This window comes from Astatotilapia calliptera, chromosome 18 (assembly GCF_964374335.1).
Source record: "Astatotilapia calliptera chromosome 18, fAstCal68.1, whole genome shotgun sequence".
NCBI lineage: Eukaryota > Metazoa > Chordata > Actinopteri > Cichliformes > Cichlidae > Astatotilapia > Astatotilapia calliptera.
Genome location: NC_137439.1, coordinates 2,558,254 through 2,630,342, shown reverse-complemented (window position 1 = coordinate 2,630,342; position 72,089 = coordinate 2,558,254). Strand labels below are relative to the sequence as shown.

The 72,089-nt window shown below is 42.4% G+C and overlaps 2 protein-coding genes and 2 long non-coding RNA genes across 4 annotated transcripts; 1 reads left to right on the top strand and 3 right to left on the bottom strand.

The window, feature by feature from the left end:
* Positions 1-19,030: 19,030 nt before the first annotated feature.
* Positions 19,031-20,395, bottom strand: LOC145421747 (uncharacterized). Its single transcript, XR_013903115.1, has 3 exons — positions 20,083-20,395; positions 19,927-19,990; positions 19,031-19,624 (listed from the first exon to the last, which is right to left on the bottom strand). It is a non-coding gene; the product is annotated as an uncharacterized LOC145421747 (long non-coding RNA).
* Positions 20,396-27,254: 6,859 nt separating this feature from the next.
* On the bottom strand, positions 27,255-28,607 carry LOC113029234 (uncharacterized). Its single transcript, XR_003273364.2, has 3 exons — positions 28,304-28,607; positions 28,151-28,214; positions 27,255-27,848 (listed from the first exon to the last, which is right to left on the bottom strand). It is a non-coding gene; the product is annotated as an uncharacterized LOC113029234 (long non-coding RNA).
* Positions 28,608-34,306: 5,699 nt separating this feature from the next.
* Positions 34,307-48,589, top strand: LOC145421944 (immunoglobulin lambda-1 light chain-like). Its single transcript, XM_080292945.1, has 5 exons — positions 34,307-34,978; positions 45,872-45,907; positions 47,259-47,641; positions 47,703-47,777; positions 48,052-48,589. The coding sequence occupies exons 1-5, from the start codon at positions 34,657-34,659 to the stop codon at positions 48,277-48,279; spliced, it is 1,044 nt and encodes a 347-aa protein (XP_080149071.1). The 5' UTR covers positions 34,307-34,656; the 3' UTR covers positions 48,280-48,589.
* Positions 48,590-55,480: 6,891 nt separating this feature from the next.
* LOC113007373 (uncharacterized) lies at positions 55,481-58,242 on the bottom strand. Its single transcript, XM_080292741.1, has one exon. The coding sequence runs from the start codon at positions 58,188-58,190 to the stop codon at positions 55,854-55,856; it is 2,337 nt and encodes a 778-aa protein (XP_080148867.1). The 5' UTR covers positions 58,191-58,242; the 3' UTR covers positions 55,481-55,853.
* Between the last annotated feature and the right edge of the window lie 13,847 nt (positions 58,243-72,089).

The window sequence follows — 72,089 nt, the reverse complement described above, 5'->3', positions numbered from 1 at the left end:
AGTGGCAGGACGGAGCTACCCCTACCTCATCTTTGGCTCTGGAACTAAACTGTCTGTAACAGGTAAGAACAAACATTTATTTTCCTTCAGTTGTTTTATTGTAGAAGCTGAAAATGTGTTTAAAGTCAGTTTGTGCTGCTTCAGGCTTTACATGTTAGTTTTTCATCATTAGTAGAGAATTCATCTGCAGCCATTGTTACATAAGAAAAGCTCAATAATCTCTGAAAACATGTTGAAATCTCACTGAACAACTAAAGTTATTCTTTATTTCTGCAAATATTAGTGATGTTACAAATATTTAGGATTTGATCCTCTCAGTGATTCTGCTGGTTTTCAACACAAGATCATATTTGATGTTAAAATTAAATTAATATAGATTAACAACAAATATGGTTTCAGGAAATATTTGCTTTATGTTGAGGAACAAATATTTTTAATAGTCAAACATTCATGTAGCTGCTTCAAAAAGGTAAATAGAATAATAAAAACAGATACTGATTAGAAAACTCAGAAATGATATGACAGATAAATTTAGGATGAATTTGACATCGTTAAACTCTGATATTTATTTCTGAGATGAAGTCGTGTGTGTGGATTTGTACGTGAAAATAAAAAGTTAATAATACTTAAACTTTCCAAAATACTTTAACATACAAATTTTTATTAAATATATTTTGTCATATAATTTTTATTTTTATGACTAAAAATATCATGAAGTATATCTCATATTATTGAAAACGTTTTATTCAACATTTCAGTTTTAGTGTTTTAAAATAGTTGCTACAGTTTTTTATTTGAATAAAAACATAAATTAAAATAATCACTGCATTACTTTTTCAATTTTTACACAAAAATATTTAAGAATAAATTAGTCTGAAAGACAAATATGGTCTTTATGGTAAAATATATCAAAGACAAGAAGAATGGAAATTTTATCTGCTGAACTGAATTTTGTGAAATGATATTTAATTTTATTAATAGTACAAAACAATATGAAAAAAGATGAATTTACTTTTGGACAGAAGAGGATCTCTGTTAGAACTCGTGTCTAAGGACTAATAAGAAAAATACATTTTTCACTTGTATAAAGACAAATGTAAATATTTTAAAGTTGGACTGAACTAAATTTCTATAAAACAATAAAAAGCAAACACATGACGAATTAAACTGAATTTAATTTTAATATTAAAATCATGCTGAGTGTTCCTCATGTGAGCCATGATGACATGAGGTGATGACTGTGTTTGATATGAAGCTGAATCCAGTGTATGTAGTGAACTTTGTGCTGATGAGTAGTTTAGTGATCAGAGTCCATGTAGTTTCCAGGATCAGACTGAATGCAGTGCAGTGCTGGAAGCTGCTGCTGACTGTGTGAATGTGTGTCTGTGCTGCTTGTTGCTGCTGTCAAACTTCAGATGAGCAGGTAGTGAAGCCCGTGGTGAGCGTGTACCCAGCAGCATCCAGAGCCCACCTGGAGGGGAACAGCTCCCTGCTGTGTGTGGCCTCAGCCATGTTTCCTCCTCTGGTCCAGTTCTCCTGGAAAAGACAGAAGAAGAACGGCGGAGAAGCGGAGGAGCTGCCCCCTGCTGATGGAGAGCAGCTGGAGCTCAGAGAGGCGGGACGCACCATTGCCATCAGGATGGTTGATGGGAGCCATTCTGACACATATAAATACAGCTGCTGGGTGAAGCACGAGGGGGGCACAGTGGAGGCCCGAACACAACAAGGTAATGAAGGCTTGGTGACTGTGTTCAGCAGTGATTCAGCTTCATGTGGAGATGCTGTCAAAGAGAGCAGAGCAGCAGAGGACTGACATTTCTCACTGCAGCTCCAAACATTTGACTCCTTTTCTGTTTCAGAGCTTCCAGCTCCAGCAGCCTCCTGTCCTCCAGAGAGAGAGCCAGCAGACCTGCCAGCTCTGCAGCCAGCTGACTGTAAGATCACCTGCTGCCTCTCTGCATGGACAGCTCCAATGTCCAATGAGGCAGCTGGAACAAGTTTAGGCTCTTAAAGTTGCACTAATTGATCAAATCTTCATCCAACAAGCTCTGATAAAGCCACTGTACACTAGCTGCTCAGCACCAAACAGCAGACAGACCATAATATGTCAGAGATCAGTTTGTTAGCTGCTTGTGGAGTTCTTCTGCCCCCAAGTGGACACAAACACTACATCAATTCATCCACTTGAAGAAGAAGCTGTGACTGTTTCTATTTGGACTTTTTCTCCTTGATCTGAGAGGAATAACCCGACTGTCTGTCTGTCTCTTTGTGTCTGTCTGTCCTTCAGTGTCCTTCCAGTCTCAGTGCAGGGTGAAGCTGCTCTGCCTGCTGTACACAGTGCTGATAGTGAAGAGTCTGGTGTACTGCTGTGGACTCTCTCTGCTGATGATGCTCACAAACAAGGGAGCGTCCACCAACTGCACACATGCTGACTGACTGTTTCCTGCTCGCCTTTTCTCACCATCACATCTCATCAATTCATCTCATTCATCACTTTGATCACAAATGTTAGTTATGATGTGTTGAGCTTATTTTGCCTTTTTCTTCAACAGTTAGAAGATCGTCTGAAATAAATACATCTTTACATGTATTGTTGCTCTGAGTTAGAATTCTTTTTGTGCTTATTGTGACTTTTATTGTAGTAACAAAAACCATCAGGAATATTTTTATCACAAGTTTTTGTTTGATTTTCAAATGTCAAACAGTGTAGTTGTGTTTGTGTGAACAATAAAGATTTGAAGATGAAGAGTTTGATTCTACTTTCATTGTGTGATCAACAACAACCCGTGTGAGTGAAGCACAAACTGACTGTATCCAAACTTGCTCTCCTGCAGCAGACGGGCTGTGTGGGTTTCTGCTCTGCAGCCTCCACACCGTTAGCTGTGGCTTTCACTTTAATAACACAATGACAGTTACAAGCAGGAACTCTGCTTCAAGAATGATTCCAGGAAGGATCTGTGTTCTTCACCTGTGAGAGAAACAGCTCAAATCCTCAACTCACAGCTGACAAATGAACTTTAATGGAATCAAAGGAGAGACCATGAAGCCCCTGCAGTCTGCTCAGCTCCCATTTTATTACCTGAGCTGAGTTTTTCATTCTGGATATCACACACGTAAGAACAGATCAAGTCTGAACAGCAAATGTTGGAGAATCATTTTGAAGTCTTGCTAAATGTCGTTATTATTACAAAAACTACTGAATGATTCAGAAAATCCTTTCCAACAAGCAGAAATATGCAAACAAAGTAGAAACAAGGCAACATGAGTCATTCAGATGCAGATAACATATTCTCCTTATTGTGAAGAACACAGTCATGAAATCTTTCTGTGTGTCATTCATTGAGTTGAAGTGCCTAATAGAAGAGGAAGAGCAGCAATAATCAATGATAGCTGAGACATTGAGAACATGGCTGTATGCCTGCTATCATAACAGCAAACAAAGCACACAAACAGCAAACACACAATAATGTGCTCGCAGCTTGTTGTGTCATTTTTGACATTTCATGAAGTCACAAAAATGTGTGCGACTCATTAAAGGAGTGTGTACGTGTCAGTCAGTGCTCTGTATTCATGTGTTCACCTCATTAAAGTCACTCAGACACTTTTCTCCTCCAAACTTACAGCACAGCTTCATATTTCACTGACTGATTCTTTCATTACATCCATTAAGGGTCACACAGTGAAATTAGTGCAAACTTACAAATGTGTTGCAACAATTTTGGCCTCCAAACTGAACTTTGAGACAAACAGTGAAGCTGTGAGCAAAAAGAGGCTCCAGTGTGTGTCATGGTGGAGGAAACTGTTGTATTCCCACATTCAAAACATGCTGATCTTATTGGATTTGTCCCTCAAAGTCTTTTTCCTCCTTTTTCTCTTCATCCAAATGTTCTAGCAGGCTGACTGTGAGTCCCTGTTGAACCTGTACAGCAGAAAGTAACAGCAGTCAGCGGCCTCCACTTGACTTCATGACTTCAACGCCTCGCACAGTCACTTTCACTTTCTTCCTTCTGTCTTTTAGTCCTAAAATGTAGAACAACACCAGATCCAAATATTTGTGTCCTTCACTCACATCTTCAAATGATCCCTTCCATATCAGAGATGATACAAAGGCAACATTTGTCTTATTTCTCTTTCAGGAATCAAAAAGTACTTTTGTACTGTTGTGTAAATGTGTGTGTAAAGGTGGATGACTGCCTGCTGCAGATGAAATCTAACCATGGCTACAAATAAATGAAGCTGACGTGAAACACAGCCCTGTTTTTATTACTGTTTATAGATATTAGAATTGATGATCATCATTTTAATGATTCTTAAAAAGGCTTTAATGAATCCTTCAGTCTGAAACCAACTTGGAACAAAACACATTAGAAGATGTGGGAAAGAACCACAGTGTGCACATATTTAAACACACAACAGAACCACAGTGTGCACATATTTAAACACACAACAGAACCACAGTGTGCACATATTTAAACACACAACAGAACCACATGTGTTTGTTTCAAATAAGATTTCACTGTAAATGTTGTTAAATATGATTTTGTTTTTTTTAACTACTTTGAGTGCAATTTATGAACTTTTAAAATATTTAACCATATTATTTATTTTTAGATTTTTCTATTTATTTATAGTTTAGTTATATTTAGTTTGTATATTTAGTGTTTTCATCACAGCTGTTAAACCACAGATAACAGTGTGTGTTAGTAAATTCACAGCGACATGAATGTTTCTGAGTGTTTGTGCATCATGTGACCCAGATTTTTGGATCTGCTGTCAGATTGAAATGAAGACGATGAAACCACAGCAGCTTCAGCTGAGCTGTCAATCAGCAGCAGCAGTCTTATCTGTGGGCCGCAGGGGCTGATGGGAGCTTTGAGGACCTGTTAGAAACCACGTGGCCCTCGTCTGATCTCACAGCTCGTCCTTGTTTGGCCTCAGCTGCATCAGAGCGCCACTTCTCCCCAGGTTCACCAGAGGAAACACCACTGCACAAAATGCTTTTCCTCCCAGCTGCTGCTCTGTGCTGTCTGTGTTCAGGTGAGTGTTTCCAGCCAATCAGGAGCCAACAAAGTCAACCTGTAACAAACACTGTCACACTAACCTTCATCTATCTGTCTGTGTCTCTACAGCACTGGTTACCATGGCAGCAGAACAGCTGATTCAGGACGATTTAACATTGACCAGGAGAGTTGGACAAAGTGTCTCCTTCAGCTGTGGAACTGAACAGTGTCTCAGCTGGGTAGTTTGGTACCAGAAAAATAACACTGAAACATTCAGAACAATTCTTGCTATCGATAAAAGGGATGGTGAAATCAGATTAGATGATTACAATCATCCTCAGAAAAATGACTTTTTAGTTGAGCTAAACAAGGACATTTGTGAGTTGAAAATAGAAAAAGTTAAACTCGATCATTCAGCCACCTACTACTGCTCCTGTTGGGTGTCTGCTCCCCACAGTGAGAAATGATCCCTGCAGCCTGAACAAAAACCAACAGATGAACAGATGTCAAACAGTGTCTGTGACAGGAAGAGAGCAGTAAACCACAGCCCAGCTTCACATGTTTCACCTCCATCTCAGAGTCACAAACATACTGAGCTCAGGGACCATTTTTATTGACTGCTGTCAGAAGTTATTATCCATCAGATTTATCTTTATTTAATCAGCATGCCCACATCTAAGTGGGAAAATGGATTAAAGTTTCCAGCTTAACTTTTTCAATTTAACTCAAATAACAGCTGAGGATGATGGTGACTTGATGAGTTATATAAATCGCTTGTCTCTTATTTTGGCTCCACTGAAACAGAAAACAGCAGGAACAGGAGCAACCTAAAAGATGACATGGAGACACTGGAGATGTTCCTGCAGCCAAATGAGAAAAACTTTTCCTGCAGTGTCAAAACTTTATATTCAACATTTGGAAAAAGGTTTGAGAAGGATGTGTGTGCTGTGTTTGATTATGATTAACACACACTGTGCAGGTTCCGGTTGTTGAGTTTTACTGAAGGTCAATGATTTTTAATTACACAGAAATCATTAAAGTTAACATTTGTCATGCTGCCATTCTAACATTTTTTTCCATCCCTTATTCATCATTTTACATTCATTTTCTAAATAACATTTAAAGCTAAAAACCTTTATTTCAGCTCCTCTTTTGTCATCTTTGTCTTTCATTACATCCACATATCAGCTCCTCGGTTTTTGAACCACCACATCATTGCTTTCTTCACAGCCCTGACTAAAGCAGCTTTCCTGTAGTGAACACTTTAGAAAACTAGAACCAATTAAAATATGATTGAAGTTTAGTCACACTTTCAATTCTAATATGATTCACTATTTCAAGTCTTAGTATGGGACAATGTCAGGAACTCGAGGTTCGTGTGCTGTTTCGACCCAAAGGCAAACTCAAAGTGTAAACTATTGTGGTGGCGTGAAGGAGGATAACCAGTGAAGGTGTCTAAGGGATGTTGACAACACCACCTGCGGAGGGAGTTATAACTCCCTCCGCAGGTGGTGTTGTTGCTTACATATATATATGTAAGCATTTAAACACTGCACAGCGTAAAATTAACAGTAACAGTATTTTGTCTAAGTTCGCCATTGTAGAAATTTATTTCACCGAAACAATAACGTGGCGCACACCTTTGACGCTGCGTTTTCTCTGTTTTCCTCGTCCACACATAAATGTAAAAAACTGAGTTTTCAAAAATCTCCACCCTGGCAGATGTTTTTAAAAATCTCAGTTTTCCAAAAATACCCGTGTACGTGTGGACATAGCCTAAGAGACTGAGAAGAAATACACATGATATCTAATTAGGATAAAGAGGGAACAGGCCACAGGTGGGAACACCAATTTGGCTGACAAACTACAATACGTATGGTGCTGCGGCTGCAGTGATGCAGACGCTGTACCGGCCTGTTGTGATGAACAGAGAGCTGAGTGTAAAAACGAAGCTCCCAATTTACCAATCAATCTACGTCCCTACCCTCACCTATGGTCACAAGCTGTGGATAGTGACCCAAAGAACAAGACTGCGGATACAAGCGGTGGAAATGAGCTTCCTCCGAAGGGTGGCTGGCCTCTCCCTTAGAGATAGAGTGTGAAGTGCAGCCATCCGGGAGAGCTGCTACTTCTCCATATCGAAAGGAGCCAGCTGAAGTGGTTCGAGCATCTGACAAGGATGCCTCCTGGGTGAGGTGTTCTGGGCATGTCCCACCGGGAGGAGGCCCCAGGGTAGACCCAGGACACGCTGGAGGAGGTGGCTGGGGAGAGGGAGGTCTGGGCTTCTCTGCTTCGGCTGTTGCCCCCGCGACCTGGCCCCGGATAAGCGAAAGATGGATGGATACTTGTTGGGGGAAAACTCTGTAAAAGACCCAGGAGAAATAAAGACACAATGAGACAAAGTTACTTTCTTTATCAAACGTGTACACGGGTGAGCTGCTAAGAACAACTCACACCATGCACAGTGGCTTGGTAATTTTTATAGGCACAGAGCACAGAGACAGTGAGAACAGGATAACAAATAATAAACAGATAAAATAAAACAACTCCATATATGGTGCTAGTCTCGTCAGCAGAGAGCTAGGGAAGATAAAACAATCTAAAACAATATGTCCCAGAAACAAGATGTGTTTGCTGGGAAAGTCTAAAAAGATAATTCTAAACTAATCTAACCATAGGGAGAGGGCAGACAAAAGGCATCATTGTACATTTAAAAGAAGGTAAAGAAACATAGAATCATTTTTCCTGTAACATTCCCTCCTGTTTTAACTTATTTTAAATGTATACAACAATTGTCTGTGAAGGTTATTTATTAAGTATCTTAAGCAATTTTTTAATTTTCAAAATGTCAGCATAGCAGAAATGGAAGTCATTTGGTCTAAAGAATAAAACAAAAGAAAATAATAAAAAGAAAAACATAGTAAATGAAAATCATAGTAAATGAAATAACAAGTGGAATAAACAAGAAAAAATAATAAAACGAAAACTACAAAAAATAAAAGGATGAAAACTAAAATGAAAACTTTATATTTAAAAATGATGAAAACCTAATATGTAAAATGAAAACTTCAAAAAATACAAGGATGAAAACCTTATATTGTACCTGCATAAACTACTAATGTGTTAATCAGTGCATGATCACTTGAAAAAGGCAGAAGTCATTTTTAATCACCACGTCATTCATTAGCAGTTATTACAAGTTCTCCTCTAACAGAATTGCAACAGGATGCTGGTCTTCTTGAGGCACGGCAACATAAGCAGTCATTGTAGTTGTTATCATCTTTGAAATCATTACTCTTAGACATGGCGGTGTAGCTGCTCCAGATGTGTGGTCAGTGACATATTTTTGCAGAATGGACAAATTCTGCAAAGCTTCATAAATGTCTCCTCCAGCTTTGTATCCATCAGGGATAAAAGTGCAATATGTCTCCCCGATCAGCTTGCAAACTCCTCCTTGTGATGCTGTTAGCAGGTCTAGTGTCAGTGTGTTCTTCAACACCATCGTTCTGATGGCCTTCTGTTCTCCTGCTAAGGCCGTTCCCAGGGCCTTAGTTAAGTTGATGTGTCGTAGCAGAGCATATCGGTTGATTTCCACGTGATCCCGCACCTCGGCAACTCCAATGCCGGGGATCAAGCTCTGTAAGAATTTCACTCCTCCTCAGATGCGAAACTCTGGTTCTTTTACTGCTTGGTGCCGTCCGTGCACATCCTGTCTGGTAATGAGTCTTTGTTTGTAGTATCATCCGGTAGATAGGTGAGTAGGCAGCTCCCCCACTGCCCATTGTTCATCACACATACTGGCAGTTGCGCTGCGTTCAGCTTGTTCAGTAGAATTACATCAGGCAGTGGGTCTGAGACTTGGGGCCAGGTCAGTAGGTAGGTCTGTCCGGAACAGTTCACATTTGTGGGTGATGATGACCTCCAGGTTGCTTTTGCTGGGATGCTGTAGTTGGCCTTGGACCAAAGAGTACCGTAGCCTGGATGTGTTGCCAGGCCCAACAGACACCAACTGCGATCTTCAGGTATGCTGTACGGCCACAGGCCAGACGTCTGTGAGGATAGGGGCATATGGGTACATGCATAGCAGTCAGTTTTGTTATTCAAGTGAGCTGTAGTGTTCATAAACTGCCACCAGAAGTTAGTGGCGTAGCCATGGGGAAACTTGGTGTACTTTCCTTTGTCATACAGTGTCTGCCTTTTCTCCATATAGCGTGACTTGTTGTCCCTCACGGAAGCAAAGGTGAGGAGCCCGGCCATGGTCAGGGCCGCTGCAGTTGTTAAGAGCCACCACCTCATGACGACGGAACACACCCTCCTGTCGCGAGTAGACCCCCCGGCCAGGAAAGCTGACCCCTCCACCGGGCGAGATCACAACAAGTGGGCAAGCCTGCCGTCAGCTGTGTTTAGATGGCTTCACTGACTCGCCTGCAGTGACTCTGATGGATCCAGGATGGTCGTTCCGCAATTTTGCAAGCGGTCGGTGTAGTGAGGAGGACTTGGTATGGCCCCTCCCACCTGGGTGTGCTCCAGTTTTTCCTTTGGAGCACCTTGATCAGAACCCAGTCACCGGGCTTTAGTCTGCAAGACACTGGAGAAACATCATCAGGTTGTTGATTATGTACAATGATCTCTTTGTTTTCTAACAGCTTAGACATCCACTCTGCTAATGTGTTTTCTCTGATTGCTTTGTCTATTGGTTGACTGGTAATAGGCAGTGGGAACGGCCTGCCATGAATGATTTCAAATGGAGTTAGTTTATGGGAGCCTTGTGTTAAGCGCATCCACATTTTCACTAAACCCAAACATTCAGGCCACGGCCTTCCTGTTTCTGCCATGCATTTCCTGAGCCTTTGTTTTATAGTGCCGTTAGTTCTCTCTACAAGGCCTGCGCTCTGAGGGTGATAAGCACAGTGGTGTTTTATGCTGAAACCGAGTGCTTCAGAGACCTTAGTGATGACATCATTTACAAAATGAGTGCCGTTGTCTGACCGTATCAAAGCTGGGATGCCATATGTGGGTATGAAGTGGTTGCACAGGCATTTTGCTACTGAAATTGCATCTGCCTTTTTCACTGGATAGATTTCCGGCCACTTTGAGAACACGTCTATAACCACTAGGGCGTATTTTGACCCTTGACATTCGCTTAGTTCAATAAAATCCATATGAATTGTGTGAAAAGGATGAGGCGGAGTTGGAAAACGGCCTCTTTTTGGTCGCAGGTTACCCTGAGCATTATATTTTTGACACGTCATGCACGTTCTGACAAATTGTTTTGCTGAAGTTTCAAAATTTACAGTGTAAAAATGAGAGTTGACAATACAGGTCATTCCCCCCGATGACAAATGCGTACAGCCATGAGTCACTAATGCCGCCATTTTGTGGAGGAATTTTGGCAACACTGGCTTGCCATAACACATCATTAAGTCGTTTGTCAGAACTGCACCGTGTTTTAGCCATTTTGCCTGCTCTGCTGTGCTTGCTGCTTTTTGTTCATTTTTCAACACATCCAGTGGAATCTGATGTGTGTTTACTGCCATCAATGTGATGTTTGCCTGTTGTGCCGCCTATTTTGCTGCTCTGTCAGCAAAGTTATTGCCTGTAGTAATGAAAGAGTCCGTAGGCGTTGTAAGAGGTTGGCATGCTGGTTTGCCAGTTGGTGTAATCATTCCTCTGTTATGCCAAATTTTTTGCAAAATGATGCACAGCAGAGAAAACATACTGGCTGTCTGTATGTATGTTTATTAGTTTGTCTTTGTGTATTTAGCTTTCGCGTATCACAGCTATCAGCTCAGCGCTCTGTGCAGGACATGAAGAAGAAAGTGGTTTTGCTTCTATTATTTTACTATCTGTGGTTACTGCGTAACCTACACAATTTCGGCCTGTGCTGTAAGGTCAAATGCTGTTCTCCTAGCTTCCACACTTGCTGATCATAAGGTGGATCTGGGCCTGGGGTTTGTTTAAATCTCAGAATGTTGTGATACTCGGTCGGTTTCTGGCACTCAGGTGTAATACCAGAAAAGAATGGTATGACTGCTATCTTAAGTTTTGTCAGAGCGTCTCTACCTAGCAAATTTACTGGACACGACGGGTCATATATGCATTTAATAAAGCACCTGCGGCCACTTGCTGTGTGTACTAGTTCTAAAAGGGCAGTTAATTTTTGTACAGTTGTGTGGCCTGAAGCTGACTTTACAACTAATTTGTCCTCTACTCCTACAATCTCGTGGGAAGTGACCTTCCTCTCCACGGTTCTAGCAGGCGTTGTCTCCATGTTATCTGCTGTTTCTGCGTGGCTGTCTGCAGCCTTAGTGTTTATGACTTTGCTCGCCTCTCTGTCCCTGATAGCCACCTGTGGATTAGTGTTTTAGTCTATTGTCAACAGTCAGCCTTATTTTGAAGTTACAGAAAGCTTCTTCTTTTTTGTTTGTCTTGGTTTGGGAGAATAGATGCAACACTACATTTTCACTTAAGGCAGTTTTGAATAATTTCTAGTTCTTCAAACAATGCATGGATCTCACACATTTCAAACTTTCAAGTTACGGTTGTTTCCCATTTATACAAATATATATATATTTAACTTTGCATTCCTCACAGCTCATAGCTCACAGCTCTAAACCTAGGCATTTTTCAATCATATGCCTAATCACCATGTGTCACTGTGATTCTCAAGTATTGTCACAAGTTCGTTTAAAATCGTTTCCAAAACCAACAAAATAATCAAACAAAAACAAAAAACATAAACGTGTCAGGACACAAAAGAAAAAAGAAAGATGCTGCCACCCGAACAAGGCAGAAGTCTGCATATGTTGGCTTTTAATAGCATGCAGCTTGTAACATGGTAGACTAATGTGCCTGTGTTAATTCAGCTCCATATTATTGTGTGAAGTTGCACTGGGTTGGGAGTGGTTTTGTGGTTGTCACATTTTTGGTGAGCCAATGGCTGGAATGGGGTTGGACTAATTAGAGGCAGGTGTACTTGATTGCACTGATACACTGGTCTACATATAGCCCACACTACAAACACTGCTGTGTTGTTTTGTCTCTCTGTGCAGTCCAGGGCCTATTATATGCCACAGCCTAAAGGCAGCAGGATTGCAGAGGCTTGAGTGACCACTGACTATATGCTTGCAGGGTGGTGGGTCTCCAAGGACAACTTCTAACCCTGTTAAAGGCAACATGTGGGGTGCAACTTGGCCGTGTGGCATAGCTGGCTCTGGCCTTGGGACTGTGTGTTTTTATACAATTCATAAGTGGGACACTGGACTGTTTTATCTTTTATCTCTTGATATATTTTTCATCAATAAATTATCTTTTAGAATTTTATTGACTGACATCTTTTTGCCCACGACTGAGACGGTTGGTCAGACCTAGAGTCTTTCTTTGGGTGTGTTACAGCAGCTTCTGCTCTAAAAGAAACAAAAAAGAAAAAGAAAAGAAAATGTGTAACATGCTCATCAGCTTAGCAGTGTCTACATATTTAATTCAGCTTCTCAATCCTGTAGTTTTAGCTGTTGTCTACAGGGTTTTGCTTATTGGTTGTTATTATAGGTGTGCTCTATATCTCAGCAATGTGTCATTCTAGGATGATAGGTTTCAAGCTGGTCAAGTGCCTCTATGCACTTCATTAGTTTAGTTATTCTCCGTATTGTCTTCATCTCACATGTCATTACACTGAGTTTCAGCAAACCTTAAGCTTGATGCAGACTACTGCTTAACAATTATCCACCTTACATCATAACCGATTAAGGTGCCTCTTCATATTAATATTATGTCATTGTTAATATTATCCTCTTTGTCTTATATAACAGTAATAGCATATTATATTTTATCAGTGTGTACCATTATACTACTCCTGAGCCAATTTGTTAGTTAGGATCATCTTATTCAGCAAACAGATAATTTAGAATTCATCCAATCTGCGGTCACATTTGTTCTCTCTGTTGCATGGCGGACCAGGCAGTTCTATTATAATATATTATTTATATTTTATTTTGTATCCATCAAGGGCTTCAGATGACCTGCAGAATCATCCTTTTCCCAAGGTGGAGACAGTTACCTTTTCACACACTGTCCTTGGCTGAACAGTGACACAGCCTTAATATTTTCGTGTGAATTATTTGCTTTATATTCATTTTATACATGCTGGGCATGGTCATCATGCCAACTGTGTTTCATTGATAATATCACTTTACAGGTTGTTATCCTTGCTATTATTAATTTCAAATACTCTAAAGATAATTTCTACTGTAATTTTCCCTTTGTTTATCTTTATTTCGTACTTTTTATATTTATATCTACTCAGTGGGGTCTGTTTTCAACACTTTTAAACTACCTCAAACTACTTTGATCTCTAGTTTTCACTTAATAAAGGATTATTAAGTTCTTCCTGATATGGGTGTTGCTGCACATGCGGCTGCAGGAATGAGTGATGGTTTACTAAAAGGATTGTGGACACTGCACAGTGTCTTGTCTTCTGGTTTTACTAAACTGGCAGTTGGATTCTGTTCTTCTGACTGTTTATATTTTGTTTTCTTAAATCTCTCTCTGTTTTTGTCCGGTGTCTGGACTTTTCTTTTCTCACCACTGCTCGTCAGCAGGAGTGAGTTTTAATTTCACTTGCTTGATTACCCATCTTATTTATGTATTTACTTATTTTTGTTTAAGTAATATATACACAATACAGCTGCTATCACCTTCGCTGGTATTAGAGACGAGAGTGGTTGCTCACACGCCCTTCTACTTTCGGACTATTTCCAAAAGCGGTGTGAACTTTACGAGACGGAACTCGACCGTTCTCTCAACTCACCAGCACGTCAGTGAATAGCAGTAAAAGAAAAACACAGTAGGAGCAGCTCAGTCTCTTATTGGACCGTGAAAATTCAGCTTGCTCCGTTAATTAAAACAATACACACACACACATTCACATTCACACCTATTCGCGCGATCGGAACCCTTATCATAAGGGGAGCTGCCAGTCTTTCTGTAGACGAGCTACTTATTCCCTAGACCCTGTCTAGACCCAGCTGGGGGAGCTACCCAGAGCTCCAAACCTAACCCACAGAAGTGGGGAGCTTCCAGTCGCGACGAGCTACTTTCGCTATTTTAAATTCCCTGAATTTAAAATATGCTTTTACGCAAGATTGTGTCAGTGTGTCTGTATCTACCTGGTCGGTGTCGCCGGGTCTGGTCCACCTCGATCGGGCCCCACCACCGTGGGTCGCTTTCTAAGACGTTGGCCAAGACCCGAATTTAACGCTCTTGGTCTTTTTCCACACACCTAGTGTGTGGGCTGTCGACAGACGAACAACGTGGACTGGTCACGGAGATGGGACACGATGGAGGCGCTCCGGCTCCGAAGGACCAAGAAATGTTGGGGGAAAACTCTGTAAAAGACCCAGGAGAAATAAAGACACAATGAGACAGAGTTACTTTCTTTATCAAACGTGTACACGGGTGAGCTGCTAAGAACAACTCACACCATGCACAGTGGCTTGGTAATTTTTATAGGCACAGAGCACAGAGACAGTGAGAACAGGATAACAAATAATAAACAGATAAAATAAAACAACTCCATATATGGTGCTAGTCTCGTCAGCAGAGAGCTAGGGAAGATAAAACAATCTAAAACAATATGTCCCAGAAACAAGATGTGTTTGCTGGGAAAGTCTAAAAAGATAATTCTAAACTAATCTAACCATAGGGAGAGGGCAGACAAAAGGCATCTTTGTACATTTAAAAGAAGGTAAAGAAACATAGAAACATTTTTCCTGTAACAATACTAAAATACAAAATAAAACCGTAAGTGTCAGGGCCTTGGGGCACAATGACCTAGGGTGTAGGTTTTGGACGGTGTTTTGAGGTTTAAATGATATTCTAAATTTGATTAGATTCTCTGGATTGTCTTTTGTTGGTTGTTCTCTGCTCCCAGTCCCTTGTTTCCCCCTGTACACAAAGGTATGTGTGTGTGTGTTGTTCATATTTTTGCTGCTACACCAGGCCTGGAGAGTTGTCCTGCCTTGCAGCCAGCCACACCTGGAGTTATCACACTCACCTGTTGCTGATCAGCATCGTTAAGTCAGCAATAATTAGCTGAGTAGCTGGGGGCAGTCAGTGTGGTAAGATGAATAAACAATCTTTTGTTGACAATAGGTAATGTTAAAATGTGGTAACTATAGGTGGGAAAGGTAAATACTCAAATCTGAATTGCAGAGTTGAATTAAGGATAAAAGAAACATTGCAAAGGAATACAGGTGATGTATATAGTCAATATAGGTGTAAAGGTGGTTCTGATCCAAACTACAGTACAGAAGGTGGTGGTAATACACCTGAAGTTGTTTGCCAACTGCCAAAAAAAGATGGACATAGACAGTTCTCCAAGTAGTTAGGCGACAGTTTTTCTGTCGGTCAGTGGTCTTGTAATGTACTTACTGCAGCATCTCTTGATTCCAGGAGAATTACAGACACAGGTGGAGGGCATTGTGCACTAGTGTACAATGATGCATGGAAGAGGGTGGAACATTCACCACAACCAGAATCAGAATCAGAATCGTGTTTATTGGCCAAGTATATGTGCAGACACATATGGGGAATTTGGTTCCGGTAGATGGAGGCTCTCAAGCACAGCAATGTAAATCACACACACACACACACACACACACACACACACACACACACACACACACACACACACACACACACACACACGTCTATATATACACATTACACATACATACACAAGCTGTGTAAACCAACTATAAATAACGAATCTAAACTTATATACGTAAATACAGAAATGAATGAGGTGGAGTGAATACTACAGAATGTACATAAGGTGCAGCTGCAGTCTGGCAGTGGGAGCAGTGTGACAGGTCAACTGTTAAGAAGGGAGATGGCGAGGGGAAAGAAACTGTTCCTGTGTCGGGTGGTCCTGGTCTGCAGGCTTCTGTACCGTCTGCCAGAGGGCAGCAGATCAAAAAGTCTGTGTGCAGGGTGTGAGGGGTCTGCGATGATTTTCCCTGCCCGTTTCCTGGTTCTTGAGAGGTGCAGATCCTGGATGGAGGGCAGGGGGGCGTCGATGATCCTTTCTGCTGCCCGTACAGTCCGCTGCAGTCTGCTCCTGTCCTGTTTAGTGGCTGCTCCATACCAGACTGTGATGGAGGAGCACAGGACAGACTCAATGACCGCAGTGTAGAACTGGATCAGCAGCTCCTGTGGGAGACTGTACTTCCCCAGTTGTCTCAGGAAGTACATCCTCTGCTGGGTCTTTTTGAGGATGGAGTTGATGTTGGTCTCCCACTTCAGGTCCTGGGAGATGGTTGTACCCAGGAACTTGAAGATCTTCACAGTCGACACAGGGCTGTCTGATATGGTGAGAAGAAGCAGAGTTGAGGGATGTCTCCTGAAGTCCACTGTCATCTCTACAGTCTCAGTAACCACAGAAAGAAGTTACTGCACAGGAGCTGGGAACTGACACACGAAGAAAACAGGCACTGGGGATTATTGGCACCTTTTTTATTTTGCTCAAAATAAACGCAATGTCTTCCATACAGAAAGGCTTGTATTTGGATCCTACTTGTGCCAAACCTGACAGTGAGTACAAATACTGAGACCAAGACTAAAACACGGGCTTGACACAGGGACTGGGGAGAAAACACTCAAACATGGGTAGATGACTGGTAACACTGAAAGACAGAGATGGGACTTTTGGTTTTGGTTGCACTGTACTAACTTATCCGCTCCATGCATTCTAATTCTATGTGTGTATTTGTTCTTGTGCCAATTGGAGTCATTGCCCTTTATTATCTTTATCTGCCCTCTTATCCTAAACTTTCAATGATAACCTACTATAAGAGGTTTACGTTTAGCCTTATTCCTATTTGTTACGTCCCCACGTAGAGGTCTAGGGGTATGAGTATGGGGACCAATAATAAATGGGTCCTGAAATGGAATGAAAAGGAAAACAGAGGTGTTCTATAATACCATAATTTTATTACAAACAATATGGTTTTATTACAAATAGCCTTAACTTAAAGAGCTGGCAACGCCATTTTACATAGCCTCAGAGGTGATTGCTGGCTGGGCCCAGGTGGTAAATGAAGCTAATCAAAAGCAACTGTGTCCTGGGGAGAGAGAGAAATGTGAGAGAGACAGGGGGGGTAGGAGTGGCAAGAGAGGAGGAGGCTATTATTCTTGTTTTTTCCTACTGGGTGAGTAACACAAGGGGTGGACCGCAGGGCTTGCAACCTATTAGTTTGTTGGAAGCATTAGAGCTGCTTTCTGTGTTTAATGGTAGTGTGTTAATAGTTCTTGCCCTCTTCACATATGTCGCCCATTCTATTTACCTTGTCAGCTTTCTGTGATATTTGTCATTGCAGAAAAGAAAATGAAAATATGAACGTGGGCTATGACAGGCTGATCACTGAAAGGAGCACTCACCTAGTACTGGACTGCGAAGCTACTTTTTCTCAGACTGCCACTGCCATTTCAATTCTGGGTCCCAAAGCAGACGGTGAACTAGTGAACAATGTTTTCAGGGGCAATCTGGTGGGAAGTGAATGGTGTGATGTTACATTCAGTCTTCCAGAGTGTCAGCAGCATCTCGCTTCTGCCAGAGTAGCAGCTCAGCCCCCTGTTCAGCTCTCTGTTTTGCCAGGGGTCTCCATAACTGCTCATCCTGCATGTGTGAAAACCTGGCACCTCGCAGCACCCACGCAGCCTCACACCACGTCAGCTGGGGGGCCCGACGAGTCCGCCCAGCCTCACGCCACGTCAGCTGGGGATTCTGGTGAGCCCGTTCAGCCGTCGCCTGCAGCAGCCTCTGCTTCAGCCTCTGCTTCAGCCTCGCCTGGTCCTGCCGCTGCAGCGCCATCGCCAGCGCCTTCCGTGTTGTCGCCTGGCCCTGCCTCGCTGCCAGCACCTACCAAGTTACGTCGAAGACATAACTTGGTAGACAAAAGTAAAACAGTATGTTGGATGTGCCACGCAATGCTCAATTACATTGGTGGGAACTAGTGCGTTAGCACAGTTAGTTCGTTAATGTGTTGACGGCGTCCAACCCCACGCACGGGGCGATCCATGGTAACTCGTCAACGGAGATTTGTCGCGTGACTGCACATTGTGTGTGAATGTGTGTGTGTGAATGGGTGGATGACTGAATGTGGGGTCCTTAGGGACAAGTAAAGCGCTATACAAATACAGGTCATTTACCATTTACGCCGACATCATCCTAGTGCAAAGACAAGTGGAAGCAGACAAAAACAACAAGCATGCATGCTACAAACTTTAGCCGAGTCATTTAGACAGCCGTTAGCACAGGATTCTCCTTATGGGGACCTGATATGTTTAATATGCTGCTGAGAATATAGCCCAGAAGAAGCGTATAGTATAGCTTTTATTTTGGAAAGAGACATTTCTCTGTAATAAACTCTCTTTTCCAAAGATGAGGGATTTCTCCATCAGATTTATTTTTTTCATTACTTTGTTGTTTCAGCAACATTAAATTTAAAAACTGTACTTTTGAGTTAAAATATATATTTATAATTTTAATAAATGACAAATTAAAAAGGCAGGAACATTTTTTTGTATCGAAGAAATATCGAACCGTTTTGTGTATCGTTGGATTACGTGATTCGTAATTGTCACTCGAACTTTATGCTTTCTCCCTCTTGAGTGATTACATCCTTGCATTACATAATTTTGGTTCATTTTTGGCTGGCAGATTTTAAAAAAACAGTCAGATTTAGAATATAACATGCAGCGTTCTACAGATGAATACATAACAAGATAAAAAAAGATTTTAAAAAAATTACATGTGGGGCGTAACACTTGGTTTCAACGTAACTTTATTCTTTCATGAGTTATTTACAAGTTTCGGACCACTTATAAAATGTGTTCAATGTGCTGCCCATTGTGTTGGATTGTCAATGTGTAACACAGTAAGGGGAATTGTTGAAAAGAATATATCAATGGGCCAATAGGCTCGACTATAGGAGCACAGGGGTGTGTTCAAATGAGACTCAGAGACAAGAATGTAACTCAAAAGAACCAGCCAACTTTAGTGACATAAACCATAAGGTTGACAAGCACAGGTTAAAGACACTTTACAATGGTAGAAAGGAAACTTACAAAAATTAAAAGAAAAGTAAAACACAAACTACTAAAGCAATGACTTGGCCAAGTGTTATTTTTGGTTTTCAATGTTCGGGTTTCAATGCTCGGGTGCACCCTAGTAACCTGACTCCTTAACTCTTATAGAAACAGATTACACAAATCCAATGTACATTCAAATGAAAATTTCACACTCTTTTCACATGTGGAGAATGCTCTACACAACAGCTCATTATTTAAAGTCCCAAATAAAAAATGTCCAAGGGGTAAAGTCCAAAAAATTCCCAGGGTGTGAAAGAAAATAGGGATGAAAGAATGTCAGTCAGTGGTCTTATGTATAACCAGCTGTGCGTGAAAGTGTGAGTGATACAGTCCTACCACACCGCAAGGTGCAGCAGATCATCAAGTGGAAAAGAAGCGAATCTCAGTCTCTCTAAGTCCAGGTGGGAAGGCTCGCCATCTATTTCACTGGAGGAATCCACCTCAGGAACAATTCAGCATACAAAAAAAACCCTGACCTGTCAACAGACAGGGTCAGAAGAGCAATTCAAATATTAATTATGCTGTTCTAGCTATAATTCACAACTTAGGATTTTGTTTAAATCACATTCAACATAAATTTGCAATAAAAATACTCAATTTTGCAAAAATAAAACATCTCTCTTACATAAACTATGCATTAAACCAAGTAAAGTCAGTGCATATGCATATATGTTGCATATGCGGCAATTATTAATCAAACAATTGAGATTAATTCAGTTTCTCAACGATAAAATGTGAAACAGACATGAACTAACTGAGACATACAACATGTGCTCACCGATCTCAGCGCATCACGGCCGAAGACAATGGCATAGTGTCTCTCGGTCGGAAAATGCAGGGCTCTAAATAACGTAACAGGACATGTTGTTTTCTCTTTAATAACCGTAATACGACATGAAGGAAAAATAAACATAAGTTGCGCTTCAAGTGTTACCTTGCTTCTGGAAGCAGATTGAGATGAACTTCCAGGCAGTTGATAGCAACCAGAGCTAACAAAGGCTAACAGTTTAGCTCCACGCGGTACTTTTTAAAGTCACCAGAAAAATGCAGCATTTGCCTGCTTACTCACTGTGGCTACTTTTAACATGAAAGGTAGCTGATAACCAGTGAACTTATGTGCAACACAGTTGGTTGCAACTTATATCTAATACTTTTTTTCCAGCTCAAAAGCTTCAGTCTCTCTTTTCTCCTGCCAGCACGCGACTACCTCCACACATAGCAGCAAACACAGAGCACGTAGGTGGGACATACAGCGGCAGACTGCTCTCCCATTGGTCAAAACATACTGGGACCTGTGCATTTCGATTGGTTGGGCAGGCTGTCCATCTCTCCTCATATCAGTCCTTAAAGTGGTACCCCCATTGTATGTGGGTTACACCCTCCCCTCTTGATGGTATGCCCGTCCCTGGGCATCTGCAGGGTAGCACTGAGTTACACTGCTTTGACCTTTCCAACATAATTACTAGTTGGATCTTCAAATCCATTTAAAGAGCTAGTCAATGCCTCACTTAGGCCTTGAAAAAGAGAATTCACCACCGTTATCAGAGGATTCCCAAGTGTCACATAATGCAGTCTCTTGGGCTTTGCTTGCAATCTGTTAGAACGACGAAGAGATGGCTCAGTATCTTGAAGTCCATTATTCTGGATCATCACAGGTTCAGGCTGTTCAGTAACAGGTCTGTTCACATCACTTAATCCTTCTTCACATGCTGCATCAGAGCTCGTCCCATCATCTTGAGGAGCTTCCTCAGACTGCTGCAATTCTGAACTTTGAGGAAGTCCTTTGGCTGAGTCAAGCCCATGCAATATGTTTGCTTCAGGTGAGTTGTCACGTTCAGGTGAGTTGTCACGGTCAGGTGAGTTGTCACGGTCAGGTACATCCTGAATCATTCCTTCACCTTCCTCTACAAGGGATTCAGTGGCAGGAGGATCAGGTGGAAGTGAAACTGTAGGCACCTCTGGTTCTGCTGATTGTCTGACCACACAAGGAGGTTTACTCAACTTGTGAGTTTCATGTACTGGGACATATACGTCGGACTTTGATGTAATGAGAGGGTGAAATGTCCAATCAGATACATCATCCATATCAGAGGGAATTTCATCTTCCCCCTCGACAACAGAACACTGCCTTGTTCTGGGTCTCCTGTTTGGATGGGTTTTGACTGTCTCGGGTTCTGCAGCTGCTGACAGAAATCCACATGGGAGAAGCAAGTCACGATGTAGAGTCCGCACAGGTCCATCTTTACCCTCAGGTTTAACTGTGTAGACCGGCATTTCTCCAGCTCGCTTAAGGACAATGTAAACATCCGTTTCCCACTTATCTGCCAGCTTATGTTTTCCACGCAGCTTCACATTTCGTACAAGAACTCTGTCTCCACTCTGCAATGTTGATTCAACCACTCGTCGGTCAAATCTGGCTTTGTTGCGACCTGCATTCTTTTGTGCATTATTGGTGGCAATCCGGTAGCTTTCTTCCAAACGAGATTTTAGGTTACCGACGTACTGGGAATGAGTCTGCTTAGTAGCATTAGTGGGCAACCTAAAGATTAAGTCAATGGGCAGTCTTGGTTGCCTCCCAAACATCAATTCATAGGGGGAAAATCCAGTCACGTCACTCTTCGTACAATTATAAGCATGTACCAGAGACTTGACGAAGTCTCTCCAGTGGAGTTTATCTGACCGATCCAGTGTCCCAAGCATCTGGAGAAGAGTGCGGTTGAATCTCTCAACCGGATTCCCTCTAGGGTGGTAGGGGGTTGTACGCACTTTCTTCATGCCAGTAAGTTCACAGAGTTCCTTGATGGTCTTTGATTCAAAGTCAGGACCCTGATCACTAAGAAGCTTTTCGGGAAAACCATAATGGACAATGAAGTTGTCCCAGAGACACTTTGCTACAGTCTGTGCTCGTTGATTTGGAGTTGGCACTGCCACAGCATACTTTGTGAAATGGTCAGTTATGACCAATACATCTTTCGTGTTTGAGCGATCTGGCTCTATTGATAAAAAGTCCATGCACACTAGTTCGAGAGGTCTGCAGGTCTTAATGTTTATCAATGGAGCAGCTTTCTCTGGAGGCGTTTTTCGACGAATACATCGCTCACAAGATTTGACCATTTTTTCTATGGTCATGTGCATTTTCGGCCAATAAAATCTGGCCCTTGCCAAGTCTACTGTTCGTTCGACTCCAAGATGGCCCATATCATGATGAAGGCTTGTAAGTGCTGTGGCTCTTAGCTCCTCAGGGAGCACAAGCTGATATGAGGTGCTGGGACCATCTTGCCGCTTACGGTAGAGCACCCCGTTCTGTATTTCAAGCCGATTTAACTCTCTGAGTAACAGGGGAAGTTCTGGTAGCTCTAACCTAAGGCTGGGAGGTGGAGTTTCGCCAGTCTCCAAGAGTACAATCACTGCATTGATAGCAGGGTCCAATGTCTGCTTTTGCCTCAACTCCTTCTCAGAAATTGAGTGGACAATGGGAAGCCCATCCACTTGCTCCTGTTGGAAGCAGTCGGGAATAGCTGTGGACTGGTGAGTGAGGGATTCAACTAAGGTCAACCCAGAAGTGGTGGATCCAACATTAGCTACGGCTGAGGTGACCATATGGCGCTCACAAATAGCCTGAATTACATCCAAGGGAACAGTCTCTGGACTCTCAGGGTTGCTCAGATGGTACAGTGTGAACTGCCGGATTCTCTCACTCTCCTTCTTAGATGCATAATCATCCTCTGGTGGACTGTGAGGACGACGCGAGAGCGCATCAGCATCCATATTTTGTTTTCCCGCTCTGTACTGAAGACTAAATGAATAGGTGGAAAGACTGGACAGCCACCTATACCCTGTTGCATCAAGCTTTGCAGAGGTCAAAATGTATGTAAGAGGGTTGCTGTCAGTCACTACTACAAAGTCTGTACCATATAGGTAGTCAGAGAATTTTTCCGTGACTGCCCACTTAAGGGCCAAAAACTCCAGCTTATGGGCTGGGTACTTTATCTCACTCTTTGAAAGACCACGACTTGCAAAAGCTATGACCCTGGACTGTCCATCTTGTACCTGATTTAAGGCAGCACCAAGGCCAATGGTACTGGCGTCCGTATGTAAAACATATGGAAGCTGGGGGTCTGCAAATCCCAAGATTGGAGCGGAGGTTAGCTTTGCTATTATTTGGTCAAAGGCCTCCTGACATTGAGGTGTCCAACGCTGACCAAAAGGTTCCTTTGGGCTGCGATACTCTGAATTTGCGTGTGTCCTTGGCTTGTTGTTCCGCTTCCTAATTGGTGGGTAGCCCGAGGTTAGTTCGTTAAGTGGTCTGACAATGATAGAGTAGCCCTGAATAAACCTTCGATAATATCCAGCAAATCCTAAAAAGGACTGAAGTTCCTTAAGATTTGTGGGGATAGGCCAGGTCTTTAAGGCCTCAACTTTGTCAGGGTCAGTCTCTACTCCTCTTGCGGAAACAATGTGACCAAGGTATTTTACCGAGGTCTGAAAGAATTTGCACTTTTCTGGTGCCAGTTTCAAGCCATATGACATCAGTCGTTGCAGGACATGTTTCAAACGCTGTTCATGTTCCTCCAGGGATGATGAGAAGACAATCAGGTCATCAATGAACACCAGAACCTCTTTGAGATTCATATCTCCTACACACTTCTCCATCAATCTCTGGAACGTCGAAGGCGCATTTGTGATCCCCTGGGGCATCCTATTAAATTCCCAAAATCCAAGTGGGCAAACAAATGCGGTCTTATTCTTGTCCGCTTCCTCCATCTCGACCTGGTAGTATCCAGACTTGAGGTCTAGGACCGAAAACCACTTAGAACCTGCAAGAGCACTGAATGCATCTTCCAATTTTGGAAGGGCATAAGCGTCTTTGATGGTCTGCAGGTTCAGCTTTCTGTAGTCTACACACAGACGAACAGAGCCATTCTTTTTACGAACGACAACAATGGGGGAAGCAAACGGGGACTCAGATTCTCGTATAACACCAGAATCAAGGAGTTCCTGTAGATGTTGTCTCACAGCATCCACATCATTGGGGTGTATGGGACGTGCTCTCTGTTTAAAGGGTGTCGCATCACTGAGTTTGATATGGTGTTTGACTTTGTCAGTGTGTCCAAAGTCCAATTCGTTCTGAGAGAAGACATTTGGCATGTCGTTTAACATGTTTGTAACTCGCTCCTTCCATTCAGTGGGTAAGGGCGAATCTCCAAAATCAAAGCTCAGTTCTGAGGAAGACTTAGCTTGAAATTTAGAGCAGTCTGGTTCTCTGACAGTTTGCTCTTTGTGTAGCACTTGCAAGATAGCATTAACATCTGCCAAAGGTGTTTTGGGGGGTATGACAATGTCATGGTTGGTTTCATTTCTCACTACGACAGGGAGAAGACACTGACGTTTGCGTGGTAAAGTGACTGCAATTGCTGAAACTAGCAAGCCATTTGGTAGTGAAGAGGCTGAAGGATGTTCAAGGACAACATCTCTTTGCATGTTCACGGGATTTACATTGACAGAGGCCTCCAGGACAACAGTCTGTCCTGCAGGAACGACTGCAGGCATCTTACCTGTCAGTTTTGCACAACCAAGGCTACCAGAGTTAAAGTTTCTTTGTCGCATCTCAAGTATTTGGAGAACTGCTTGATACCCATTAAACAAAGGCTGAAAGGGTGAAAGCTTCTGGTAATTAGCATAGAGGGCATCAAGGGTGTTTGTGCCTATGAGTACCTGCTCATGGGCTGTAGAGCGGAGATGGGGGATAACCAAGGCCAGAGTGTGAACATCAATATCAGAGCCTACAAACTCTTTAGGAAAGGTGATGGTAAGCTCAACATATCCTAAGTAAGGGACAGACTGGCCATTGGCACCCTCCACTTCAAGCAACTCATTTAAGGGATGAATGGTCAGATCTGCAAGATGTTCTTCATAAAAAGACTGGGGTACAGTTGTGACTTGTGAACCCGTGTCCAAAAGACAGTTTGTGTCTCTTCCTGCAATAGTTACTTGAGCTGTGGTCTTAGTTCCTACAAGGCCATGTGGAAATTTTGATCCTTCCACTTTAACGTTTTTAATGGCAGGTTTCAGGATTTTGGGACTGACATTGCGAGACTCCACTCCCATATGTCCCTCTATGGGAGTAGGCTTCAGTTTAAATGTGCCTCACGTCGAGAAGCATTAGAGGCTTCCCAAGCAGCCTGTTTTTCTTTCAGCTGTCTTTTCTTAGCTGCTACAAGGGAAGGGTTTGGCGCTTTATCACAAACTGAGACGACATGGCCATCCTCCCCACACTGGAAACAGTACCATGGACGTGGTCTACTGTTAGCTTTAAATGTGGAGGGATGCTGACTGGCCACTTTTGGTTTCACACCGTGGGTGTCAGGTGTGACGGACCTCGCTTTTTGCTGCTTAGGTTGTTTCGTCTTATGATTCTCAGATACAAGACTGTTAAGCTGAATGCTGAGGTCAGCAACTTGTTGCTTTAGCGTCTCAAGATCAGATTTGTCCACCAGATTATTGGTGGTGTGAGCGAGTTGCACGTGTGACGTGGCGTGCTGCTTTCTAGAGTTTTGGGCAGACTTAGCATGACTAAAATGCTGCCTCATGCGGCTCAGTTTTGCAGCCTGTTTATCTTCTTCTGTCCTAAGAAGAAGCAGCAGCTCTGCAAAGGAAGGTGGGTTTTCTTTTTTTTGTTCTAGCTGAAGATCGATTATTAGTGCATTCTCCCAACAACCTCGAATGAACTGCTTTAAGAGCTGTTGGTTAAAATCATGAGCGGACACACCACCACGTCTCATGGCTCTACTTAATGCAGTGTGCAGCCTCTGCAGGAAAACAGAAGCTCTCTCTCCATCATTTTGAAATGTGCTCATGAACCTAGCATGCAGCTCATCACCATCTTCGACTGTTCCGTAGGCAGAGTCAAGCAACTCAAGATAGGCAGAGGGTCTAGACTGTGGACTCAGATGTTTAATCATCTCGGAAGCAGGAGGAAGCAGACTGTCAAGTATACGATGTGTGCAGTGCAGATCAGACACAGAAGGATCTCTAATAAGGATTTCAACACTAGCTCGCCACGTATCATAATCTGCCTCATGGCTAGGACGTGGGCTCTTGCCCGAATAAGCCCTGAGTCTACCAGATGATGCGAACTGGGGTGAGCTCTCATTGCTGCGCACTACATGCTCAACAACTACTCGCTGAACAGCAGTTGGATTAACATCAATTATGGGGCTAGAAGCGGCCCCAGAAGAAGCTGGAAGAGTCTGTGAGGGGCTGAAATCAGTCAGGTTTTCACTGAAATTGGGAGAGGTAAGAGATTTACTTGCGTTATTTGGTGATGTCAAAACTGTGGAGTCTAGAGGTACACCTGATTGAGGGTCCTCAGAAAATGAAACGTCTCCCTTGCTGGTTAAGTCTTTCTGTGGAAGTGGGCTCTGTACAGTTGAGGATTCTGGACCAGTTTGAGATGACTGGGAAATAGCACTTCCTGCCGATGAAACCAGATTTTTAAGTTCTTCCTTTAACATCTCCTCTAATGAATTTCCACTCAGTTTGGCAATTTCACGGAGCTGTTCCATGTACATTTTAGTGGCTTTGTTTCTGGCATCAAGGGAGTAAACACTTCCTAAGGCCTTTAACTCATACACGATGCCTGCTTGGGTTGTACTTGGAAGCCGCAGAGGTAACAGTGGCTCCAATGTGTGCATGGCAGTCTCATGTGTAAACTCGATGATCATGTGCTTATGGTAATCTGACTCAGGATCGTCTAGACGAAAGTAACGGTTGATGGAACCATATTTTTGGAGGAAAGTGGACACTTCCTCATCAGTCTCTGATCCTGTGATCCCACTAACAACTACAGAATTGGGAATTCTGACGGATTCACTTAGCACAACATCCATTTTCTCTCTAGAAGTTATAGCTCGGATTAAGCACTTTTAAACACCACACACAAATTGTCTAGCACTTAAACACACACAACCATGCTCCTGGCTGGCTCGCCAGAGCTCTCACTGTAACACAGTAAGGGGAATTGTTGAAAAGAATATATCAATGGGCCAATAGGCTCGACTATAGGAGCACAGGGGTGTGTTCAAATGAGACTCAGAGACAAGAATGTAACTCAAAAGAACCAGCCAACTTTAGTGACATAAACCATAAGGTTGACAAGCACAGGTTAAAGACACTTTACAATGGTAGAAAGGAAACTTACAAAAATTAAAAGAAAAGTAAAACACAAACTACTAAAGCAATGACTTGGCCAAGTGTTATTTTTGGTTTTCAATGTTCGGGTTTCAATGCTCGGGTGCACCCTAGTAACCTGACTCCTTAACTCTTATAGAAACAGATTACACAAATCCAATGTACATTCAAATGAAAATTTCACACTCTTTTCACATGTGGAGAATGCTCTACACAACAGCTCATTATTTAAAGTCCCAAATAAAAAATGTCCAAGGGGTAAAGTCCAAAAAATTCCCAGGGTGTGAAAGAAAATAGGGATGAAAGAATGTCAGTCAGTGGTCTTATGTATAACCAGCTGTGCGTGAAAGTGTGAGTGATACAGTCCTACCACACCGCAAGGTGCAGCAGATCATCAAGTGGAAAAGAAGCGAATCTCAGTCTCTCTAAGTCCAGGTGGGAAGGCTCGCCATCTATTTCACTGGAGGAATCCACCTCAGGAACAATTCAGCATACAAAAAAAACCCTGACCTGTCAACAGACAGGGTCAGAAGAGCAATTCAAATATTAATTATGCTGTTCTAGCTATAATTCACAACTTAGGATTTTGTTTAAATCACATTCAACATAAATTTGCAATAAAAATACTCAATTTTGCAAAAATAAAACATCTCTCTTACATAAACTATGCATTAAACCAAGTAAAGTCAGTGCATATGCATATATGTCGCATATGCGGCAATTATTAATCAAACAATTGAGATTAATTCAGTTTCTCAACGATAAAATGTGAAACAGACATGAACTAACTGAGACATACAACATGTGCTCACCGATCTCAGCGCATCACGGCCGAAGACAATGGCATAGTGTCTCTCGGTCGGAAAATGCAGGGCTCTAAATAACGTAACAGGACATGTTTTCTCTTTAATAACCGTAATACGACATGAAGGAAAAATAAACATAAGTTGCGCTTCAAGTGTTACCTTACTTCTGGAAGCAGATTGAGATGAACTTCCAGGCAGTTGATAGCAACCAGAGCTAACAAAGGCTAACAGTTTAGCTCCACGCGGTACTTTTTAAAGTCACCAGAAAAATGCAGCATTTGCCTGCTTACTCACTGTGGCTACTTTTAACATGAAAGGTAGCTGATAACCAGTGAACTTATGTGCAACACAGTTGGTTGCAACTTATATCTAATACTTTTTTTCCAGCTCAAAAGCTTCAGTCTCTCTTTTCTCCTGCCAGCACGCGACTACCTCCACACATAGCAGCAAACACAGAGCACGTAGGTGGGACATACAGCGGCAGACTGCTCTCCCATTGGTCAAAACATACTGGGACCTGTGCATTTCGATTGGTTGGGCAGGCTGTCCATCTCTCCTCATATCAGTCCTTAAAGTGGTACCCCCATTGTATGTGGGTTACAAATGCAACCCTCTTCTCCCACTCTTCACACACTGATAGCAACACCGCAGGAGAAATGTCAACACAGGCATCCAGTATCCGTAGTTTCGGGTGCTGCACATCTCGTATCTTCACACCATGGACAATTGCCTTCAGATGACCCCAAAGATAAAAGTCTAAGGGGGTCAGATCGGGAGACCTTTGGGGCCATTCAACTGGCCCACGACGACCAATCCACTTTCCAGTAAACTGTTCATCTAGGAATGCTCACATATACTAATGTGCCACAAACAGGACTTTAATATCACCAACCATTCCCATGTTATTACGGTGTATCCATATAAATGGCCCACCCTGTACTTTAAGTGCTGGATGATTTGTCAGACTGCATCTATGTGGCTAAGAGACTAAAACAATGTTGTGAGTGTTTCACATTTTATGACACAAATACATCCTTAAATACTTTAATGACTGAGCCTTTGCTTTGGGTTAGATAGCTAAAGTATTTGATTATTCACTCTGAATTATTCTTATAAATTCGTATAATTAGGTTGCTTTTGAAGGTAACGTTGTGATGCCCACCTATTTGAATTGAGTATTGCAAATGTGAAAATGGTTGATTACATTTGTGTACAGCATTATTCCCTTTATTAATTACAAAGCTTCAGAAGCATGACATTATGAATAGGAGTTGAGCCCCCCTAAAAGTTTGAGCCTAGAATCACCCCTGACACATTCAACAGCAGACAAGTTTTTGTATTACTCTTTCTCACTGTGAGAGGATACACAAACAGCCACCTGATCTTTGGCTCTGGGACTAAACTGTCTGTAACAGGTAAGAACAAACATTTATTTTCCTTCAGTTGTTTTATTGTAGAAGCTGAAAATGTGTTTAAAGTCAGTTTGTGCTGCTTCAGGCTTTACATGTTAGTTTTTCATCATTAGTAGAGAATTCATCTGCAGCCATTGTTACATAAGAAAAGCTCAATAATCTCTGAAAACATGTTGAAATCTCACTGAACAACTAAAGTTATTCTTTATTTCTGCAAATATTAGTGATGTTACAAATATTTAGGATTTGATCCTCTCAGTGATTCTGCTGGTTTTTAACACAAGATCATATTTGATGTTAAAATTAAATTAATATAGATTAACAACAAATATGGTTTCAGGAAATATTTGCTTTATGTTGAGGAACAAATATTTTTAATAGTCAAACATTCATGTAGCTGCTTCAAAAAGGTAAATAGAATAATAAAAACAGATACTGATTAGAAAACTCAGAAATGATATGACAGATAAATTTAGGATGAATTTGACATCGTTAAACTCTGATATTTATTTCTGAGATGAAGTCGTGTGTGTGGATTTGTACGTGACAATAAAAAGTTAATAATACTTAAATTTTCCAAAATACTTTTCAAGACAAATTTTTATTAATTATATTTTTTCAAATAATTTGTATTTTATGACTAAAAATATCTTGAAGTATATCTCATATTATTGAAAACGTTTTATTCAACATTTCAGTTTTAGTGTTTTAAAATAGTTGCTACAGTTTTTTATTTGAATAAAAACATAAATTAAAATAATCACTGCATTACTTTTCCAATTTTACACAAAAATATTTAAGAATAAATTAGTCTGAAAGACAAAGATGGTCTTTATGGTAAAATATAACAAAGACAAGAAGAATGGAAATTTTATCTGCTGAACTGAATTTGGTGAAATGATATTTAATTTTATTAATAGTACAAAACAATATGAAAGAAGATGAATTTATTTTTGGACAGAAGAGGATCTCTGTTAGAACTCGTGTCTAAGGACTAATAAGAAAAATACATTTTCACTTGTATAAAGACAAATGTAAATATTTTAAAATTGGACTGAACTAAATTTCTATAAAACAATAAAAAGCAAACACATGACGAATTAAACTGAATTTAATTTGACTTTAAAACCATGCTGAGTGTTCCTCATGTGAGCCATGATGACATGAGGTGATGACTGTGTTTGATATGAAGCTGAATCCAGTGTATGTAGTGAACTTTGTGCTGATGAGTAGTTTAGTGATCAGAGTCCATGTAGTTTCCAGGATCAGACTGAATGCAGTGCAGTGCTGGAAGCTGCTGCTGACTGTGTGAATGTGTGTCTGTGCTGCTTGTTGCTGCTGTCAAACTTCAGATGAGCAGGTAGTGAAGCCCGTGGTGAGCGTGTACCCAGCAGCATCCAGAGCCCACCTGGAGGGGAACAGCTCCCTGCTGTGTGTGGCCTCAGCCATGTTTCCTCCTCTGGTCCAGTTCTCCTGGAAAAGACAGAAGAAGAACGGCGGAGAAGCGGAGGAGCTGCCCCCTGCTGAGGGAGAGCAGCTGGAGCTCAGAGAGGCGGGACGCACCATTGCCATCAGGATGGTTGATGGGAGCCATTCTGACACATATAAATACAGCTGCTGGGTGAAGCACGAGGGGGGCACAGTGGAGGCCCGAACACAACAAGGTAATGAAGGCTTGGTGACTGTGTTCAGCAGTGATTCAGCTTCATGTGGAGATGCTGTCAAAGAGAGCAGAGCAGCAGAGGACTGACATTTCTCACTGCAGCTCCAAACATTTGACTCCTTTTCTGTTTCAGAGCTTCCAGCTCCAGCAGCCTCCTGTCCTCCAGAGAGAGAGCCAGCAGACCTGCCAGCTCTGCAGCCAGCTGACTGTAAGATCACCTGCTGCCTCTCTGCATGGACAGCTCCAATGTCCAATGAGGCAGCTGGAACAAGTTTAGGCTCTTAAAGTTGCACTAATTGATCAAATCTTCATCCAACAAGCTCTGATAAAGCCACTGTACACTAGCTGCTCAGCACCAAACAGCAGACAGACCATAATATGTCAGAGATCAGTTTGTTAGCTGCTTGTGGAGTTCTTCTGCCCCCAAGTGGACACAAACACTACATCAATTCATCCACTTGAAGAAGAAGCTGTGACTGTTTCTATTTGGACTTTTTCTCCTTGATCTGAGAGGAATAACCCGACTGTCTGTCTGTCTCTTTGTGTCTGTCTGTCCTTCAGTGTCCTTCCAGTCTCAGTGCAGGGTGAAGCTGCTCTGCCTGCTGTACACAGTGCTGATAGTGAAGAGTCTGGTGTACTGCTGTGGACTCTCTCTGCTGATGATGCTCACAAACAAGGGAGCGTCCACCAACTGCACACATGCTGACTGACTGTTTCCTGCTCGCCTTTTCTCACCATCACATCTCATCAATTCATCTCATTCATCACTTTGATCACAAATGTTAGTTATGATGTGTTGAGCTTATTTTGCCTTTTTCTTCAACAGTTAGAAGATCGTCTGAAATAAATACATCTTTACATGTATTGTTGCTCTGAGTTAGAATTCTTTTTGTGCTTATTGTGACTTTTATTGTAGTAACAAAAACCATCAGGAATATTTTTATCACAAGTTTTTGTTTGATGTTCAAATGTCAAACAGTGTAGTTGTGTTTGTGTGAACAATAAAGATTTGAAGATGAAGAGTTTGATTCTACTTTCATTGTGTGATCAACAACAACCCGTGTGAGTGAAGCACAAACTGACTGTATCCAAACTTGCTCTCCTGCAGCAGACGGGCTGTGTGGGTTTCTGCTCTGCAGCCTCCACACCGTTAGCTGTGGCTTTCACTTTAATAACACAATGACAGTTACAAGCAGGAACTCTGCTTCAAGAATGATTCCAGGAAGGATCTGTGTTCTTCACCTGTGAGAGAAACAGCTCAAATCCTCAACTCACAGCTGACAAATGAACTTTAATGGAATCAAAGGAGAGACCATGAAGCCCCTGCAGTCTGCTCAGCTCCCATTTTATTACCTGAGCTGAGTTTTTCATTCTGGATATCACACACGTAAGAACAGATCAAGTCTGAACAGCAAATGTTGGAGAATCATTTTGAAGTCTTGCTAAATGTCGTTATTATTACAAAAACTACTGAATGATTCAGAAAATCCTTTCCAACAAGCAGAAATATGCAAACAAAGTAGAAACAAGGCAACATGAGTCATTCAGATGCAGATAACATATTCTCCTTATTGTGAAGAACACAGTCATGAAATCTTTCTGTGTGTCATTCATTGAGTTGAAGTGCCTAATAGAAGAGGAAGAGCAGCAATAATCAATGATAGCTGAGACATTGAGAACATGGCTGTATGCCTGCTATCATAACAGCAAACAAAGCACACAAACAGCAAACACACAATAATGTGCTCGCAGCTTGTTGTGTGTTGTGTCATTTTTGACATTTCATGAAGTCACAAAAATGTGTGCGACTCATTAAAGGAGTGTGTACGTGTCAGTCAGTGCTCTGTATTCATGTGTTCACCTCATTAAAGTCACTCAGACACTTTTCTCCTCCAAACTTACAGCACAGCTTCATATTTCACTGACTGATTCTTTCATTACATCCATTAAGGGTCACACAGTGAAATTAGTGCAAACTTACAAATGTGTTGCAACAATTTTGGCCTCCAAACTGAACTTTGAGACAAACAGTGAAGCTGTGAGCAAAAAGAGGCTCCAGTGTGTGTCATGGTGGAGGAAACTGTTGTATTCCCACATTCAAAACATGCTGATCTTATTGGATTTGTCCCTCAAAGTCTTTTTCCTCCTTTTTCTCTTCATCCAAATGTTCTAGCAGGCTGACTGTGAGTCCCTGTTGAACCTGTACAGCAGAAAGTAACAGCAGTCAGCGGCCTCCACTTGACTTCATGACTTCAACGCCTCGCACAGTCACTTTCACTTTCTTCCTTCTGTCTTTTAGTCCTAAAATGTAGAACAACACCAGATCCAAATATTTGTGTCCTTCACTCACATCTTCAAATGATCCCTTCCATATCAGAGATGATACAAAGGCAACATTTGTCTTATTTCTCTTTCAGGAATCAAAAAGTACTTTTGTACTGTTGTGTAAATGTGTGTGTAAAGGTGGATGACTGCCTGCTGCAGATGAAATCTAACCATGGCTACAAATAAATGAAGCTGACGTGAAACACAGCCCTGTTTTTATTACTGTTTATAGATATTAGAATTGATGATCATCATTTTAATGATTCTTAAAACCGTCGTCGATAAAACAGGACAATTAAAAATGAGATGCTGTGAATATTATTTATTCATTTTGATTCACAAAGATAAACATATTTTAAACACACAACCGAACCACATGTAAGTAAGTAAGTAAAACTTTATTTATAGAGCACCTTTCAAGATAAAAATCTCAAAGTGCTTCACAGAAGCTAAAACCTTAAAAACAAAAAAAAGAAAAAAGAATTTGACTATAAATTATGTTTCATGAGATTTTATTCTTTTAAAGTCCTTTGTTTATAATTTATGAACTTTAAAATGATTTTTAGAGAATATTATTTTTTATGTTTGTATTTTTCTTTATAGTTTCGTTATATTTAGTTTGTACGTTCAGAGTTTTCATCACAGCTGTTAAACCACAGATAACAGTGTGTGTTAGTAAATTCACAGCAACATGAATGTTTCTGAGTGTTTGTGCATCATGTGACCCAGATTTTTGGATCTGCTGTCAGATTGAAATGAAGACGATGAAACCACAGCAGCTTCAGCTGAGCTGTCAATCAGCAGCAGCAGTCTTATCTGTGGGCCGCAGGGGCTGATGGGAGCTTTGAGGACCTGTTAGAAACCACGTGGCCCTCGTCTGATCTCACAGCTCGTCCTTGTTTGGCCTCAGCTGCATCAGAGCGCCACTTCTCCCCAGGTTCACCAGAGGAAACACCACTGCACAAAATGCTTTTCCTCCCAGCTGCTGCTCTGTGCTGTCTGTGTTCAGGTGAGTGTTTCCAGCCAATCAGGAGCCAACAAAGTCAACCTGTAACAAACACTGTCACACTAACCTTCATCTATCTGTCTGTGTCTCTACAGCACTGGTTACCATGGCAGCAGAACAGCTGATTCAGGACGATTTAACATTGACCAGGAGAGTTGGACAAAGTGTCTCCTTCAGCTGTGGAGGGACTGAACAGTGTAGCAGCAGCTATGTATACTGGTACCAGAAGAAGGAAAAAGAAACATTCAGAGTAATTTTTGATATTGATAAAAATAATGGTAACATAGATAGAAGTTACTCTTCTCATCCTCAGCTCGATGACTTCTCTTCTGTAAATACAAATAAAGGCTGGGCGTTAGAGATTAAACAAGTTAAATCCGATCATTCAGCCACCTACTACTGCTCCTGTGATAAGTCTGCTCCCCACAGTGAGAAATGATCCCTGCAGCCTGAACAAAAACCAACAGATGAACAGATGTCAAACAGTGTCTGTGACAGGAAGAGAGCAGTAAACCACAGCCCAGCTTCACATGTTTCACCTCCATCTCAGAGTCACAAACATACTGAGCTCCATGTTGGTTTACTGCTCTAATAATTAAGATTATTTTATTTTGACAGTTATGTTAGCATGCTCATATGAGCATTGTTTGCTAACTTTGTGAAATAAGCCCTGAAAACAAAACACAGCTCTTTGTGTCGGGGTTGTTATTTAGTGTTCAAGTCCAAGTTGGTTTTTAATCATTCTCGCCTCCTTTAAATGTTTACACGTCAACTTTAGAATTTGCTTTTGGAAAAAGGGTCCTAAGAGCCTTCAGCATGTTTTAACATCTATGCTGTATTTCTTTGAATAGTGGCTCTTTGATTTGTTTTACCTAACGTCTGATTCATGCTGTTGACATTTGGGAAGAGTAGAACTTATTCCAAATAAATCTGTGGCAGCACTCTGAGCCTTGATAAGCTTCCAGACGATCATGACTGTGTATGAGTCTTGTAAAACATTTGTCCTAATGTTGTTCCTGCATCCAAATGAGAAGGTGAAGATTTGAGGTTCGAACCTTTCAAAACTTGAATAAAGCAGAATAAAAGTCATCACAGCTTCTAATCAGGACATTTAGATGATGCGAGCATTAGTGACATTAGGTGTGTTTTTAAATGTTTCAAGTAAAACAGAGCAGAGTTGAATAATTCACCCACTACTTACCTTTTTTATTTCTTTTATGTTTTTGTATGGAGGGTAGGACAGTCTCTAAACACTGTTTCACATTTCAGAATAACCTACATGAACATTAAACATAAAAGAAAATCAAATACAGACGTCAGTTAAAACAAAATGATCTTTCTATTGTTAATGGAAGCTAGCTTGACTCTGCTTGAAACTGAGCCATTAGAATCTACAGTCTGTCAATTTTGTGTCTGCGTCCTGTTAACAAAGGCTGAAGATGGCAAGCTGAGAGGCTGTGAGCTTTTCTGGCTGTTTGTACATTGTGAATAAACCTCAACAGCCTTTCCTACCTCAGCAAAGGCGTCACTGTTGTTATCAATTAAATGTCTTCAGATTTCCTCCGTCTTAATCCTGGTAAAGCTGAGGTCCTTGTTTTCAGCCATGACAGCTTCTCTAAGGAGGTCAGTCATTACATCAGCATCAATCAGTTCAGTTAAAACAGCTCTCTTTTAAACAACTGCTGAAAAGTCATTTTTTATGTTAGCGTTTCCTTAAAATGTCACCTGTTATTTTTGGCTAGAGCTCACATTTAACCTGTGTATGGAAATATGCTTGCAGGAGTTGAATATATGCTATGCTTGACTGCGTGTCTCTTTAAGTTTGCTTAACGTGTATTTGTGTATGATGTTTGGTTTTATCCAAACTGTGAAACAGTGGGTCTCTTAAAAGGTTCCTGAAAGCACCGACTCTGCACTTTTTATTGATATTCATTTTATTAATTCTAGTAATCCAAAGCAATGAGTCACAGCAGTCCGGGGTCTGGAAGAGGAAGGCTGAGAGAGAGTGAATGGACATTTGGTATTTTTAAATTCTTTTATGTTTTCTGTGTTTTTAGCATTTTATGCCATTTGTTTGTATTTTGTTTATTCCATATATGATGTATCACCCACCAGCAAACATACACTGCTCAGCCTTCTTCAAACACCTGAAAAAGCAGGTGTTTGAGGCTTGTACAACATACAGTAAATGTAACAAATCCAGAGGACGGTCTGTTTATTCAGCCTCACCTCAGGTGCTGGTGCCCACCTCCCAATTTAAATGCATGGAGACATTGAGAGTTCCCAGGAGGGTCCGTGCTGACACCAGCTGCTATCTGGCAGAGGGTACCATGCCCCTCCCATGTTTCAAATGCACTTTAGACCAGCACGCAGCAACACCAAATATGAGCAAGAGAAGTGAGGTATGGGGTCTTCACACCCCCGTTCTCTGTTCGTTATCTGGGCCACGGGCCGAGAGCAGGAGCTGGCCGTCTGGTCGTGGTCTGAGCTGGTGGCCTTCCCTGTTGCTGCAGGACTGGGGGTGGTCTGCTTGTCTCCACCCCAGAGTAAAGGGAATCATCTCCTGGGTCTGAGGTTGACAGCCCCTCTGGGAGTGATGGTTCCTGGTCCTGGGAGTATAGAGTATGTTTGGTGAGTGTGAGTACAGTGTTCATTTCTGTGTGTATGTTGGGCGAGTGCTGAGTATTTGTGTATGTGTGCATGTTTGTGTCTGTGTTTATGTGTCAGGTCGACTCCACCTCTCAGAACATCTCAGCCTGGTGGTTGCTTGGCAGGGCCTGGCCCTCCTGGCTCGGTCTGACCCCTTCTAGGATGTGGAGGGCCGTCGGGTCTCTGCACCCGGGGCTCGGTCTGCTAGTCAGATGCTGGCGACGCCTCCTTGGGCTCTCGTGCTCAGTAAACTGTCCCACGTTGTTTTTTTCTTTGTATTTGTAACCAGACCTTAACAAAAAAAGAAAAAAATTCTAAGTTGTGTAAATATTTTTTACACACAAACAAATTCTCATCTATAGAAGCAAATACATAAAACGTTCAGATATTTAGGTTTACAAGGTTACAAAACTCAGCTCACAACTACACATTTAAGATAAGTGCAAAATATTTATGTTGTGGCCATTTTTGTTGAATGTTTATAAAACGCAATTTTTTTGTTTTTTCTTTAAAGTTGTAAGAATATGCTGACCTAGTTTTGTTATGTAAATTCGTAATTAATTTTATTTTTGGAAAGGTTTTTGGAAAGTGATTGGTTTATCAGCTTATGGACCCTCCCATTAATCAAGGGATTAAGCGCACCCTGGAGGGGTGTGGTAAAGTTGTTTTTTGTTTGCCAAATGTCAGATGGGACGACGGGAGGGTTTAAAAATGACTTTTTGACCACTTTTGAAGTTGTGAAAGCAAATTAAGTTAACTTTCATTTAATTTTAAGTTGTAAGAAGTTATTTGGTTGTTGTTTATAATTTTTAAACAATGAAGTCAGAGGTGCGTTCTAAAACAAACCTCCCGCTGCCACCCACGGCCTTTTCTTTGATGTTTTTGGTTTTGGAACTTAAAAGGCCGTGACAATTTATGATCACAATTTGAGGGGGTCATCTGATTGTTTGGGGTTTTCTCTGTAGTATTGTGGGATCTGGTTTGGTACTAAATGAAAGTGAATTGAATTACTGACACCTTAAAACAGACATCAACTAATACATACCAAATCGAAAATGATCTCTCCTTCCTTTTCTTTTCTACATTTTTGATTGGATATTGTCAGATAACCATGTCACATGGAGCTCAGGACTTTTAAGTCAACTCTGAATTTATATATTTATTATTTCAATCAAGTCAGTTTAAGTCAAGTACAGATTACAAAGTGCTGTGTGTTTCAAACTGGTGGAGTCAGAGAGAACCTCAGAGTTTTAATGTGGAACAGAAAACTCAGTTTCCTTCATGTCAGGATCAACAAAGTCAGAGTTGTTGGCTAAATCTGCTTCCTGGAATAGGGCCCGGGGCGCTATACTATGAAACCTGTTCAGCACACCCAGGATGTCTTTCAGTTATCTGGATTCATGACCCCCACACTGTCGATCAGGATAAACAGCCATACAATCACCTTCGATAACCAATCAATCACCAATCAATCATAAATTGCAAGGCAGGAAATACACATGAATGAATCACAATCTTCATCAGCCAATCAAATCTCTGTAACTGGGAGTTATTCAGGATGTGCTGTTTCCTGAAGTTTTCTGAATAATTGAATAATCAGGTCAGTAATTTCATGACACAAATCAGTGATTCTGATTTAAAACACACTTTAACTGAAATACAGCAAAAGTAAAGTCTCTCCTGATTTTTTGTTTGTTCTCTAAATATTGTAGTATTGGGTAGTTTTAATCTTCTGCTGCTAGTTACCAGTCAAGGAACTGATGTACTTTATTATTATAGCTTGTTAAAGATTTCTCTTCCTGCTCTGGTTTGAGCTTCAGTGTTTATTCAGGTAACATCGCTTTGACAGCAACTCAAAGCGATGTTACCTGTCTGTGTCCAGTAACAGCCTGTATTCAGTTTATTATTGCTATGGGGGCGATCGTGGCTCAAGAGTTGGGAGTTCTCCTTGTAATCGGAAGGTTGCTGGTTCGAGCCCCGGCTTGGACAGTTGTGTCCTTGGGCAAGACACTTCACCCGCTGCCTCCTGGTGGTGGTCAGAGGGCCCGGTGGCGCCAGTGTTCAGCAACCTCTGTCAGTGCGCCCCAGGGTGGCTACAATGTAGCTGCCATCACAAGTGTACAGCGCTTTGGGGTCTGTAGGGGCTAGTAAAGCGCTATACAAATACAGGCCATAAACTGGTATGGATCAGTTTGCGTCTTTTATTCAGTGTAACATTAGCTTTTGGTTGTTGGCATAAAGACTTAGAGAGGAGGACAGAAAGGGAGAGAACAGAATGAAGAGAGCAAAGAGACCAAAAACAAAAAAGCAAGAGAGGACATGTGGTCAAATTCACCAAAAATGATAAAGCTGTAACTTCTGTTTACCGACATTCATTCATGATGAGTTCACATAACTAAAGAGTGTTTTGTACTGTTATCAGTTGTGGATCCCCAACCTGCTCCTATAATAATTACTATAAGATTATATTTTTGTCTAATTCAGCTGAGATGTGCAAATATGAAAAGGGCTGATGACATTTGCAAACAGCATATTCCATTAATCATAATTACAAGGCACTGCAAGCATGACATTATGAGTCCCCCTAAAAGTTTGAACCTAGAGTCTCATCTGAGCAAACATAAGACATAAGTTTTTTCATTGATTTCATGGAGGAATTGCATGCTTTCCAGTAGCACTATTAAAATTTGCCAGTGAAGATTATGGACACAGCATATTGATATGAATGATATCATTTTATAGCATTCACTCCAAACATGTCTGAACAGGATGGATGCCACTACATGGAAATCTATTCCCCACTCATGAATCCACACTAATGTTTTTCAAACATTAAGCTTAATTTAGGTCTTTTTTTTTTTTGCTGCCGCTGGTTCAGTGAATTTTTGTCAGTTTGTCAGTCAATTTGTTTTACTTTTATTATAATTTTTCAGTTGCTGACGACTATTTGAATCGAGTATCTAAGGCGCAATCAAGTATCTAAGGCGCAACTCTGTTTTGACTTGTTTTCGCAATATTTGCGCACTTCTATTGCTTGTGCTGCAGCTGTCAGCTTGTTGTTTGGTCCCTCTATTTGTGTTCAGTGCTCGGCCCTGATTAAGATGTGGATCCACAGGGTGTTGGTGTGGCTCGTGCTCACCTGGGTTTTTTTATCCATCATTCATCACCCAACGACAGCTCTTCTCCAGTACTCTGCTAAGGATCTTTTGTGGCTCCGTTTTTGCCTGGCTGTCTCTCCACCTGTGGCTCTATACTTCTACCCGGACATCGCCTTCAAGCCCCGCCGCAGGTATATCCACCGAGGGTTTCGGCAGAATTTCAACATCAGTGACACTAACTCAATATTTTCCATCTGGTCAAAAACTCGTCGTCCTCCCCGCAAGACTGACCGGGCTGTCGACCACAATGTGCTGGCCCACCTGGCTTGATCAACTAAGCCTACTGTCAGGCATGGTAACTCCAGCATCAACTTCGGTCTATTAAACATCCGCTCTCTCACTGGTTAGGGAAATCTCATCCATGATCTCCTCTGTGATCGTAAGTTGGACTTTCTTTGCTTGACTGAAACATGGCAACAGCCCAATGACTTTGTTTCTCTCAATGACTCCACTCCATCTGAGTTTGTTTACACCTGTCAACCTCGCATCTCCGGGAGGGGCGGAGGTTTCGCGATAATTCACTGAAAGCACTTGAAAGTTCTCCCTGTATCTGCCTCTCCCTCCCATTCATTTGAATACATCCCACTACAGCTCCCAGTATCATTAGAAGACATAGCATACATTTTCACTGCTATGCAGATGACACCCAGCTCTATCTGTCCATGAAGCCAGATAACACACACTAATTAGTTAAACTGCAGGAATGTCTTAAAGACATAAAGACCTGGATGGCCGCTAACTTTCTGCTTCTTAATTCAGATCAAACTGAGGTTATTGTACTCGGCCCTGAAAAGCTTAGAAATATGGTATCTAAGCAGATTCTTACTCTGGATGGCATTACCTTGGCCTCCAGTAACGCTGTGAGGAACCTTGGAGTCATTTTTGACCAGGACATGTCCTTCAACACACATATTAAACAAATATGTAAGACTGCTTTCTTCCATTTGTGCAACATCTCTAAAGTTAGAAATATCCTGTCTCAGAGTGAAGCTGAAAAACTAGTTCATGCATTTATTACTTCCAGGCTGGACGACTGTAATTCATTATTATCAGGATGTCCTAAAAACTCGCTGAAAAGCCTTCAGCTGATCCAAAATGCTGCAGCAAGAGTCCTGACAGGGACTAGAAAGAGAGAGCAGATTTCTCCTGTATTGGCTTCCCTTCATTGGCTTCCTGTTAAATCCAGAATTGAATTCAAAATCCTGCTCCTCACATACAAGGTCTTAAATAATCAGGCCCCATCTTATCTTAATGACCTTGTAGTACCATATCACCCTATTAGAGCACTTGGCTCTCGCTCTGCAGGCCTACTTGTTGTTCCTAGAGTATTTAAAAGTAGAATGGGAGGCAGAGCCTTCAGTTTTCAGGCCCCTCTTCTGTGGAACCAGCTTCCAGTTTGGATTCAGGAGACAGACACTATCTCTACTTTCAAGATTCAAACTTTGCTTTTTGCTAAAGCATATAGTTAGGGCTGGACCAGGTGACCCTGAATCCTCCCTTAGTTATGCTGCAATAGACGTAGGCTGCCGGGGGATTCCCATGATGCATTGAGTTTTTCCTTTCCAGTCACCTTTCTCACTCACTATGTATTAACAGACCTCTCTGCATTGAATCATATCTGTTATTAACCTCTGTCTCTCTTCCACAGCATGTCTTTATCCTGTCTTCCTTCTCTCACCCCAACCGGTCGCAGCAGATGGCCCCGCCCCTTCCTGAGCCTGGTTCTGCCGGAGGTTTCTTCCTGTTAAAAGGGAGTTTTTCCTTCCCACTGTCGCCAAAGTGCTGCTCATAGGGGGTCATATGATTGTTGGGCTTTTCTCTGTATCTACTGTACAATATAAAGCGCCTTGAGGCGACTTTTGTTGTGATTTGGCGCTATATAAATAAAATTGAATTGAATTGAATCTACCCCCACCATCATATGTACTGTTTTTTCAGCCAGCTAAGCCAAATAAGGAGTTTTTAAATGAATTTTCTGCTCTGCTCACTCATTTCTCTGTACTTTCTCCAAATCTAATAATTGTTGGTGACTTTAATATTCATATGGACAATGATAAAATCCCTCTTTCCAGAGATTTTACCTCCTGCCTGGAAGGTTTTGGGCTTCTACAGTACATAAAATCCCCTACCCATTCTAAAGGTCATATCCTGGATTTGGTCTGTAGTTCTGGCATTACCCCCACCCATTGTAAAGCCACATTGTTTCCCCAGTCTGATCAAGTGTTTATTTCTTTTGATGCAAACATAACGCTTCCAAAACCTGTATCTCTCATAATATCACTTTTAGGAAAATTAGTAATATTAACCTGTTTTAAGCTGTTTTTTCATCTGCCGTCCACGACCTTCCATCTATTCACAGCTCCTCAACCCCTCATGAACTCGTTTGCCATTATAATGTCAACCTTCATAACCTTCTTAACATATTTGCTCCCCTTAAACATAGAACTGTCTCATTTTCCCGTTCAGCTCCATGGTTTACCCCCGACCTGCGTCATCTTAAAGCTAAAGGACGCCACTCGAACGTCTATTCAAGAAAACCGGACTTACTGTACATAAAGAAGTGTACGACGATCATGTTTTGTTCTATAAGGACTGCATTGCCTCAGCCAAATCTGCTTACTAGTCTGGTTTAATTAGCTCTAATGAAGGTAACTCCAGGTCTCTCTTTTCATTGTTCAGTAAAATTACAAAACCTCCAGACACATTCCCCTCCCACATGTATTCTGTTGATTTTTGCAACTCTCTTATCTCTTTTTTCACTTGTAAAATTTCAGATATCCACCGTCAACTTAACTCTTTAGGAGCTCCTGACTTTGAAGTAGACTTCCTGTTTCCCCCACTGTCTTCCTGTCAGTTATTTTCAAGCTTTACTCTTCCCTCCATAACTGACGTATCTAATCTTATAAAAAAATCTAAGTCATCCACCTGTCAACTTGACCCTCTCTCTACTGTGTTAGTTAAAGCCTGTCTTCCCTCGTTAGCTCCTCTCATAACCAGTATTATTCATTCCTCCCTGAACACTGGAATTGTTCCTGAAGCACCGAAAAAGGCTTCTGTTATCCCAATTCTCAAAAAGCCTGGTGCAGACCCCAATAACTTTGATAATCTTCGCCCTATATCAAATCTCCCCTTTATTTCAAAAATTCTTGAAAAAGTTGTCACCGCCCAGCTTCATTTACATCTCAATGACCATAATCTCTATGAACAATTTCAATCTGGTTTCCGCCCCAATCATAGCACAGAAACTGCTTTGTTAAGGATTACCAATGACCTTCTGATGGCAGCTGATTCTGGCCTCCTATCCATCCTCATCCTTCTTGATCTACGGCGGCGTTTGATACCATTTCTCACAATATTCTCCTGAACCGGTGAGCTTCCATTGGCATTAGTCATACCCCGCTTACCTGGTTTACCTCCTATCTCTCAGACCGCACTCAGTTTATCCAACTTAAATCCCATTCTTCAGCTCTCTATCCTGTTTCTGCTGGTGTGCCCCAGGGTTCAATATTAGGGCCTCTTTTATTCATTACTTACATGCTCCCTCTTGGTCATATATTCCAAAAATATAATATAAATTTTCACTGTTATGTCGATGACACCCAGCTCTACATTTCTTCTAAACCCAATTCATCCCTCCCACCTACCTCCCTCTCAAACTGTCTTATTGAGATTAGATCCTGGTTCTCCTCCAATTTCCTCAAACTCAACTGTAATAAAACTGAAGTTTTACTTGTTGGTTCACCATCTGTCTTAACCAAATCCCACAGTTTTTCCATTGACATTGAAAATTCTCCTACACTTCCCTCCCCTCAGGTTAAGAGTTTGGGTGTCATACTTGATAATACTCTTTCATTCCAGTCTCACATTAATTACATAACCCGGTCTGCATACTTTCACTTACGTAATATTAACCGACTCCGCCCCTTCCTTACTCCCCATGCTGCTGCCATCCTTGTCCAAGGTTTTATTACGTCCCGTATTGATTACTGTAATTCCCTCTTATTTGGTCTCCCTAAAAGGTCCCTTCATAAACTCCAACTCCTTCAAAATTCTGCAGCTCGGGTCATAACTCGTACTCCGTTAAGAGCTCATATTACCCCAGTTCTTCAGCAGCTTCACTGGTTGCCCGTAGAAGCCAGGATAAACTTTAAAATCTTACTTCTTACATACAAGTGTATCCATAAATCTGCTCCTTCATATTTGTGTGACCTGCTCCATATCACCACTGTTTCCCGCCCTCTCAGATCCTCATCTGCTATTCATCTTACTGTTCCATCCCCACGTCTCATCACTGTGGGGAACAGAGCTTTCAATCGCTCTGCTCCTCGGCTCTGGAACTCTCTTCCTCCTGCACTAAGAAATATTGACTCCCTTTCCGTATTTAAGTCACAGCTCAAAACACGTCTGTTTAAACTGGTTCATTCGCTTTAGTGCTGATTTCACCTGTTGTCAAGCTCTGTTTTGTAATTTTAACTTATTTTATGTATTTTACTTTTCCTTTTATTAATTTTGTTCTTTGTAAGGTGACCTTGGGTTTCTGAAAGGAGCCCCAAATAAAATGCATTATTACTATTATTATTTATATTTACATAACAGACCTGGCATCACGTCCGTGAAACCGAAAATTCCCCTTTTCTGCTCCTGTACATAAAATTAAAAAAATCAATGCTAGCACTTCCACCTGATTTTAAACTTAATCATGAAACATAACCTGCAACTCAACTTTCACTGTTTCTTCTTTCAGATGCAGGCTCAGTGCTTGAGAGCAAAAATTAGATTTAAAAACTTTATTCAGTCTCATTCTACATACAAACCTCATATCAAGACGTCAGCAAGTACAGTGCAGCAGAAGTATCCTGTTTTAGGATCAGATATTAATGCTTGTAGAACAATAAAATTGGTGTAAAATAGTTTACTGCCAACAGAAAAAAATATAAAATCAGAGAGATTAATAATAACTCAGTATAAAATCCAGATTGGTGTCAAAAACACAGCAAGTGCAGAAAAGATGAGAGAAGGAGAAATGTTCAGTGCATCATGGGAATCCCTCAGCAGCCTAAGCCTATAGCAGCATAACAGAGGGAGGATTCAGGGTCACCTGATCCAGTCCTGACTATATGCTTTAGCAAAAAGGATGATGTCATCCTGTATTGAGTGTAGACACAGCCAAATATTTAATGCTGACACAAAGCTGACTGACTGCCATGAATAACTACATTTTAAGCAGACTAAACAGAAGCCTTTAAATTCCAGTTGCATTATACATGTCAGGTGTTTCATTCCAGACCTCAAATGTTGACCTAGATCAAAAATTCAGAATCAACTGAATCAGTTAATGAAGAATCCATGTGCATTAAAGAAAAGAGAAGAAGAGACAGTCATGTTGATATGAACATTAGAGAAACACATCATGGAGCTGAAATATGATCCTGCTTCCTCATTTGGACTCATTCACCTCAGCTGACACGTTCAGCAGCAGACAGGTTTTTGTAGCAGTCTGTCTCACTGTGGGAGACATCTTTGGCTCTGGAACTAAACTCTATGTAACAGGTAAGAACAAACATTTATTTTCCTTCAGTTGTTTTATTGTAGAAGCTGAAAATGTGTTTAAAGTCAGTTTGTGCTGCTTCAGGCTTTACATGTTAGTTTTTCATCATTAGTAGAGAATTCATCTGCAGCCATTGTTACATAAGAAAAGCTCAATAATCTCTGAAAACATGTTGAAATCTCACTGAACAACTAAAGTTATTCTTTATTTCTGCAAATATTAGTGATGTTACAAATATTTAGGATTTGATCCTCTCAGTGATTCTGCTGGTTTTTAACACAAGATCATATTTGATGTTAAAATTAAATTAATATAGATTAACAACAAATATGGTTTCAGGAAATATTTGCTTTATGTTGAGGAACAAATATTTTTTAATAGTCAAACATTCATGTAGCTGCTTCAAAAAGGTAAATAGAATTATAAAAACAGATACTGATTAGAAAACTCAGAAATGATATGACAGATAAATTTAGGATGAATTTGACATCGTTAAACTCTGATATTTATTTCTGAGATTAAGTCGTGTGTGTGGATTTGTACGTGACAATGAAAAGTTAATAATACTTAAATTTTCTAAAATACTTTTCAAGACAAATTTTTATTAAATATATTTTGTCAAATAATTTTTATTTTTATGACTAAAAATATCTTGAAGTATATCTCATATTATTGAAAACGTTTTATTCAACATTTCAGTTTTAGTGTTTTAAAATAGTTGCTACAGTTTTTTATTTGAATAAAAACATAAATTAAAATAATCACTGCGTTACTTTTCCAATTTTACACAAAAATATTTAAGAATAAATTAGTCTGAAAGACAAATATGGTCTTTATGGTAAAATATATCAAAGACAAGAAGAATGGAAATTTTATCTGCTGAACTGAATTTTGTGAAATGATATTTAATTTTATTAATAGTACAAAACAATATGAAAAAAGATGAATTTATTTTTGGACAGAAGAGGATCTCTGTTAGAACTCGTGTCTAAGGACTAATAAGAAAAATACATTTTCACTTGTATAAAGACAAATGTAAATATTTTAAAATTGGACTGAACTAAATTTCTATAAAACAATAAAAAGCAAACACATGACGAATTAAACTGAATTTAATTTGACTTTAAAATCATGCTGAGTGTTCCTCATGTGAGCCATGATGACATGAGGTGATGACTGTGTTTGATATGAAGCTGAATCCAGTGTATGTAGTGAACTTTGTGCTGATGAGTAGTTTAGTGATCAGAGTCCATGTAGTTTCCAGGATCAGACTGAATGCAGTGCAGTGCTGGAAGCTGCTGCTGACTGTGTGAATGTGTGTCTGTGCTGCTTGTTGCTGCTGTCAAACTTCAGATGAGCAGGTAGTGAAGCCCGTGGTGAGCGTGTACCCAGCAGCATCCAGAGCCCACCTGGAGGGGAACAGCTCCCTGCTGTGTGTGGCCTCAGCCATGTTTCCTCCTCTGGTCCAGTTCTCCTGGAAAAGACAGAAGAAGAACGGCGGAGAAGCGGAGGAGCTGCCCCCTGCTGAGGGAGAGCAGCTGGAGCTCAGAGAGGCGGGACGCACCATTGCCATCAGGATGGTTGATGGGAGCCATTCTGACACATATAAATACAGCTGCTGGGTGAAGCACGAGGGGGGCACAGTGGAGGCCCGAACACAACAAGGTAATGAAGGCTTGGTGACTGTGTTCAGCAGTGATTCAGCTTCATGTGGAGATGCTGTCAAAGAGAGCAGAGCAGCAGAGGACTGACATTTCTCACTGCAGCTCCAAACATTTGACTCCTTTTCTGTTTCAGAGCTTCCAGCTCCAGCAGCCTCCTGTCCTCCAGAGAGAGAGCCAGCAGACCTGCCAGCTCTGCAGCCAGCTGACTGTAAGATCACCTGCTGCCTCTCTGCATGGACAGCTCCAATGTCCAATGAGGCAGCTGGAACAAGTTTAGGCTCTTAAAGTTGCACTAATTGATCAAATCTTCATCCAACAAGCTCTGATAAAGCCACTGTACACTAGCTGCTCAGCACCAAACAGCAGACAGACCATAATATGTCAGAGATCAGTTTGTTAGCTGCTTGTGGAGTTCTTCTGCCCCCAAGTGGACACAAACACTACATCAATTCATCCACTTGAAGAAGAAGCTGTGACTGTTTCTATTTGGACTTTTTCTCCTTGATCTGAGAGGAATAACCCGACTGTCTGTCTGTCTCTTTGTGTCTGTCTGTCCTTCAGTGTCCTTCCAGTCTCAGTGCAGGGTGAAGCTGCTCTGCCTGCTGTACACAGTGCTGATAGTGAAGAGTCTGGTGTACTGCTGTGGACTCTCTCTGCTGATGATGCTCACAAACAAGGGAGCGTCCACCAACTGCACACATGCTGACTGACTGTTTCCTGCTCGCCTTTTCTCACCATCACATCTCATCAATTCATCTCATTCATCACTTTGATCACAAATGTTAGTTATGATGTGTTGTGCTTATTTTGCCTTTTTCTTCAACAGTTAGAAGATCGTCTGAAATAAATACATCTTTACATGTATTGTTGCTCTGAGTTAGAATTCTTTTTGTGCTTATTGTGACTTTTATTGTAGTAACAAAAACCATCAGGAATATTTTTATCACAAGTTTTTGTTTGATTTTCAAATGTCAAACAGTGTAGTTGTGTTTGTGTGAACAATAAAGATTTGAAGATGAAGAGTTTGATTCTACTTTCATTGTGTGATCAACAACAAGCCGTGTGAGTGAAGCACAAACTGACTGTATCCAAACTTGCTCTCCTGCAGCAGACGGGCTGTGTGGGTTTCTGCTCTGCAGCCTCCACACCGTTAGCTGTGGCTTTCACTTTAATAACACAATGACAGTTACAAGCAGGAACTCTGCTTCAAGAATGATTCCAGGAAGGATCTGTGTTCTTCACCTGTGAGAGAAACAGCTCAAATCCTCAACTCACAGCTGACAAATGAACTTTAATGGACTCAAAGGAGAGACCATGAAGCCCCTGCAGTCTGCTCAGCTCCCATTTTATTACCTGAGCTGAGTTTTTCATTCTGGATATCACACACGTAAGAACAGATCAAGTCTGAACAGCAAATGTTGGAGAATCATTTTGAAGTCTTGCTAAATGTCGTTATTATTACAAAAACTACTGAATGATTCAGAAAATCCTTTCCAACAAGCAGAAATATGCAAACAAAGTAGAAACAAGGCAACATGAGTCATTCAGATGCAGATAACATATTCTCCTTATTGTGAAGAACACAGTCATGAAATCTTTCTGTGTGTCATTCATTGAGTTGAAGTGCCTAATAGAAGAGGAAGAGCAGCAATAATCAATGATAGCTGAGACATTGAGAACATGGCTGTATGCCTGCTATCATAACAGCAAACAAAGCACACAAACAGCAAACACACAATAATGTGCTCGCAGCTTGTTGTGTCATTTTTGACATTTCATGAAGTCACAAAAATGTGTGCGACTCATTAAAGGAGTGTGTACGTGTCAGTCAATGCTCTGTATTCATGTGTTCACCTCATTAAAGTCACTCAGACACTTTTCTCCTCCAAACTTACAGCACAGCTTCATATTTCACTGACTGATTCTTTGATTACATCCATTAAGGGTCACACAGTGAAATTAGTGCAAACTTACAAATGTGTTGCAACAATTTTGGCCTCCAAACTGAACTTTGAGACAAACAGTGAAGCTGTGAGCAAAAAGAGGCTCCAGTGTGTGTCATGGTGGAGGAAACTGTTGTATTCCCACATTCAAAACATGCTGATCTTATTGGATTTGTCCCTCAAAGTCTTTTTCCTCCTTTTTCTCTTCATCCAAATGTTCTAGCAGGCTGACTGTGAGTCCCTGTTGAACCTGTACAGCAGAAAGTAACAGCAGTCAGCGGCCTCCACTTGACTTCATGACTTCAACGCCTCGCACAGTCACTTTCACTTTCTTCCTTCTGTCTTTTAGTCCTAAAATGTAGAACAACACCAGATCCAAATATTTGTGTCCTTCACTCACATCTTCAAATGATCCCTTCCATATCAGAGATGATACAAAGGCAACATTTGTCTTATTTCTCTTTCAGGAATCAAAAAGTACTTTTGTACTGTTGTGTAAATGTGTGTGTAAAGGTGGATGACTGCCTGCTGCAGATGAAATCTAACCATGGCTACAAATAAATGAAGCTGACGTGAAACACAGCCCTGTTTTTATTACTGTTTATAGATATTAGAATTGATGATCATCATTTGAATGATTCTTAAAAAGGCTTTAATGAATCCTTCAGTCTGAAACCAACTTGGAACAAAACACATTAGAAGATGTGGGAAAGAACCACAGTGTGCACATATTTAAACACACAACAGAACCACAGTGTGCACATATTTAAACACACAACAGAACCACAGTGTGCACATATTTAAACACACAACACAACCACAGTGTGCACATATTTAAACACACAACAGAACCACAGTGTGCACATATTTAAACACACAACAGAACCACAGTGTGCACATATTTAAACACACAACAGAACCACAGTGTGCACATATTTAAACACACAACAGAACCACATGTGTTTGTTTCAAATAAGATTTTTACTCTAAATGTTGTTATATATGATTTTGTTTTTTTAACTACTTTGAGTGCAATTTATGAACTTCTAAAATATTTAACCATATTATTATTTTTAGATTTTTCTATTTATTTGTAGTTTCGTTATATTTAGTGTTTTCATCACAGCTGTTAAACCACAGATAACAGTGTGTGTTACTAAATTCACAGCAACATGAATGTTTCTGAGTGTTTGTGCATCATGTGACCCAGATTTTTGGATCTGCTGTCAGATTGAAATGAAGACGATGAAACCACAGCAGCTTCAGCTGAGCTGTCAATCAGCAGCAGCAGTCTTATCTGTGGGCCGCAGGGGCTGATGGGAGCTTTGAGGACCTGTTAGAAACCACGTGGCCCTCGTCTGATCTCACAGCTCGTCCTTGTTTGGCCTCAGCTGCATCAGAGCGCCACTTCTCCCCAGGTTCACCAGAGGAAACACCACTGCACAAAATGCTTTTCCTCCCAGCTGCTGCTCTGTGCTGTCTGTGTTCAGGTGAGTGTTTCCAGCCAATCAGGAGCCAACAAAGTCAACCTGTAACAAACACTGTCACACTAACCTTCATTTATCTGTCTGTGTCTCTACAGCACTGGTTACCATGGCAGCAGAACAGCTGATTCAGGACGATTTAACATTGACCAGGAGAGTTGGACAAAGTGTCTCCTTCAGCTGTGGAGGGATTAATAAGTGTGATTATAACCTGATATTCTGGTACCAGAAGAAAGAAAAAGAAACATTCAAAGTGATTCTTGATATTCATAAAACAAATGGTGACATAGATAAAAGATACGGTCATCCTCAGAAAGATGATTTTTCAGCTGAGAATAAACAGAACAGCTGTGAGTTGAAGATAGAGAAAGTTAAACCTGATCATTCAGCCACCTACTACTGCTCCTGTTTGAAGAGAGCTCCCCACAGTGAGAAATGATCCCTGCAGCCTGAACAAAAACCAACAGATGAACAGATGTCAAACAGTGTCTGTGACAGGAAGAGAGCAGTAAACCACAGCCCAGCTTCACATGTTTCACCTCCATCTCAGAGTCACAAACATACTGAGCTCAGGGACCATTTTTATTTACTGCTGTCAGAAATTCAATTCGATTTATTTCTGTTTAAACAGATTTTTCATCCTGTTTTAAGACAGAAACAAGAGGAACAGATGACATCAAACTTCCAAATGTAAACAAATGTATCCTCAGTCCCACAAAAACATTTATTCAAAGTGAAAGAAAAACAGATTGTGTCAAACTGAGTCAAAGTCCATCCCTCATTCACAGTGTTAATGTTCTCTTCATGAAAACTCTTCCAGCAGCACTTGTTGTTTAACACCTTTCACTACATTTAACCAGACACTTGGACTGATGTCAGGTCAGGATTTTGTCCTTCTAGCAGCGGCTCATTAGGACGCTGATGTTGTTGGACAGGTTTCCATCAGTTTCCTGTGGATGTTTATAGAGGATGAATCAGTCACGGTGCCTCATCTTTCTGTCACCTTCTTTTCTCTCCTATCTAAACAAAATGATTTTGTATCTGAGTATGTTGAATCCAGAATCACAGGATAAGATTTCTGTTCATTTTTCCCGACGAATCACATTTGAACAGCATGCAAGCAATAGTCTGTCAGGAGAGCAAAAGAGTTCATCTGCTGAAAATGCATTGCATCATCAAATATAATCTAGACATGTGCTTTCATAGACAACGAGCAATTGCAGGAAGTTGATTTCTTGCCCAGATATCTGCTGGATAAACCAGAAGCCCAGAAAACTTGTGCGTTGTATCCAGAATCTAAGTCAGCAGACTAATCGATGGGTTCCCAGATTGTCCAAACACAGCAGGTCATGGCTGCCCTGACCTGGTTGTGCCAGAGGTTTGTTCTCTTTTTACGCATTTTAGCCAATAAAGGCAGAAATATTGGAATTTATTAGTAGTATTATTGGAATTATTAGAAATTGAAATAGTCATGGACTGGTGTAGAAACAGCTTTTAGGGTGGATCACCCCCGGGTCTGTTGCTATGGATTACTATCAGTAAACTCTGTCTGATCTGTTTCTTGATTTTTGATCTTCACTTTCCGTGTCCTAAATTTTGTCCTGCCAAGCTAAAGCTGAATTATTACATTTCATATCAAATATAAAATTAGGATTCAGCTACAGTTGAATGGGCATTTCTATATTTATATAAATATATAAATAATTCCCTTCTCGGGTCCTCTACCAGAGGCCTGGGAGCTTGTGGGTCCTGCGCAGTATCTTACCTGTTCCTAGGACTGCGCTCTTCTGGACAGAGATCTCCTATTTTGTTGTTGGGATCTGCTCAAGCCACTCACATAGTTTGGGAGTCACCACACTTAGTGCTCCGATTACCACTGTATCCTGTACACTATGCTGGCCAATTGGTTATGGCGTTCCATGTATGCCCTGCCTGCTAGCATCTTCCATCCTGCTGTTATGTGCTGGATTTTCTCTGGGGCATCTTTACACAGCCTGCACCTGGGGTCTTGCCAGGTGTGATAGACCCCAGCCTCTATGGATCCTATGCTCAGAGCTTGTTCCTGTGCTGCCATGATTAGTGCCTCTGTGCTGTCTTTCAGTGCAGCCACTGGTAGGATTTCTGGATGTCAGCCACCTCCTCTATCTGCTCCTATATCTCCTCTATCTGATACACACCGTGCAGGGGCCTGTCCTCCTGTGATGGTTCCTCCTTCTCCTCCTCTTTCTTTGATTTCTGCTGCCTTAGGTATTCACTGAGCTTGTGGTCATTTGGGCCCATCTTCCTGATGTATTCGTGGATGTTCGTTGCCACATCCTGAACTTTGGTGCTGACACTCACCAGTCCCCGGCCTCCTTCCTTCTGCTTAACATACAGTCCCAAGGTGCTGGACTTCGGGTCAAACCTTCCATGCATGGTCAGGAGCTTCTTTGTCTTGATTAGGGATGGGTATCGTTTAGGTTTTATCCGATACCAGTACCAAACCGGTACTTTTGAAACCGGTTTGGTACTGTGTGTGTGTGTGTGTGTGTGTGTGTGTGTGTGTGTGTTAACAAAATTAACTAACAGTTAAACAACACCTTGGTGGCAGAGCCCCTGGGGTGGACGAGGTCCGCCCAGAGTTCCTGAAGGCTCTGGATGTTGTAGGGCTGTCTTGGTTGACGCGTCTCTACAATGTTGCATGGCGATCAGGGGCAGTACCCCTGGACTGGGAGACCAGGGATGGTGGTCCCCATCTTTAAGAAAGGGAAGAGGCCCCAGGGCAGTCCCAGGACACGCTAGAGAGATTATCTCTCTCGACTGGCCTGGGAACAACTTGGTGTTCCCTGGACAAGCTGGAGAAGGTTGCTGGGGAGAGGGCTGCTGCCCCCGTGACCCGGCCCCAGATAATTGGAAGAAAATGGATGGAACTAACTAATATCAAAATTGTCTGTAATTAATTGCGATTACATTTTTTCAACTTTATATTTAAGCTTGTAACTGACATTTATGCAATATAATGAAGTAAAACTGGTGAAGCTGTGATGAGAGGTAAAATTATTTCTTTCTCACCACATAAAAAGAAAGAAGAAAACAAAAATATTGAGGAAGCAGAAAAAACCATCAAATCCCTAGAAGAAGCCTACGTGTCACACCAAGATCAGGAAACATTGAACAAAATACGCAAAAAAACCCTAGAATTAAATGAAATCATTATTAAAAAAATAAATTATTAGTACAAAGACTACGCTAACAAAATTTTGAACATGGTAATAAATCTGGTCAATTTCTAGTTAACAAGGTAAGAAGAAATAAAGAAAAAAACAACTATATGTGTCGTTCAAGATGTATCTGGGAACACAATATATGATCCAAAGAAAATAAACCACATTTTCAGGGATTTCTGTAAACCTTTATATCCACCACAAATAAACCCATCTAAAAAAAAGAATTATCAGTTTTTGGACAACATAACTCTTCCAAAATTACTAGACTGTCATGGTCCCTGTACCTCGCTGGCCGACCCTCTATTAGGCGATATGTTTGTTTTGGTTTTGCTCTCTCTCTTTCGTCACGGCGATGCTCATTGTGGGCTCCCGCTGCTGGCCCACATACCTGCTCTAATCACCGCACCGCTGATTCCAGCTGATTGCAGTAGTACTTAAGATGGGGGATCTATGCTAGTCTTCGCTGGATCGTTGAGCTATCAGCGTCAGTCAACTAGTAAATCTGTAAACCTGAGTCTGTAACCCATTTTGTGATTATTCCACTAACCTGACCTTTCTTTGTATAGATGGTTTCTGGAACCCGACTACAAGAGGAGTGACTGAGGTGGAGATTTTCGAACTTCTGTACAGAGAGTGTGGAGCACTTTTTCCCTGATCCCCGTTCCCCCACGGACCCCGGCGACCTGGACCCCCTTTTCCCTGCACATTGTACAAAGTCACCTGGTGTTGTGTTCACTGTGAATAAAGGCACTGTCTTTCGCTTAAAGGAAAACCCTGGGCTGCGCCTGAGTCCCTTTCAGAATCCGTGTCATAGAAGCTCTAGCAATTGCACTGGATTCGCCACTGACATCAGGTGAATTCCAGGAAGCCCTGAAAAGTATGCTCAATAATAAGGCTCCAGGTCCAGATGGCTTCCCTTCAGAATTCTGCAAAGAATTCTGGACGATTCTAGCACCAGTTTTTACAAAACATTGCTGGAAATCAAAGAAGGAAGAATGGCAGACTTCCACCAAATAGGAATTCTGCAAACATTAATCTCCTAATAAAACCAGGCAAAGACCCTGTATTTCCCTCAAGCTATCGTCCAATATCCCTTATAAATGTAGACCTTAAAATAATCTGCTCTCTCAAAGAGGTTAGAGAAAATAACCCCCCTTTTTAATACATCCTGACCAAACGGGTTTCATAAAAGGTAAGCACTCATCAACGCACATAGATTATTTAATTTAATAGACTACTCATACAGTAAAAACATTGAAACTACAATATTATCTCTGGATTCAGAAAAAGTGTTTGACAGAGTAAACTGGAAATTTCTATTTGCAACTTTACACAAATTTGGTTTTGGAACCTTTGTCAGGCGTTGTGTGGAGGCGAGGAGGAAGGAACCCAAACGCAGGACTCGCAGGTAGGTGAAGACTGATGAAGGTTTATTATAAGGAGTGGATGAACAGAACAGAGGTAGAAAATGGCTGGCTGGCTGAACGACTGAATGAATGAATGAATGGCTGGCTGGACGACTGAACTGAACGACATCATCACATGTACATCAATGACACGACAGTGAATGGGTAGAAACAGAGGGCTTAAATACACAGACTGGTGATAATGATTATGAGAGACCGGTGAGTACACAGCTGAACATAATGAACTAATGGGAAGAGGACTGAACATAACGCACACAGACCAAGGCTAACACAATAAAACAGGAAGTGGAACAGGCAGTAGATAAACAGTGAACAAGAACTGAAAATACTGGGTCACCGACCCAGGAACCCTGACAGTACCCCCCCCGACAAAGGCCGGCACCCGACGGCCAAAAGAAGAAAAAAAAAAAAAAAAAAAAAAAAAAACCCAGAACAGGGCGGGCGGAGAGGGCCCAGGACGGAGGGACGGAGTCCACACAGAGACAGTCCAGGTGGGCGGCCACGTGGCCGAGACGAGACAGTTCAGGGGGCCGACCGTGCGGACGGCAACGGCGGCGACGTGGACACAGTTCGGGAGGCCGACCGTGCGGACGGCAACGGCGGCCACTCAGGCGAAGGCGGTCGGGGGGCCGGCCGTGCGGAAGGCAACGGCGGCCACTCAGGCGAAGGCGGTCCGGTGGTCGACCACGCCGGCGACGAGGAGAGGGCGGCCGAGGAGCAGCTGCAGGAGGCGGCACGGGAGGCGGCACGGGAGGCGGCACGGGAGGCGGCACGGGAGGCGGCGGAGACTGAGGAGCAGCTGTAGGACCAGGCGAAGCAGAGGCCGAGCCTGAGGCCGGACCAGGCAAGGCAGAAGCAGAGCTGGGTGACAGCGAGGCAGCCGCAGGTGGTGGCTGGACGGGCTCCTCGGGCCCTCCAGCTGACGAGGAAGGTTGCCGGACGGGCTCCTCGGGCCCTCCAGCTGACGAGGCATGAGGCTGGTGCGGTTCTCCTGAACCCCCAGCTGACGAGGAAGGTTGCCGGACGGGCTCCTCGGGCCCTCCAGCGAAAACGGTCTCAGAACCAGTGGGCACTGGAGCCCCTGGCACACACAGGACAGGGCCAGCGGGTGCGGAAACCCCTGGCTGAGGAGCGGCCGGGCCAGCGGGTGCGGAAACCCCTGGCTGGGCAGCAGGGTAGCTCACAGCAGGCTCTGGGTACTGAACAGGTTGGTGGACAGGAGGCGACTGGACTACTGACTGGACAGGAGGCGACTGAGCTACGGGTGACTGGGCAGGAGCAGACTGAGCTACGGGTGACTGGGCAGGAGCGGACTGGAGAGCAGGTGAGTGAACTGACGGGGCTGGAAGCTGAACAGCAGGCGAGGGAACTGACTGGAGTCGAAGCTGAACAGCAGGTGAGGGAACTGACTGGAGTGGAAGCTGAACAGCAGGTGAGGCTGACGACGGAGCTGAGGTTGGTGTGGCTAATGGCTGGGCTACAGACTGAGCTAATGAGGGAGATAAAGCTACAGCCTGAGCTAGTAAGGCCGGTGCCTGAGCAGGGGACACTTCAGCCAGCCTAACCAGGGATAAAGCTAGTGCGTGAAAGGCTGGGTCAGGAGGTGGATGAAGTGGTGGACTGATTAGCTCTTCCGTGCCTCCAGAGCGTGAGGGCACTGGCTGGAGAGCCTCAGCTGAGTCTCTAGGGGGGTCAGGCTGGATCCTGGCCGTCCTCAGCCTAGGCGCTGGGACAGGCACGGGAGGTGGCTGGACACCAGTCACCCCCACTCGAGAAACCGAAGCGGGTGTGGCGGTAGACTGGGTCGCAGCTGCCCTCCTCCTGGGAGCTGGCACTGGTGTGGGGGTAGACTGACTGACGGGAGTGGAGATAATGACTGGGTGTGTGATGTTAGCAGGTTTATTGGGGATTGTTCTGGTCTTCCTGCCACCACTATTTACAGTCTTTGGGAGAGCAGAGCAGAACAAATCTTCCCAGTCCACAGAATCCTCCAGGAGGGAAACATCCCACGAATCAGAGATGGGGTTATTGTGCGTTTTGAGTGAATAATCAGATGGTGAGTGCGAAAAACAGTCACTGGAGCTCACCATCGGGAGTGGCTGAAAGTAGTCCGTTTTATGGCGGCGTGTGCGCCGATTTCTCCGGGAGGAGGAAGCGGGCGGGGTACACGTCCGAGCCTCTGGCACGGGAGCCTCTGTTGAGCCGAGGTGGAAGACGGAGCCGCTGTGCCGTGGCGAGGTTGAAGGTCCGGTGAATGAGGCAGGTGATGTGTGAGCGTGGAGCGGAGTGGCGAGAGATGGAGCGGCCGAAGCGCGGCGTGAAACGTCCACTCTCCGCGGCAGATGCTCCGGTGCAGGTGAGGCAGCAGGTGGGGGAACGCGGCGTCTCCGAGGCCCGCCCAGAGCCAAGCGAGTGCCCTCGAAGACGTGCTCTCGCTCCGCGAAGAGCCGCTGTCTCTCCTTGAGTTTTTCCGCCCACAAGGAGAGCGCTACCTCCTGCCGCTCATAGAGGTCCGAGTCTGCTGGGTTCCTAACGTGTCTTCGTGGCACGGGTCGTGTCATTCTGTCAGGCGTTGTGTGGAGGCGAGGAGGAAGGAACCCAAACGCAGGACTCGCAGGTAGGTGAAGACTGGTGAAGGTTTATTATAAGGAGTGGATGAACAGAACAGAGGTAGAAGCTGGCTGGCTGGCTGGACGGCTGGCTGAATGGCTGGCTGGACGACTGACTGAACTGAACTGAACGACATCATCACATGTACATCAATGACACGACAGTGAATGGGTAGAAACAGAGGGCTTAAATACACAGACTGGTGATAATGATTATGAGAGACCGGTGAGTACACAGCTGAACATAATGAACTAATGGGAAGAGGACTGAACATAACGCACACAGACCAAGGCTAACACAATAAAACAGGAAGTGGAACAGGCAGTAGATAAACAGTGAACAAGAACTGAAAATACTGGGTCACCGACCCAGGAACCCTGACAACCTTATTCATTAACTGGTTAAAAATATTATATAATTCCTTAACAGCTGGTGTCAAAACAAATTCAAATTCAAATTCAAATTTTATTTGTCACACACACACAACCATACACAGTATGACATGGGGGTGAAATGCTTGTAGCTGTACAATGCCCGACCATTAAATGACAGAAGAAAGTTTTACAATATTTACAATTTACACTTTACTACAAAATTTACAAATTAACTTAGGAATTTACAGTAAAGAATGTGAAAATAGCAGAAGAGATTATAAAGATAAGGATTATAAATTATAGGAATTATAGGATTATAGGAAATGTGTGGTGACGTGTGTGAGAGTCCAGTCCTACACCTGGTTCAGGCCCCGAATAGCCTGGGGGAAGAAGCTCCTCCTCATTCTCTCTGTTTTGGCCTTAAGGGAGCGGAAGCGCTTCCCAGACCTCAACAGTGAGAAGAGTCCATTGTTGGGATGGGAGAGGTCCATCATAATCTTCCTAGCTTTGGACTTGCACCGCTTGGTGTAGATGGACAGCAGGTCAGGGAGCTCTGATTGAATGATGCGTTCTGCCGAGCGCACCACCCTTTGCAGATCTCGTCTGTCCTGCTTGGTGCTGTTCCCAAACCAGGTGCAGATGTTTGCCGTCAGGACGCTCTCGATGGTGCAGGAGTAGAAGTTCTTGAGCACCTTCAGTGGCAGATGGAAGTCTCTAAGTCTTCTGAGGAAGAAGAGACGCTGACGGGCTTTCTTAACCAGGGTGTTGATGTGACAGGACCATGACAGGTCCTGAGTGATGTGGACACCCAGGTATCGGAAACTGTCCACTCTCTCCACTGGCGTGCCACTGATGATGAGGGGTTTGTAATTCCTCGCCTGCTTTGTAGTGAAGTCCACGATCAGCTCCTTAGTCTTGCTGATGTTTAGGAGGAGGTTATTCTCCTGGCACCAGGTCTCCAGGTTCCTAATCTCCTCCAGGTAGGCCGTTTCGATGTTGTCGGAGATCAGGCCCACAACAGCAGTGTCGTCAGCAAACTTGACAATGGAGGTGGTGTCTGATGTGGCTACACAGTCATAAGTGTACAGTGAGTACAGCAGGGGGCTTAAAACACAGCCCTGAGGCACTCCAGTGCTGAGTGAGATGGAGGGGGAGACTTGTTTTCCTACCCTCACTGATTGGGGTCTGTCTGTGAGGAAGTTGAGGATCCACTGACACAGTGATGAGCTGAGTCCTAGATCCGTCAACTTGGTGAAAAGCTTAGAGGGAATTATTGTGTTGAATGCTGAACTGTAGTCCACGAACAGCATCCTAACATAATTCCCTCTGCCAGTGTCCAGGTGACTCAGGGATGTGTGGAGCAGGTGAGATATGGCATCGTCTGTGGAACGAAGCAAACTGAAGTGAGTCGATGGTGGGAGGAAGTGAAGAAGTGATGTGATCTCTCATCAGTCTTTCAAAACACTTCATCACAATTGAAGTCAGTGCTACTGGACGGTAGTCATTGTGGCAAGCGGGCTGTTGTTTCTTTGGAACAGGGACAATAATGGACTGTTTGAAGCACGTGGGAACCACAGCTTGGGCCAGGGAGAGGTTGAAGATCTCCGTGAACACCGGTGCTAGCTGGTCAGCGCAGGCTCTAAGGACCCGGCCAGGGATTGCATCTGGTCCTGCTGCCTTCCTGGTGTTCACCCTCCTGAAGGTGTTCCTCACGGCATGCTCTGTGATGACGAATGCATTTTCTTCACTGGTGCACTCCGAGCGCGCGCAGCCGTTTGTTGTTTTAATTGCTGCGGCGTCGAAGCGAGCATAAAACGTGTTCAGCTCATCAGCCAGTGAAGCATCTGCATTCATCATTGAAGAAGCTGGTCGTTTATAGTCCGTTATAGTCCGCAGTCCTTTCCACAGGCTCCTAGAGTCGCACTGTCGTAGCTGTGACTCTAGTTTTTCCCCGTAGCTCCGCTTTGCCTTTCGGACCGCGCTGCGCACGTTGTAGGACGCAGCCTTGTATAGGTCCATATTACCGGAGACAAGCCCTTCATCGTAGGCAGCGGTGCGTGATCTCAGAGCGTCGCGGATGTTTTTATCCACCCACGGCTTCTGGTTGGGAAACGTTCGGATGATAGTTCTTTCTGCTGTGTCGTCCGCTAGTTTCCCGATAAATCCCACAACCGCTTCCGTAAACATGTTGATGTCATCAGAGCTGCGCCGAAACATGTCCCAGTCTGCGTCATCCAGTGCGTCATCCAGTGCGTCCTGCAGCGCGGCCACCGATTGGTCCGTCCAGCGAGCGACCTCCCTCCTGATTGGTGGTTGCTGCTTTAGCCTTTGTTTGTAAGCAGGCATGAGGAAGATGGCGGAATGGTCCGATTTTCCAAATGCCGGCAGGGGCTGAGCCTTGTAACAGTTCTTGAACGGGGTGTAGCAGTGGTCTAATGTCCTCGTGCCCCGGGTGGGGCAGTTGATGTGCTGGTGAAGGTTGTGAAATGTCCGTTTGAGATTCACTCTGTTAAAATCTCCCATAACAATGAGTGCGGCATCTTGGTGAAGTGTTTGTTGATGTGTGAGAGCCTCATGTAGCTCACATAAGGCAGTGTCCGAGTCCGCGTGAGGCGGAATGTAAACAGTGCAGGCAATGACCGCAGTGAATTCCCGAGGGAGATAGAAAGGGCAACACTTAACGATCAAAAGCTCCAGATTGGGCGAGCAAGAGCATGTGAGTGAAAACACTTGTGCTAAATGAAAGATATGCAGATCCATCAACTGTGGAGACCTCAGTCTTGATGCAGCTTCGTGAATCTTTCAGTCTAGTTCAGTAGATAAAAACACAAAGATGGGGAACAATGCTGACATAACAGCTGTTCAGGGCCCTGTTCTGGGACCAGATTAAACAAACTCTGAGTTGATTAACTTGGACCCTTTATAGTAGTAAAAAATGTTGAAATAATATATATACAGTTCTTAATGTGATCATTACTTACCCAACTTGAATTGTCATTACATGATTCTGGAATCCTAACTTTACATTAACATTTTTAAATCTAATTGGTCAGCTGTAACCTGGCAGGGCAAAATGTTGGTGATAGAAAATGAAGATAAAAATCTGAAAGATGCAAACATGACTGTCCCTCACTTCAAGATCCAAAGATTTATAGGAAAATGGGATGCCCTTCAAAATAAAAGCCCAGCTCGATGAGTGCTGTTTGCTGTTCTTTTTTTTCTTTTTTGCTGAGTTCATCAAATAATGCATAATGTTATGTCCAGGAACTAAAGTAATATTGCACTAAGGTGGCTTGCTGGCAAAACAGAGAGGCTTACAGTCTGAATGACATTTTGTATAAACTGCTAAAACTGTTAGTCCCTGATAGCGTTGCTGTTTTGAGAGGCTGTTGATCCTGTCATGATCTCTGAGCACTCAAGCATGAGAGATTGAAGCTTTACACAGGCCTGATGTGACTGAATAAATGGTGAGTCATTTAGCATAAATATCATGAGTGATGATAATATTAATAATGAATAAGTTTTACTCAATGTGTATTTTTAAGTATCAGTGTCTGACTTGGCTCCCTCTCTGTCTGTCTCTGGGCTTTTTGTTCTTTAGGCCCTTAATGGGCTGTCCGTGGTGCTGAACAAGAACAAATTGTTGCAGATCCACTGTGAGCTGAAATTCCATTGAAGCTGTCAGAAAACTGAAAATGATGTTTCAGATTAGTCAATGAGCTCATTAGTTAATAACTGTGTAAGATGGTGTTATGGTCCCCTGATCCTCTGCTGCCTACCCACCATCGATCTTTCCTTTTGTGTCATTGTGGTGCTGCATGGCCCACTTTCTCCTGAGATTCAGTTCACAGACAGATGTTCTGATAGTTTTCTTTACAATTTGCTGCTAGAATTCAAAACTCATTGTGTGATTAATGATGGTGAGCCAGATGGGCCAAACCATGATCCTATCAGCAGCATGTTTCATTGTAGTGGTGCATCATTGATGGGATAAATGGACTGGTGCTCATATAGTGATTTTCTATTTTCATGTGGACTAAAGTAGTGGACTGACCAACAGACTGACATTAACATCAGAGCCGTGCTGCTAGTGTGGCTAAAAGAAAAGAGAAGAAGAGACAGTCATGTTGATATGAACATTAGAGAAACACATCATGGAGCTGAAATATGATCCTGCTTCCTCATTTGGACTCATTCACCTCAGCTGACACGTTCAACAGCAGACAGGTTTTTGTAGCAGTCTGTCTCACTGTGGGAGGAACAGGATGGTGGTACCGCATCTTTGGCTCTGGAACTAAACTGTCTGTAACAGGTAAGAACAAACATTTATTTTCCTTCAGTTGTTTTATTGTAGAAGCTGAAAATGTGTTTAAAGTCAGTTTGTGCTGCTTCAGGCTTTACATGTTAGTTTTTCATCATTAGTAGAGAATTCATCTGCAGCCATTGTTACATAAGAAAAGCTCAATAATCTCTGAAAACATGTTGAAATCTCACTGAACAACTAAAGTTATTCTTTATTTCTGCAAATATTAGTGATGTTACAAATATTTAGGATTTGATCCTTTCAGTGATTCTGCTGGTTTTCAACACAAGATCATATCTGATGTTAAAATAAAGTAATATTGATTTATAAATGTATTGTTAGGAGATTTTAACTTTACGTTGATGTAGAAAACTTATTTTTAATTGTCAAATATTTATGTGTCTACTTCAAAAAGTATCTTTTAGTAAATAAAATTTCTAAATGAGATACTGATTAGAAAATTCAGAAGCAATTTGATGTAAAAAAAATGTAGGAAAAAATGACTTTGTTAAACTCAGATATGTATTTTTCACATTTATCATATGACCCTAAAATGTACATTGAATTAAAAGGGTAACGATGTTAAAATTGATAATTGTGGTATTAAAATGTACAAAGAAATCTGAGCTTTGGTTAAATTTACATAACAAAATTGAGAAATGAGACATTACATTGTTAAACCCTTTGTGCAGCATGGACTGTTTGGAAATGTGCTTTCTAAATACGCTTGACCTTGACCAAATGTGTTCGTTCAGAAAGCCGCTTTTTTAAGAATATATAAATATCTTTGTTAAAATGGACACTGTTAAAGACTTATAATAAAAATAATTAACATACATAATCTTTAGTTAGCAAGTAATGATTTAATAGCAATATTTACATTTGTTCAAGAAGAAAGTAATACATATTTTAATAATTAAATTAGTGTATTATTTCATAATATTTTTAAATAAAACAAAACATACATAAAATTACAATTAACAAAAAATGCAATGAAAAACCTTTTAATTTTAGATATAATAATGCCAACTGAAGTGTTTCTATCCTGATGAGTAGATTAATATTGAGATTCTATTTGTGTGTTCATTTTATTAGATTAAAGTTTATAATATTAAATATTTAACATGTGATTCCCACACTGTGAGTACTAAAATCTTAATTAAAGTTATATGCTGTTAAATGTCATTGTTATTGTTACACTAACCATAAAGGTCACAAAGGGTTAGAGTTTATTCATGAAGGTAAAGGACAAAAGAGGGAACATCACTAACACACTGTGAGTCCAAACACAAACAGGACCAGTGTGCACATATTTAAACACACAACAGAACCACAGTGTGCACATATTTAAACACACAACAGAACCACAGTGTGCACATATTTAAACACACAACAGAACCACAGTGTGCACATATTTAAACACACAACAGAACCACATGTGTTTGTTTCAAATACCTACCTGCTGCTCTCTGGCAGGTAGCTCCATGCCCTCCTGGGTTTTAAATGCACCTTAGAACACACATGCATCAACATTACAATGAGCGGGTGGAGGGAGGTTTGGAGTCTTCTCTCACCTCCGTTCTCTGCGACCTGCTGGAGCGGGGGGGCTAGGAGGAGGAGTTGGCCGTCCGACTGGGGTCTGGAGTGTGGGGCCTCCCTGCTGCTGCGGAGTCGGGGCGGTCTGCCTCTCCCCACCGCAGGGAAAAGGGTAACACCACCTGGGTCTGGGTGCAGTTCCCCCCTCCAGGGGCAAGGGTACCTAGACCCGGTTCGTAGAGTACGCTTGGGGAGTGTGATCGTGTGTACAGCGTCTCTTTATGTCTGTCTCCACGTTGGTTGAGTGTGGAGTAAGTGCATATGAGAGCATGAGGGTGGGAATGGATGTTTGTATCTGTGTGTGCCTGTATGTCTGTGTCTATATGTCAGGTTGGGTATCAGACGCCACCTCTCTGGGGACATCTTAGGCCCTCCAAGGTTTGGAGGTCTATCTCCACCCACCACCACTTCCCCTGCCAGTGGCGGACTCCCTCAGGTGTCGGTGCGTTGGTGGTTCTTTGTGTCCGGGGATGGGCGTCCAGGTACACGCCGGCTCACTCCTTGGCGGCCGCTTATCGGGGCCTGGAGCCTGGGGCTCGCTCGGGCCACTTCGGAGGTGGCCCGAAGTGGCCACCTCCGAAGTCACTCAGGCGCAGCTGGCTGCCGGCGGAGCTCACGGGCGCGTCACTGCAACTCCCCCTGGCTTCTGCTCCGCGGCTGCTGAGTGAGCCCTCATCTGGGACTCTCCTCAGCTCTTTCTGGGACAGTGGCGCGGCTGCCCCTCTGTTGGTCTTCCTTGGTCTCTTGTGTTCTGGGGGCCTCTGGATGTCTGGAGTTTTGATCTCCTCCATACCTGCTTCATACCCTGGAGGACGGGGCTGTGCCCCCCCCCCCCCCCCCCCCCCCCCCACACCCTCTAGCAGATCATTACATGAAGGAACCTTTTAAAAACAAGCGCGTCCATGCTCACAGGTGTACACACGGGTGATCACACCCACAAACTACACCCTTTTTGGCTCCTACCTCAAAGCACACTGTGTTCTGTTGATCTTATGTGCTGCACAATAATGTTTAATATTTAGTATTTACTGTTATATTCCCATATATCATTGTGATGTTGTTTATTCTATTACTCTTGTTCTCGTCTGCTTGTTTTCTTTTTTCTTTCTCAGCAGGTGATCCAGGTGATCGATATATGCATTTTTTTCTTCTTTTTTTTTCTGCTCATTCTGTTGGTTTTTGTTTTTTGCCCTTCTCCCCCGTCCCTCTTCTCAGCTGTTTCTCTTTCCCTCTTTCTTTCTCCCCTTCTTTCCCCCAGTCAAGTCTGTCCCGTATTCAGTAAGTGAAAATAAAATAAACAATAAAAGGTGAATCAAATGGACCATTACGGCAAGGCTGGGATGGTCAGTTTGGTAAAGTAAATCCGTTGGGCATCTTTCTTTGCCTTTAGACAACAATTCTGATGCAAAAGAGACAAACGGGACAGGCAAAAAAAAAAAAAAAAATCAAATAAGATTTTTACTGTAAATTATGTTTTATGAGATTTTATTCTTTTAAAGTCCTTTGTTTATAATTTATGAACTTTTAAATGATTTTTACAGAATATTATTTTTTATATTTGTATTTTCATTTGTAGTTTAGTTATATTTAGTGTTTTCATCACAGCTGTTAAACCACAGATAACAGTGTGTGTTAGTAAATTCACAGCAACATGAATGTTTCTGAATGTTTGTGCATCATGTGACCCAGATTTTTGGATCTGCTGTCAGATTGAAATGAAGACGATGAAACCACAGCAGCTTCAGCTGAGCTGTCAATCAGCAGCAGCAGTCTTATCTGTGGGCCGCAGGGGCTGATGGGAGCTTTGAGGACCTGTTAGAAACCACGTGGCCCTCGTCTGATCTCACAGCTCGTCCTTGTTTGGCCTCAGCTGCATCAGAGCGCCACTTCTCCCCAGGTTCACCAGAGGAAACACCACTGCACAAAATGCTTTTCCTCCCAGCTGCTGCTCTGTGCTGTCTGTGTTCAGGTGAGTGTTTCCAGCCAATCAGGAGCCAACAAAGTCAACCTGTAACAAACACTGTCACACTAACCTTCATCTATCTGTCTGTGTCTCTACAGCACTGGTTACCATGGCAGCAGAACAGCTGATTCAGGACGATTTAACATTGACCAGGAGAGTTGGACAAAGTGTCTCCTTCAGCTGTGGAGGGATTAATAAGTGTGATTATAACCTGATATTCTGGTACCAGAAGAAAGAAAAAGAAACATTCAGAGTGATTCTTTTTATTGATAAGAGCAGTGGTTCTGTTTACTCAGGTTATGATCATCCTCAGAAAGATGATTTCTCAGTTGTGAATACACAGAACAGCTGTGAGTTGAAGATAAATAAAGTTAAACGTGATCATTCAGCCACCTACTACTGCTCCTGTGATAAGTCTGCTCCCCACAGTGAGAAATGATCCCTGCAGCCTGAACAAAAACCAACAGATGAACAGATGTCAAACAGTGTCTGTGACAGGAAGAGAGCAGTAAACCACAGCCCAGCTTCACATGTTTCACCTCCATCTCAGAGTCACAAACATACTGAGCTCAGGGACCATTTTTATTTACTGCTGTCAGAAATTCAATTCGATTTATTTCTGTTTAAACAGATTTTTCATCCTGTTTTAAGACAGAAACAAGAGGAACAGATGACATCAAACTTCCAAATGTAAACAAATGTATCCTCAGTCCCACAAAAACATTTATTCAAAGTGAAAGAAAAACAGATTGTGTCAAACTGAGTCAAAGTCCATCCCTCATTCACAGTGTTAATGTTCTCTTCATGAAAACTCTTCCAGCAGCACTTGTTGTTTAACACCTTTCACTACATTTAACCAGACACTTGGACTGATGTCAGGTCAGGATCTTGTCCTTCTAGCAGCGGCTCATTAGGACGCTGATGTTGTTGGACAGGTTTCCATCAGTTTCCTGTGGATGTTTATAGAGGATGAATCAGTCACGGTGCCTCATCTTTCTGTCACCTTCTTTTCTCTCTGATAGAAAAAAACACATTTTGTATCTAAATATGTCAAATCTGCAATAAAAAGACAGGATTTCTGTTTGTGTTTCCTGACCAATCACATTTGAGCAGCTTTGGCTGCTTCATTTCATTTCCAGCATCGCTGCTGAAGAAGAATCAGAGTCTGACTGGATCAAACACACAGATTTAACAGCAGAAAAAGTGATTCCATGTAAAACACTCTCGTTCACCAGTTTTAACTCACATAACTTCACATTTCCTCAAATTGAATCTTAGTCATTTAATCACAGGAAGTTTCTGGGATTTTGTTCCAGACTGTATATTTATTAATAGATTTTTCTCTACTGACTTTGTTTGAAATATTCAGGTTTAAAATCAGTCTGATGTATTCTTAATGAGTCTTGTTCACAAAGTTACATGTGCAGTACTCTGTACATCTTCCATCCTTAGAGATCAATAATATATGTTGTCCAATACTCAGCAGACTGAACCAGGACTGGAAACCTGCTCATCATCTCATCTTTGAGGTCTCCATTTAAAAGCAGCAATGACTCGAAGGTAAATATTATACTGGATAATGTGTTAGTATATAAGACTTTGTCTTTTTTAACAAACAGCTCATCTATCAGCTGTCAGCAGAACTGTAGAACTTCAGATCCTGAAGTGTGTGAGGACAGAGAAGAGTCAGCTTTACTTCAGGTTTGATGGATAAACTTTCACAGTTTGTGATGATTCTGCTCTCTTTGTGATTTTAGGAGCTGCCCTCAGCACCACCCAGTGACATCACACACATCATCCTACATGTTCACTCTTTGTCAGTGGAAGCTGCAGCTGTTTGATTAATAAAGTTAAAGACAAGAAGTCAAAGGGATTAAACATCCATGTAACTGTGTCACTATATAGGAGCATAAATATTAACTCAGTTTGGTGTTTCAGAAAGCTGCTGATCTCAGACCTGCACAGCTTCTGTTTTAAACACTGAATGTCGTCAGCTGCATGAAGTGAGATTTTCTCTGACACAATTAAGTAAAACCTGATGAAGGTCAAAGGTCGTCACTTGTATGTTGAACTAAAAACTTGAATCTGGAATTCACTCACACTGTGTTTTGCCAATATTGTGTTTTTTACCCTGAAGTCATTCAGAGTCCTTCATACCAGAGTAACCAGAAAGGATAATATATATTTTAAATAACTTTCTACAGGACTGAATATAACATCATTATGTAAAAGTCCAGAGTCTCTGTGCTTCATCTGAGGATGATGTGAAAACTTCTAACATCACACAAAGTAAAGGTCTCTATCACACTGCTCATGAAATGCAGATTTGTCCATCTTCTATTTTGGGCGTCTAGTGGAGGTCTGAAGATTTCCCTCTGAGGAAGCTGCTGGTGAAGGTGGCGAGTTCTGCTTGATCCCTGCAGTGACCTTCAGTTCCTGATGTTTCTGAAATGACACATCAGGAGTCTTCCTCCGTGAGTCAACAGAAGCTGTGATAAATGAAAGGGAGGACATTTCTCAAACCTCTGGACCCAGGAAACCCAGCGTGGTCCTCATGGTCACGTTCACTTGTTGCTCCCCAGGGTGAATGTAGCTGTTGATAATGATGTGGACTTTGGACTCTGTTATTAAATGAAAAGAACAAACTACACTTCTATCAAACCTTTTGTCAGTCTGCTTTATTTCATTTAACTTTCCATGTTAGCAGGCTGTAGAGCGCTCTGTGTGAACTGAATCTAAAACTGTTTAAATCCATATAATTCAGATACTAACAGTAACTCTGGGTCTCTGTGGAGTCTGCTGCTGATGTCATCTCTGTCTAAATTAGGATAAGAAAAAATGAGACCTGTGGAATCATTGAAGCATAAAGACTACGGGAGTAACAGGTGTGCAGCATCGCTAGCTAGCAACAACCCTCTAATACCGTGTGGCTAATCTAGCTAATGATCGCTTACAGTTAGAATGACAGAGATGACATTTTGTATAAAAACTGCTAAAACTGTTTCACAGGTTGTTGATCCTGTCGTGTTCTTTGTGTGTTTGGCAGCCATCATGAAGCTGTACGTGTCCATCACTGCTGTCAGTGTGAGAGCAGGACTTCTGTGTATTCTGGCTATCAAACAGCTCTACAGAGCACACTGTTTGTTCTTTAAAACATTTATTTAATCACAGTTCAGTGGCCGTGATATCACCACTCCTCTCTGTAGTTCCACTTCTAAATCACAGAATTTCACCTTGGATGTCAGGTTGTGTTTTTGTGCCAGCAAACATTTTAAAACTCTTCTGACTTCAGTTCTTCTCAGACTGAACCATCAGGAGGATTCATACCTGCAACACCTGGAACCAGTCAGCTGGAGGCAGCAGCAGTTTGCCTCAGAACAACTTTATGAACAAAAAAAAGTAATCTCAGAGAGATAGATACCAACCTCTGAACATGGATTCAAACCAATAACCTTCATCTGATCGACCTTTCAGGCTACACCTGTTATTTGTAGCTGTCCACTGTAACACAGCAGGCTGAAACTGACTCTGATCCACAAAGCAGGACCTCTGCTAACTGGAATGCAGCCGTCATTATAACACCTGTATTTTTCCTCCTGTGAACTAAAGACATCAGCTGTGGAAGAGGTCTGTCTGTGTCCCACATGTCTGTCTGTGACTCTCAGGTGCATCACTGTTTACAGGATCACAAGGATCCACCTGACAGCAAGAACACAGGAGATGGAGGCGAATCCATCAGCAAACCATTAAAGTCCTTCACAGTAATCTGCTTAAATGATCTTAATATATGCTGCTCAACAAATAAAGGGAACCCTTAAACAACACAATGTAACTCCATGTGTTCCCTTTATGTTTTTGAGCAGTATATAACTTGGAATGTAATTTAGGAAAGTTTGAGCAGCATTGTCACAGCCACACTGTGCTGCTAACTTTAAATGACTGTCAGGTGATTTGTGACAGAAGGACAGCAGCAGAGTGAAAGGAAGGTTTACAGGATGTTGGTGAGAGCTGCTGTGATGTCTGGTTTGGATCCTGTGGCTCTGATAAAAAGGCAGGAGGCCGAACGGAAGCTGTTCAGACTTTCACTGGACAAGATTAGAAATGAGTTCATCAGAGACAAAGTCAGAGAGGCTGATATCCTAATCTTTCCTGGGAATAACACTCCAGGAAATATAAATCTAATAAACTAATAGTTCATAAAGGACACAGATTCATTACTGTAAGATTAATTATTTAATAGTTTTAATTGATAAATCAAAAAAATCTTCTAAAGATTTTCAGTTACAGTGAAAACATTTGCACTAATACTGAACCATCCATCCATCTTCATCTGCTTTATCCGAGGCCGGGTCACGGGGGCAGCAGCCTAAGCAAAGAGGCCCAGACCTCCCTCTCCCCAGCCACCTCCTCCAGCTTATCCGGGGGAACACCAAGGCGTTCCCCGGGCCAGCCGAGAGATATAATCTCTCCAGCGTGTCCTGGGTCTGCCCCGGGGCCTCCTCCCGGTGGGACATGCCTGGAACACCTCACCCAGGAGGCGCCCAGGGGGCATCCTTGTCAGATGCCCAAACCACCTCAGCTGGCTCCTTTCAATGTGGAGCAGCAGCTGCTCTACTCTGAGCCCCTCCCGGATGGCCGAACTTCTCACCCTATCTCTAAGGGAGAGGCCAGCCACCCTTCGGAGGAAGCTCATTTCTGCCGCTTGTATCCGCGATCTCGTTCTTTCGGTCACTACCCACAGCTCGTGGCCATAGGTGAGGGTAGGGACGTAGATCGACCGGTAAATTGAGAGCTTCGCTTTTACACTCAGCTCCCTCTTCACCACGACGGACCGGTGCAGCATCCGCATTACTGCAGCTGCAGCCCCAATCCGTCTGTCGATCTCCGGCTCCCTTCCCCCATCACTCGCGAACAAGACCCCGAGATACTTGAACTCCTCCACTTGCGGCAGGAACTCATCCCCGACCCGGAGTGGGCACTCCACCCTTTTCCGGCTGAGAACCATGGCCTCAGATTTGGAGGTGCTGATCCTCATTCCCGCTGCTTCACACTCGGCTGCGAACCGTTTCAGTGTGAGCTGGAGGCCCTCACCCGATGAAGCCAACAGAACCACATCATCTGCAAAAATCAGAGATGAGATTCTGAGGCCACCAAAGCGAAAGCCCTCCGCCACTTGGCTGCGCCTAGAAATCCTGTCCATAAAAATTATGAACAGAACCGGAGACAAAGGGCAGCCCTGGCGGAGCCCATCACCCACCGGGAACGAGTCTGACTTATTGCCGGCAATGCGAACCAAGCTCTTGCAACGGTTGTATAGGGATCGAATGGCCCGTAGCAATGGGCCAGACACCCCATATTCCCGCAACACCTCCCACAGGACACCCCGAGGGACACGGTCGAATGCCTTCTCCAAGTCCACAAAACACATGTAGACTGGTTGGGCAAACTCCCATGCACCCTCAAGTATCCTCGAGAGGATAAAGAGCTGGTCCAGTGTTCCGCAACCAGGACGAAAACTACATTGTTCCTCCTTTATCCGAGGTTCGACTGGCGGACGAACTCTCCTTTCCAGCACCCTGGCATAGACTTTCCCAGGGAGGCTGAGGAGTGTGAT

Coding starts and splice junctions, on each gene's coding strand:
- LOC113007373 (XM_080292741.1), bottom strand. CDS start 58,190: ATGACACGACCCGTGCCACGAAGACACGTTAGGAACCCAGCAGACTCG.
- LOC145421944 (XM_080292945.1), top strand. CDS start 34,657: ATGGCAGCAGAACAGCTGATTCAGGACGATTTAACATTGACCAGGAGA. Junction 45,908..47,258: donor AACTAAACTCTATGTAACAG/GTAAGAACAAAC, acceptor GTCAAACTTCAG/ATGAGCAGGTAGTGAAGCCC. Junction 47,778..48,051: donor AGCTCTGCAGCCAGCTGACT/GTAAGATCACCT, acceptor CTGTGACTGTTT/CTATTTGGACTTTTTCTCCT.